The 72089-nt window shown below is 43.1% G+C and overlaps 1 protein-coding gene and 1 pseudogene across 1 annotated transcript; one reads left to right on the top strand and one right to left on the bottom strand.

The window, feature by feature from the left end:
• Window positions 1-32963: 32963 nt before the first annotated feature.
• Window positions 32964-33866, bottom strand: LOC148474961 (paraneoplastic antigen Ma1 homolog). The gene has a single exon (XM_088457905.1). The coding sequence runs from the start codon at window positions 33864-33866 to the stop codon at window positions 32964-32966; it is 903 nt and encodes a 300-aa protein (XP_088314031.1).
• A 1764-nt stretch (window positions 33867-35630) lies between these two features.
• Window positions 35631-38697, top strand: LOC148474962 (uncharacterized; annotated as a pseudogene).
• Window positions 38698-72089: the final 33392 nt, after the last annotated feature.

Here is a 72089-nt window from a genome sequence, read left to right on the forward strand (position 1 = left end):
ATACTACATATCAATGTGTGCGGTTAGCTGCGTTATTACCCCTCATATATTACTATAATACCCTTTCCTCTATTTAATAATACCACATATCAGTGTGTGCTAGGAACTGTGTCCCCTCTATTGTAAATAACAAAAATAATAACTCATGTCACTGTGTGCTGGGAGTAGTACCTGCCTCAGTTAACTGCACGATCACCATCCTGGCCAGTGTGCAATCTCCCCAGTGTGTCACTGACCAGCTCATGACTCATGCTGCTGCTCAGTTCTCACTGCTCCTACAATTACAGTGTGGCTGCCATGGAGGGAGAAGCTGGTCCCGCTGCATTGTGATGAGGAGCCATCGGAAAGAAAAGGTAAGGGACATATGGCCATACAGGCACTGCCAACCACCTGCTCAACTACTGCTTGTGTTGACATATAGCCGCACTGGGATCGGGCTCCCGGGAAGACATTGTGAGCACCTTGACACAAAAACTGCATGGTGGACTAGGAGGCCCGGCCACCGCTTCTCACAACCCCACAGTGGCCGGCATACGTCATGACGAGCCCTGCATCATTTACATCGAGACACGTGCATGCGCAGATAGGGTTTTTGATATGGAAGTGGGGAAACCGGGGGATTTACATTACTTTCCGGGGTAGCGGGAGCTCCCACCTTATACCGGGAGGCTCCCGAAGGATGCGGGGGGGTAGTCATGTATGGTATACAGGTCACCAGCCGGTGACTGTATATGGGTAGCAGTGATAGCAGGTATATAATGCAGGGTCGCTCAGAGCTATGTGAGACACGTTTGCTTATTCACAATGACAAGATATCACCACACATGTGCAGTTGACCTAATGGTGGCCATCTTGGTTATGGGAGACTGTGCAATAGCATATTCCATATCTCAAAATATTGCAGGAAAACTGACAAGCTCTTATGGGGAGATTTACTAACCTGTTCTTTGATGTGTGTATTTTTTGTTAACCAAATGCTTTACTAAAGGCCAAACTGTACAATAAAGTGAATTCATTTAAACCGCATTCATAGGGGGCGATTCAATTCAGCACAATGATGCCGGATTCAGGAATTTGCTGTTGTTTTGTCAGTCATGTAAACTCTCCTAATTTAATTCCCGGAATTGTTCAGCTTAAGTCGGCAATGTTGGTGTTTAGTCTACATTTTTTTCTCTCTATGTTTAAAATGAGGCAGACCAATTCCCGGGTTTTGTGACAGATGCAAATCTCAACAATTAGGGATGTAAACTCTCTATTTTTTCTCTCACCCCTGTAGGGGCGAGAGTTTGAAACAGTCTTTAAAGTAGTAGTGCCCTAAAATATGTTGTCATGGCTATTGTATTCTTCCAACCCCCCTGGTTGTTTCTGGTGTGGTTTATCCATCTCACATGACTGCTGTATTTCCCATTAGCAGCAGCAGAAGATTTTCAACTGAAGTGGAGGACTGCATTTTACAGAAGATGTTCTTTAACTACTAGAAGATAAGGACTGCACTTTATAGAAGAGGACAGCACATAAGCTATTCCATTGGATTTCTAAAATCATATTGTATTGACTTGTTTGTGTTTTGTAGCAGTCAACATCCCAAAGTTTGTGGTAGAAATGGAGTCATTTCCAGATACTGTCTTTCTGTTTATGTTGCAGGCTATGTAGATCAATCCAGGAAGCAGTACAGCCATGGCCAAAAGTTTTGAGAATGACACAAGTATTGGTTTTCACAAAGTCTGCTGCTTCAGTTTTTATGATGGCAATTTGCATATGCTCCAGAATGTCATGAAGAGTGATCAGATTAATTGCAAAGTCCATCTTTGCCATGACAATGAACTTAGGACCTGATTCAGACCCGCTCGCAAGCGGGTCGATGGAGGGGTACAACGCACTCGCAAGCTCCGGAGCGAGAGAGAAATTCTCTGAGGTGTTCCCGAAGGAACACCTGCTGTTTGTGGGAGGCACCACTGACATCACCAGTGATGTCAGTGGAGAGCTTCCTGCTCTTTTAGAGCAGGAAGCTCTCTGGGGCTTGCAACGGACGAGATCCTACCACAAGGGTCTCGTCGCATGCCCCGATGGTTGCGACCATCACCTGGCCATCACGACCATCACCTGCCCGGTCGCAAAAGCTGTGGTGACCCACAAAAAAAAAAAAAAAACACCCTGATTCAGAGCGAGTGCTCTTAAAGAGCGTCCGGCTCTGAATCAGGCCCTTAATCCCAAAAACAAAATTTCCACTGCATTTCAGCACTGACACAAAAGGACCAGCTGACATCATGTCAGTGATTCTCTTGTTAACACAGGTGAGAGTGTTGATGAGGACAAGGCTGGAGATCACTCTGCCATGCTGATTGAGTTAGAATAAGAGACTGAAAGCTTTAAAAGGAGGGTAGCGCTTGAAATCATTGTTCTTCCTCTGTTAACCATGGTTACGTGCAAGGAAACACATGCAGTCATCATTGCTTTGCACAAAAAAAGGCTTCACAGGCAAGGATATTGCTGCTAGTAAGATTGCACCTATATCAACCATTTATCGGATCATCAAGAACTTCAAGGAGCGAGGTTCAATAGTTGTAAAGAAGGCTTCAGGGCACCCAAGAACATCCAGCAAGCACCAGGATCATCTCCTAAAGTTGATTCAGCTGCGGGATCGGGGCACCACCAGAGCACAGCTTGCTTAGGAATGGCAGCAGGCAGGTGTGAGTGCATCTTCACGCTTTTGGAGGATGGCCTGGTGTCAAGAAGGGCAGCAAAAAAGCCACTTTTCTCCAGGAAAAACATCAGGGACAGAGTGATATTCTGCAAAAGGTACAGGGATTGGACTGCTGAGAACTGGGGTAAAGTTATTTTCTCTGATGAATCCCCTTTCAGATTGTTTGGGGCATCTGAAAAAACGCTTGTCTGGAGAAGGAAATGTGAGCGCTACCATCAGTCCTGTGTCATGCCAACAGTAAAGCATCCTGAGACCATTCATGTGTGGGGTTGCTTCTCAGCCAAGGGAGTGGTCTCACTCACAATTTTGCCTAAGAACACAGCCATGAATAAAGAATGGTACCAAAACATCCTCCAAGAGCAACTTCTCCCAACCATCCAAGAACAGTTTGGTGATGAACAATGCCTTTTCCAGCAAGATGGAGCACCTTGCCATAAGGCAACAGTGATAAATAAGTGGCTCGGGGAACAAAACATTGAAATTTGGGTCCATGGCCAGGAAACTCCCAGACCTTAATCCCATTGAGAACTTGTGGTCAATCCTCAAGAGGCGGATGGACAAACAAAAACCCACAAATTCTGACAAACTCCAAGCATTGATTAGGCAAGAATGGTTGGCCATCAGTCAGTATGTGGCCCAGAAGTTGATTGACAGCATGCCAGGGTGTATTGCAGAGGTCTTGAAAAAGAAGGGTCAGCATTGCTAATATTGACTCTTTGCATAAACTTAATGTAATTGTCAATAAAAGCCTTTGACACTTATGAAATGCTTGTAATTTTACTTCAGTATACCATAGTAACATCTGATAAAAAGGTCTAAAAACACTGAAGCAGCAAACTTTGTGAAAACCAATACTGTGTCATTCGCAAAACTTTTGGCCATGGCTGTAGATAGAGGAGCACTGTCCTGCAAGTGTATCTGCAAGCAGTCATCCAGATATATCTCCATTGCATATGCCACAGACACAGATCCCCAGGGCACATGTATACCACCATAGACATTTCTTGATGGGATTCCAGAGGATCAGGTGGTAAGTTTTATCGTCTATTCTCTTCAGCCATTTATTCCTTATACAGTATGACCTTATTAAGGAAGACCTTGAACCCCGTGTGCCAACAAACCGATACTTGGATTGTACAAATTGCTCAGGGTGTTGCATTTTTTGGCCTCAAGACCTTCCAGCCCACTTTGGCTTTGGTTGCAGGTTTTTCAAAGCATACTTTTTCAAGGGCGTTATCATAGGTTTTAAAAGCAATAAGGAAACAAGCTGGGTAATTTAATCAATTCCTAGAGTGAGACTGAGTGGCAGTCTAAAAAATTGTAAAAAGACTTTTATGCTGTTGCGCAAACGCCAAATGTGCTTAGTGCTATTGACTGCACCCACATTGCGCTAACAGCTCCACGGCACATGGAACAGCTTTTTCACAAACGAAAGCTCTTTCATTCAATTAACGTTCAAATAGACTGTGATGCGTAGAATCCTCAATGTTAATGCATGTTTTCCTGTCTCATTGCACAATGCTTTTATCTTGCAGCAGTCAACAATTAGCCGTTTATTTGAGGAAGAATCTGTTACAAATGAATGGTTGCTTGGTAAGTGTTTTTATTATAATTATTTGTTTTAAAATGTTTTTACATTTAATTTTTTTTATATTAGGTGATGCAGCATATGGGAATCGTGCGTGCCTATTGCTGTTGCCTCCCTTAGCAGATCCTTCTAGTCCTGCAGAAAGAAGATATCAAAGAGCGCACACCAAAACCAGAGTAGTGTTAGAGTGCACATTTGGTCTTCTTAAAAGCTGCTTCCAGTGTTTAGACCGGTCCGTAGGTGTGCTACTCTATTCACCAGCCAAAGTTTGCAATATAGTTATTGCATGCAGTGTATTGCATAATATCTGTATTGCAAACTGCCTGGAAATAGAGCGAGATCCAGAGGTTTCTTTGGATCTTAACCTTTCTTGTGTGAGACCTGAGGTGTTACATTTTGGAAATCATATCCGCCATGATGTAATTGCCTTTTTTGCTTGAAAGTTTTTTTTTTTGTTACATTTTTTTAAAATTTCCCTATATTTTGCAGGATATCACAGACCAGTTTTTTCCAATTTCTTCCTGTTTTCTGTTCAGTTTTAAAGTTAAACCCGTTGTCCTGTTTAGAGTTAGCCCACTAAAGCAAGGTATTATTTTTTTTTAAGGTTTTTCTTTTTTATAACGTGTTTTTAATGTGTATTTTTTTTTTCAAACACCAGTTGCTTGTTGACATGGAAATCATTTACTTAACCAGAGTCTGCCTGTGTCACTATGCACCAGTGATGGCATATCGGTAAGTATTTTAAGTAGGGATGAGCGGGTTCGGATTTCTGAAATCTGAACTCCCCCGAGCCCCCCACCGATCCGAGCCGGATCCGTGTCAGGTTTGAGTTTTCCTGCCTGACTCAGATCTGAAATCGAGGCAAAACGTCATCATCCCGCTGTCGGATTCTCACAGGTTTTGGATGCAATAAAAGGTCCCCGCGTCGGGGCCATTTTTTGCTCTGGCTGTGGACAGTGAAACAGGAGGGTGGGAGTTGTGCTGCTGTTGTCGTCCATAGGGGCTGTGTCCACTCCAAAGTCCATAGGGGCTGGCTGGGCTGTGTTGTGCAGTGTCCCATGAAGGCTGTAGTCCTAAAGGGGTGCTGTAGTGTTGTCCAGGGGTTGCTCTGTCCATCGGGGGTGTTCCCCCCAAGTTAAAAAAAATATATATTTCTGTTTGTGTGCGCTGCAGCCGCATGTGCATCAACAAATTTTTGCCAAGCATGCGCCTGTGTCATAAGTAAAGGGCCGGCTGGCTCGTCTGTTGAAGGGTGGTGTAACCCCCAAAGTGCCTGAAAAATAAAAAAATAGTTTTCTGTGTTTGTGGCTTGTGTGCGCTGTAGCCGCACGTGCAACAACAAAGTAGCACCAAGCGTGCGCCTGTGTCATAAATAAAGGGCCGCCTGGCTCGTCTGTTGAAGGGTGGTGTAACCCCCAAAGTGCGCTCCAAAAAAAATAAAAAAATATTTTTCTGTTGTTGTGACTTGTGTGTACTGTAGCCGCACGTGCATCAACAAAGTAGCGCCAAGCGTGCACCTGTGTCATAAATAAAGGGCCGGCTGGCTCATCTGTTGAACGGGTGGTGTAACCCCAAAGTGCCTGAAAAAAATAATAATTTTTTTTCTGTGTTTGTGACTTGTGTGCGCTGTAGCCGCACGTGCATCAACGAAGTAGCAGCACCAAGCATGCGCCTGTGTCATAAGTCAAGGGCCTGGCTGACTTGTCTGTTGAAGGGTGGTTTAACCCCCAAAGCGTGCTCCAAAAAAAAAAATCTTTTTCTGTGTTTGTGACTTGCATGCGCTGTAGCCGCATGTGCATCAACAAAGTAGCGCCAAGCGTGCGCCTGTGTCATAAGTAAAGAGCCGGCTGGCTCGTCTGTTGAAGGGTGGTGTAACCCTCAAAGTGCCTGAAAAAAAGAATAAAATTTTTTTTCTGTGTTTGTAACTTATGTGCGCTGTAGCCGCACGTGCATCAACAAAGTAGCAGCGCCAAGCATGCGCCTGTGTCATAAGTGAAGGGGCGGCTGGCTCGTCTGTTGAAGGGTGGTGTAACTCCCAAAGTGCCTGAAAAAAAAAAAAAACTTTTTCTGTGTTTGTGTGCGCCTTAGCCACACGTGCATCAATATCACATAAAAGGAGGACAAAAATTTGTCAGATAAAAATAAAATAGGGAAAGATCAAGAACCACTTCCTCCTAGTGCTGAAGCTGCTGCTACTAGTCATGACATAGACGATGAAATACCATCAACGTTGTCTGCCAAGGCCGATGCCCAATGTCATAGAAGAGGGCATATAAAATCCCAAATGGCAAAGTTCAGGAAAATGGCCTTAAAAAATAAATTTAAATCATCTGAGGAGAAATGTAAACTTGCCAATATGCCATTTACGACACGGAGTGGCAAGGAACGGCTAAAGTCCTCCCCTTTGTTCATGACTAGTGGTTCAGCTTCACATGACGATGGAAGCCCTCCTCCCGCTACAAAAATCAAAGAGTTAAGCCGGCAAAAGCACAGCAAAGAACTGTGCTTTCTAATTCTAAGAAGATATCACAAATCCCCATGGAGAGTCCAAGTGTGGCGATGGTTGCGATGCCTGACCTTCACAACACTGGACGGGAAGAGATGGCTCCTTCCACCATTTGCATGCCCTCTGCAAGTGCTGAAAGGAGCACCCACAGTCCACTTGCTGATATTCAAATTGAAGATGTCTTTGTTGAAGTACAACAGGATGAGGCTATTGGTGTAACTGGCACTGAGGAGGATTCTGATGGTGAGGTGGTTTGTTTAAATCAGGCACCGGGGGAGACAGTTGTTGTCCATGGGATGAAAAAGGCCATCAGCCTGGGCAGAAGACCAAACCTTCCACCTCTTTGATCTGGAAATATTTCTATCCAAATCCGGACAACAACTGTCTTGCCATATGTACCATATGTAAAGGTGGAATAAGTAGGGGTAGGGACGTTAACCGCCTAGGAACATCCTCCCTTATACGTCACTTGCAGCGCATTCATAAAAAGTTATTGTCAAGTTCAGAAACTGTTGCTAAGACCGTAAGCAGTCCAGGGACACCTAAATCCCTTTTTCCTGTTGTATCCAAGCGCCTGCAAACCACACTGTCAACTCCCTCCTCAGTTAGGATCAGAAGTAGTCCTGCAGGCCCTGTTACTGGCATGACTGACTCTCCTATCCGGGATTCCTCGGGAAGATCCTCCATTGCTACGCCAACTGCTGCCGATCATCATCCCAGAGAGGAAGTGGGAACACCACTACTTCCTTTACTAAGCAATTGACCCTCCAACAGTCCTTAGCGAGGAGGATGAAGTACAACAGCAGTCATCCTGAAGCAAAGTGGATAACTGAGGCCTTGACAGCTATGTTGGTGTTAGATGTGCATCCGGTATCCGCCATTAGTGCAGTGGGATTTAGACAATTGATGGAGGTAGTGTGTCCCCGATACCAAATCTCATCTAGTTTCCACTTCACTAGGCAGAATGTACAGAGACGTCAGAAAAAGTCCTCAGTGACCTAAAATATTCAGTTGTACCCAATGTCTACTTAACCATGAACTCGTGTCGCTTAGCATAGTCATCCAGCTACCTCGGTGCAACCTTTTGGCCTAAAAACAATATTGTGAGGTGTGAGGTGTTCAGAATAGACTGGAAATGAGTGGAAATTAATGTTATTGAGGTTAATAATAGCATAGGAACAGAAAAACCCACAAATTCTGTGATTTTAGCTGTTTTTGTGCTTTTTTCCCCCCAAAAAATACAGATCCAAAACACAAAAACCCAGAACCCAAAACACGAAAGGGTGGTTTTGGCAAAACCAATCCAGATCAAAAACACGAAGAAAGATCCAGATCCAAAAACAATATATCTGAACCAAATTGTGATGCTTTTAAATAATTTTTTATAAATTAAATTCCTTACCTAGGCAGTGCAGGGGAGATTCCCTTTTGCATGTCTAGACCAGCCAAGAATGGATGTGCCTAGCATGTAGCGGTGCTATATGCCTGTTGAATCCAAAGACACAGGCGAGTCTCTGCTACCCCCACACAAGCCATCCATGCAACCCACCTTGCATCCTGCATAGCTCCAAAGCCCATTTCTATGGTAGCCTGGCAGCACAGTGACCACAGGATAAGTTCCTGGATTGCAGGGCCACAGGCAACCACTCTTTTGAAACCTTGTTAACCCCACCCCCTATATCTTTCCTATTGTAGGTTGTGCCTGTGATCCTGGATTCACCATAGTAGCAGTGGCTGACTTACAAACAATTTTAAAGAGGATTGTGCAGGATGTGGTATAATGTAGCCTACTTCCAGAAAATGTTGCATGTCAATAATACAATTTCATATAATAAACTTCATGGTGAATTTGCATGGATTGTAGATTTATTTAAATCTTATGAATCCAGCTTGAAAAAGGCTATTGCCGAAATGCGTTGCTGCTCCTACTACTGACTAAAGTGACTGGAGGTGTTACACCTATCTATACCGCTACTGATTGAAAAAAGCCGCCTTGCTTTTTATCAGGAATCCGGCCAGTAGAATCTGCACTCCAGTGGCCGCAGCTTATTAGTGGAGAGAACACAGCTAAAAGTCCCTCTAACCCGGAGATTTGCAGCCAGCTACCGTATTCCTCCCAAATAAGCAAGCTGGGAACATGTTGCACCGATAAGCAATTGTGTCATTTGCACTAACCAACTCCATACATAGTCCGGAGTCCTGGATATGAGACAGACTGGATTACTTACGGTGACAGTTTGTGGGTAATTATTTATAAGATATTGAAATGTTGGTTTACTAAACTATTGACTGCTTACTCGGCTCTAATATAGGTGCTCTGAGTGTGATCTTCTTTCCAAACCAATCTAGGTACTAATAATATGGTTACTCTCATATAGTAGACTGTGCCAACCGGATACATTGAAGCAATATAGTATACCTACCAGAGCATTACAATTATTGAATACCAATATATTGCAACACTTGTTTTATCAGGCTGTTATCTGTAATCTATGATTTATTATTATATAATGAAATACAGACTCTGCTGCTTTTTTAATGTATGTATGTTTATTTTAATAAATTGTTTATTTAATTGTGAAAGTTTGCATTGTTCTGACACGCCAGGTAGTACCTGTTATTTTTCTTATATTTTTTTTAAAATTCATGTTACTAACATTATGTACAGTATTCTGCGGTTAATTCATATTTTTAAAATATCTTATGTAAATGAAGTATGATGAAGGGGGCCTTTAAAAGATGTTTTAATACACATAATACTCATTTCATACACAACTATTGAACAAATTATACATTATATTGGAAGTGTTGCGTTAAAACAGTGGAAAAGAGTAAAAAAAATACTTCAAACCTTATTCCTCATTGGGAGGATTTGATGGTGATCAATGAGCCTTTTACGGACGTTGGCACTTTGCGGTTCCACACTAGATGGATAATTGATTATTCTAGAAGTGGAATTTGTGGATGCTGAATCACGTGGAGTTTGGGAGATGAAAGAAATGGAGAACTCAGGAAGGGAAACCTGTGTTCTTCATACTGTAAGTGCATCTCGTCTGCAATAATAGACAAACTTGTGGCCATTGAGACTGAAGTGGAGGCAGACTGTGTGATCCAATTATCTTGTCCATTGATGTTGTTCAACATAGCAATAATCTTGCTGTTGCCCATCTTGTTTAAGGTCTCATTCTCTATGGTTCTATTTCTCTTCCTCTACCATATCTGCTAATCGATCTACTGCTTGACCAATAAACACTATGCTCCCTTCCAATCGTCTCCTGTGCATTTCTTGTCTACCATCCATAGGTCTAGCCAGATTAGCTGTCAAATGGAGTTGGGGGAACTCGACTTTGGGGCTGATCTGAAGATGCAGGAATGAGTAAACTAGAAAATGTGTTGTATATTGCTGTAATATTAAAAACTGTTACTACGTTAAAAAAATAAAAATAAATCAAAAACAATGAAACATTAAACATATCATAGCAATCATATAATAAATTACCTTACGATAAGGGACTAGGGGCCTGATTCAGAGCCGGACGCTATTTGCGCTCGCTCGGTCAGAAAAAGGGGCCGGCTATTTAAATTGAGCGCTCGCTCTTTGCGGTCTGTTGACGCTTCTATGTGTGAGCGAGCGAACGAAAAATGCGCTCGCTATTTTGTAAAGACGCCCCCTGGCCGCTCGCATCATACGTCATCTCCGCTATTTATTTGATTAATTGAGTACATCGAAAGGTGTCTGAACTGCTCGCAGTGCTTGTGGTTGGATTATCCTACCGCAATCATGCGAACAGTTCAGGCTAAGAGACAACCAAGTGACGTGGTCGATGACGCTGCTTTGTTAATTATGCACACCCTTAAAACGCCCGTTTTGACCGTTTGGCACGCCTGCGTTCGGATCTCCACTCCCCTTTTTCAAGCACCTTCCCCTGTTACCACCCACAAACGCCTCATACAGTCACTCAAATTAGCAGGCACTCGCTATTTGGCGAGCGCTCGATTTCCGATCGCACTGACTGGTAGGCGCATGCGCATTACGACCCATATGCATGCGCAGTTGTGCGAACATCGCTCGGAGCGGACGAGCGGCCGCTTACGAGCGGCTCTGAATCAGGCCCTAGGTGCAGATAATGGCTAGGAAGGTATATCAGTGTCTGACCCTAAATGTAAAGTGTTTAATTTTATAAAGGTTTTAAACACTTAAAAAGTAAAGCTAGTAGAAGAAATTATGCAGCTCACTACCTTCAGCTAAGACAGCTTCTTGTATCTCCAGACTGCAAGCTGGAGTCATATTATCTATAAGGAATTCAATTTAACTTTAAATTTAGAGTCTGATTCAGAGATGGATGGAAACTCCATGTTTTCTCAGTTGGCCAATGTTTTAATTATGTGCATGCAACGGATTCACATGCTGAATGCATCCAGATGGATTATTGTTGTCACTCACAGTGAGGATTTATTCACAATGCGATTGACAGGCAGGCACCATTTGTGGGTGTCAACGTAAGGTGATGACTCAAATGCAGGTGTGTCGCAACTATTTTCGAAGCATTTCTGAAACTACGATCCCGTACTTTGTTGCAAAGGCTCTGGCATCTCACTTCCGATATCCACTCTCTGTAACCATAGGGTTACTCAAAAGTTTGGCAATCAACTGATCTGCGTCTGACGTTACGCCTTTGTACGCAATCATTTAGATTTGCGAAGATGGCGGTGGGCATCTCAATAGAAATCTAGGCGGCTGCGACATTTTCCTATTTTCACACAGTTGTTGCATGCACAACAGGATTTACATCCATCTCTGATCCACCAGGCCTAAGGTATGACAGATTTACTTTTTTGCCCTTTCTTCATTTTGTTTATTTTACTTTCATGGCCTACTCTCCATTTCCTGCCCTGTTTTACACAAGTTTTTAATACTCCTATACAGATGTATTTAAAGCTGAAGAATACACTAACTGAAATGAGATGTATTTTACAATTTTTCTCATCATGTTCAATTGATAAAGGAAATGTGTTCCTGAATAAGGATGAGTTCTCATTATTCAATGAGCAGTCTTAAAATTACAATAACAAGTGAATCAGAATATGAATTGAAATGATGGATCATGTTTCTCATATGTTTTTCAATAATGGGTTTTCAATAAAAAGAACTTGTCATTTTATAATTATGGTACATTGCAAGTTTTTTTTTGGTTAGACTTTTTTTTTATGATTTCCTGGTGATTTGCTTCTCTAATGTTTAATTACCCTCCCATTACTTGCTGTATAGACATTTCCTATGTAACACAATATGTTCCTCTGGGAAGAGACAAAACGCACTATAATACATATCATGGCATGAGAACAGGAAATTATTATTTTTTTTTTTTTCAATTATATTTTAAATATTTACCATAAAGCTTATCTTCCATGGCACAGTGTAATACAGAACGCTATGTGGTTCATACATGGTAAGGAGGCAGCAATGTAGTAATAAGGTAAAGTTAGTAACTATGCCTAGTCTATGGCAGTTGATCAATGGTAATATTTTAATTCTTATTAATTTATATATCATAATGAATATGTCAGACCTAACCTATAAAACAGACTTATTACATTTAGTAGACATGTTTATGAAAAGAAGTTTTTTTTATATATTATTTGCCGAGTTGCTAACAAGTATGGATGCCATATAGACTCATCTCACCTGTGTCTCACCAGCTCTATCCCTCAATGTTCTCTCCAGCCTTAAGCGCCCCCCAGTATTTCTCTAGTCTCATAACTCTTGTATCCAGCCGAATGCCCCACTGTGTCTCATAGGTCTATATACAATACATATATAAATATTACGCTAGTGACTGGCAATCCTCAGATGGTGTAATTTCTTATAGTCAAATAAGGCTGCTGATCCCCAAAAAAGGTCCTTTGCCAGAAAGGGCCTATGAATTAACAATGATAATGTTGTTTTTTTGGGGAGCATCTAAACTGGATTATATAACTCTATATGGGATCCAATTCCCCCTTCATATAGTATAATTTTTATTCCTATTACATAGAGTGTTGTGAGGTGATCTTGGGTGACAAGATATCAAGATCCAAAGTCTTACAGGCTGTCAAAGAACTTGTCCATATAAAGGGAGACAGCAAGTGTACTATCATCTGCCCCACAATGGTCAATATGTCTATGTATGTGTAAGAATACAGTAAGTTTTAAATGTGATTTTATGTATTTTAATAAAACTGTGTACTAAAAGGAAAGAAGGTTATTAGTTGTATTTGGGTGAACTCAGGTTGAAAGATCTCATAGTAGGCCCGATAGGAGGAATAAAAACTTCACCCTTATCAACCTCACAACACTCTATGTAATAGGAATAAAAATTATACTATATGAAGGGGGCATTGGATCACATATAGTGTTGTATAATCCAGTTTAGGCGCTCCCCAAAAAACAAACATTATCATTGGGGATTAGCAGCCTTATTTGACTAGCAGAAATTTATACCCAAAAAAAAAATGAAGATACATCACCACCTTACATGTTCCAGCAAGTTCGTTATCTATATGATAACTTGCCCCTGTGCTCACCACTACATTGGCAAAATGGAGCGCCAGTTTAAAGAGCAATTGGCACTCCATAGATCAGCAATAAGAAATGCTATCACATGGGGCAACAGTGAGCAACCCGTAGCACAACATTTCTTGCAGGCCAAACACAATGTGGCCATGATCAGGTACCGGATCATTACTCATGTCCCACCACTTACGAGGGGAGGTGATCGGGGGAAAAAATTACTCCAGTTAGAATCTAAATGGATAAATAGACTGGGAACCCTGTTCCCAAGGGTTTAAATGAAACTTTGGGCTTACACTGTTTTTTATAATGTCTTTTATAATGTATATGGTGATGATGTTAAAACTATTGATATGTCTCTCATATAGTTAGGCTATCTAGGTATCAACTTCATTATGTATAGTCAATATAACTAACGTGTAAATGTTTACCTATTTACATAGTGATCTACAATATTGAATTTTAGAGCCAAAACCTATGTATTATGCTATATTTGATACCTGGTCAATCACTCCGGTAGCGCTAGGTAGTAGACGAAACACGCTACCTTGTCTTTGTTTTTATATGTAGTTATTGTTTTTTGTTCTTTTATTTATAATTATGGTATTTCATTTGTTCAATATGTAATTTCACAACTTGATGATTATGCTGGTTACCCAGCAACAGGAGGCGCCAACCTCTGATGTCACCCCTCCGCGACCACCATTTCCAGGCCCGGCAGCGACGAGCATGAGGTCGGACTCCATGGGGCATATAATGGTGAGTGTATTTGTTCACTTTTTGTATATGGAATATTTGCACGTGACGAAAGCGCAGAAATAAATAGCGCTGAAACATTGCCTATAATGACAGCCCAATTGTCACATTTCTTGCAAGAAGGATGAGTGCCGCTATATGTTTATTGATACATATTCCGGAGTTTTTCCGGTTATTAAGCGGGCACCCCCATTACTATTTCCACCAAGAAGAGTGAGAGTGACGGTACCGTGACTGTTATATATATATATATATATACTGTATATATATATATGTGTGTCCAATCGGTCCCGCACTCTAGTTTTCCCAATGGTGCAATGTGCCCTCGTTAAAGTTGTGAACAGTATGGCAGAAGGAATAGACGGCATTGAGGGGCTTACAATAATGATGTTTAATGCCAACATTGCCAGGCGCAGTGCCCTTTTATCAAGGTGCAAACAAAATATAAAATTACATCTTACCTTTAAGTAGGTCACCCGAGTGTGTGTTTGTCTCATGGGGGCTGCGTGCATCAGCATGCTGCAGGGCACGTCCCCCTGCAGTGACGTATGTGACTTCCAGCTTTCCTGGTTACCCTGGTAACCGGACCTCAGCGTCCTGCTAAACATTTCAAAATGAAAGTGTGAATAGCGTGCCACCACCAGCAGAGACAATATTAATTAAGAACAGTACATAAGTTTATAGACTAGTTTCCTGTTACTGTGTCACCTGATAGAGAACAATATTATATAATACTGTAAAGCGCTCTTAAATGTCAAATAATTGACATGAAAAACATAAACTGCATCATATACAGTCAGGTGCATAAATATTGGGACATTGACAGAATTTACATATTTTGGCCTCTATTCACAACCACAATGGCTTTGAAATGAAACAAACAAGATGTGCTTTAACTGCAGACTTTCAGATTTAATTTGAGGGTAATTACATCCAAATCAGGTGAATCCTACCAGTAAATCCTACTGCGGAAGATGGATCCCGGGAATACCGCTAGGTAGGTAACATGGATCACACAGGGTAAGTGAAGTTCACAAAAAGACACTAGGTTAGAAGAAACCTAGTGTGGAAATTCTACAGTGTGAACTTTATGACAACAGTTTCTCTTTAAATGTGTTTTTTTTCATATGGACTAATTGAAAAACGATTGGAGTCTGTGAAAATATTTACTATTTGGAACACCTCATAGCGCGGACCTGTAAGATCAATTTTTGTGTATATGATTGTATCTATAAGTTGGTGACTTATATTTTGATCTGTTTCTGCTGCTACATGAGGCAGCGCCAAAGGTTGTGAAAGCTTTTGATTATATTAGCACTCAGCGTCTTTTTAATCACCACAAGGTGTCCTTTTATTCCAATATTTCGAGAGATGTGCTCGTCATCAGGGATAATACAGTACTGTTTGTGCCCACATATATACACGAAGATAGCTACCACGGAAAAATCTACCATCAAAATATCTTGTATCAAAGGAGAAATAATTCCTTCATTAGCCGCTAAGGACAAGACCAAATCTAATTCCTTTTTAAACAATGTTGTGGTACCTCTGCCTAGCATCTCATAGGTACTAGTGTCCATAAGTTTGTTTTTTATTTATTTATTAACAGTTTCTTATATAGCGCAGCATATTCCGTTGCGCTTTACAATTGTAAACATTAATAGAACAAAACTGGGTAATAACAGACAGATATATAGGTAGGAAGGCCCTGCTCACAAACTTACAATCTATAGGGAAATAGGTATTGATACACAAGGATAGGTGCTATATATTGCATTTTGGTCCAGCCAGAATGCACAGTTTCTTGGTGGGTTGCATGACACCTGAATGTCAGCCAAATGTCATGAGGATGTGAGAGAAAGACGATGTGTGAGGTTGTGTGTGGACTGTGAAAGGGGATGTAATTAGATATGGAAGCTATGAAGGTTATATGGGCGGTTCTGGGATCTGTTAAGCTTGCCTGAAGAGATGCGTTTTCAGGGATTGTTTGAAGGATTGGAGAGTAGAGGAAAGTCATATTGTGCATGGTACGGCATTCCATAGAGTGGGTGCAGCCCGAAGAAAGTCCTGTAACCGTGAGTGGGAGCAAGTAATGCATGGGGATGAGAGACGCAGATCTGGTGCTGAGCGGAGAGGTCGGGTAGGGAGATATTTTGAGATGAGTGAAGAGATGTATGTTGGTGTGGTTTGGTTACTACCCTTATTTGTAAGTAAGAGTATTTTGTATTGAATACGGTAGAAAACTGGCAACCAATGGAGGGACTGACAGAGCGGGGCAGCAGAAGAAGAATGTTTTGCAAGGAAGATAAGCCTTGCAGCTGCATTTATAATTGATTGTAATGGTGATAGCCTGTTTTTGGGAAGACCAATTAGGAGTCTATTGCGATAGTCAATGCGGGAAATAATAAGTGCATGGATTAGAGTTTTTGCAGTGTCTTGTGTCAGATATGGTCGAATTTTGGATATGTTGTTTAGATGTATGTAACATGATTTTGAGACAGATTGAATGTGGGGAGCAAAGGACAGTTCAGAGTCAAGGATGACACCAAGGCAGCGAGCTTGTGGGGCAGGGTGGATTGTCGAGTTATCAACAGTAATAGAGAGATCAGGTTGGTAACTGTTATTGGCTGGTGGAAATATAATTAATTCTGTTTTAGAAGTATTAAGTTTCAGGTGGGGAGATGAGTTGACGTTTACATTCCATATCATACATATCCACATCCTATACGACCACTGCACCTCCCTTATCAGCCTTCTAATAATTATATCTGTTCTGGCGGCCAAATTTCTTAATGCCAGATCCTCCGCGCTACTCAGATTATTAGCATACTTACTAGCCATATCAACCCCTTCAGCATGCACATCTAGCATTCTAAAACATGTTCTAATAGAGGCATTCGAGGTAGTAGGATCAAACCGCGATGTTGCTGGCAGCGTGTGCGCTACAGAGGGCGGATGAGTGATCAGCGGCGATCCAGGTGAGTACACTGTGAGGGCTAATTATTTGATGTGGTGGTGTATATATGTGTGCACAAACAGCACTGTATTATCCCTGATGATGAGCACATCGCTCGAAACATTGGAATAAACAACTCATGGTGATTAACAAGACGCTGAGTGCCGCCTGGTATTGATTATGGCAAATAGGGGTTTTTACCCCATGGAGGGCACCTGCGCAAATATCTGCTCTTAAATTGGATAAAGAGGAGTGCGACTTGGTATCTATAATATATATATATATATATATATATATATATATATATATATATATATGTATATTATATATATAATGTAAGAATGCCAGCACTCCACAAAATCAGGATACTTGCCCAGGTGCCATCCAATGGTCAAAATCGGCCAAACATATACAAGAAAAACAGCGGCACTCACAGGACTGATATAAAAAAGACTCATGACTCAGGTCAATGTTCAACGTTTCAGTCTGGCGACTTTTATCAAGTTCTTGATAAAAGTCGCCAGACTGAAACGTTGAACATTGACCTATCTGAGTCGTGAGTCTTTTTTATATCAGTCCTGTGAGTGCCTCTGTTTTTCTTGTGTGTATATATGTGTATATATATATATATATATATATATGCTGTATAACATGACAGAAGCAGGCACTCTCTGGGGAAGTGGTGAAGGAAAGATGGTGTTTATTTCCAACTAAAGGCAATTTATGCACAGATAAGGACCCACAATACACCATTAAATCTGCACCAAACAGGTAAACATCTCTGACAATGGCTTCTGTAGACAATTTGTGTTATAAAAAGCAAGTATTTGCTAACTGTATTACTAATAATTTCTTAAGCAGCTGTTATGCTGGTTACACACTGACAGATATAGTGGGCGATCAATTGATCAGCCAATATATCTGCTGCAAGTCGACCAGTGTGTACCAGTGATATGTCTGTGAATGGTGTCTTTCACAGACATATCGCATTGGCTGCGCTGCACAGCCGAGGCACAGATATGTCTGCAGACATATCTGTCCATCAGCAGGTGTGTGCGGGTGGTCAGCAGACTGCCCATACACACACAGCGGCAGCCGCGGGGAGGGGGTGGGACACACTCCATCCGCTGGGACACGCCTATGACCCGCCCGCCGGGACCCGCTGCAGCATGCAGATGATGGTTGTTCAGTGTGTATGAACGACCATCATCTGCAGATATATCGCTTAGGTGTGTACCCACCAAAACTCTTCATTTGTTAAGTTAGTTTTCTGTTAAACAGATATTGTACCTTTCAGGCGAGCTAATCTGTTTGATTAAACACTCACATTGTTCTGTCCCTTGATCTATCATGTTGACATGCCCTTTGACCTTATTAGTCACTCAGACTTTCTTTCTTTTTTACACATACTGAGTGATTCTATTTCATACTTTTTTTCACATTACTTTAAAGTAGGGATGTGCAGGCTCGGTTCTACTCGGTTCCGTTCGGTTCTTTTTACCGAATCTTATTGGCTATCCAAAACTCGTGACAGCTGAAACCCAATAAGATCCGGTAAAAAGAACCGAACGGAACCGAGTAGAACCGAGCCTGCACATCCCTACTTTAAAGTAGATTATCCATGATTTTGTACCGTTTATGACATTGTTGCGGATGGATATTTACTGCTGTACTCCCCTGTTTTTTCAATTGTATGAGGTCACTTAACTTGGATATTGGATGCAGATTTAATTTTGTATTGTGAGTCTTTATCTCGGTATATATTGCAGTTGTATACCCTTGATAAAAATTCCATCAGGGATGGAGATGTAGGGATAAAAGAACATTTGTTTTCTGCTACTTACATGAAGAGTGACCAATTTGCTCATTCTCTCATATTGTTTTCCTAGTATCTTCTACAGCACATTTCAATCATTCAAAATATGTGGAATGCAGTAATGAGACTGCAAAAACAGTATCCATTGATATATGAGTGCATGTTATGGAAATTAGTGTTTTAGCAGGTTTCCCTTATGAAAAACAGTTGTTAAATTTAGTAAAACCAAAAAGTATACTGTATTCCCTGGTGCTAATTTATAATGCTGCCTCCTCTGGGAGCATTATACTGTACCTCCAAAAAGGAGAATCACCAGTAAAAAATATTGAGGGGTGAAAATTAGTTGATGTGCAACAATAACTGACTCCATTCATACATTTATCTAATTTATTCATGTAAATTTGATACAATTTATACATTAATATATCAATTGTAATATAAACATCCCTATAAACGTCCATTCCAATAAACAAGGCTGGTTCAATAAATAAGACCTCTCATTGCATACATTTATTCAACTCGTACATACTGTACTGTATACGTATAATCAATAGTATGGCCTTGGTACAGATTATTTTTTCACATAGTCCCCATACTTATCTAAGCATTTGTTCCAACAGTACACCAAGGGAGCTATCCCGTCATAGAAGAAATCAGTGTCAAGCGCCTGAAGCCAGGACATGATGGCTTGCTGAGCTTCACCCTCGTTTGCTAATCGCCTCCCACACTGGTGTTTCTGCACTGGTCCAGAGATGGACTGTAGGGAGAATGGTCCAGTACCTCAAAAAGGTATCGCTGTAACAACTCACTTGTGTGGATGGCTGAATGTGGCCTGCATAGTGTGTGGCAGTACGATGCCTGTTTGCAGCAGCCCAGGTCATTTTCATCATTTCCCTTTGTAACCGGCTCAATGTGTCACAATAGCGGACAGCAGTCATAGTATTGCCCTTTGTGAGGAAATTAACAAGAAGCATGCTCTTGTGGTCCAAAATCTATGACCTTGTTTCTATGCTGATGGAGTTGTTTTACATTTCTTTCAAGGTGGGGATGATGCTTGTTTCCATGTCATGGATGCTTGCTGTGTCTCTGGTGTCAAATGATGCACCCTTGTTTCATTGCATGTAAAAATATGCTGCAGGAACTGCACTCCCTCCTCATGGTACCATGTCAAGTGCACAAAAGACAATCCCATCCTATTGGTTTTGTGAATTTCTGTGAGTTGTTTCTGTACCCAGCATGAACACTTTTTCCTGTACCTCAGTTACTCATGAACGATGTTTTGCACAGTTCCGACTAGGTGTTCAATTTGTCAGCAATATCACTAACTCAAATGCGTCTGTCCTCCTGTATCAGACCTTCAGTGCAACACAAATTCTCATCTGTGGGGGACGTGCTTGGCCGCTGCTCATATTAAAAATCTGTACTACTGTTATCAAAGGCAATGCACCAAACCAAAACCTATTTTATGACATGACGTCATCACTGGACACCTCAACAAGTTGGTAATGAATTTCACCTTCTGCTGTGCTGTTTAGATGGAGAAATCTGATCACACTATGCACCTCAAGGTTTGACCATGTTTCCGCCAGCCCCGCCATCTTACAACTAATATTGGAACAGTATGACTGACATGAGGCGCAGTCTAATGGCCTTGAGGGGAAGCAGTGGTCTACCTGCTCTGGCTTGGTGAGAATTTAGAATCAAATAGAGAACATTACACACATGAGAGGTCTTGTTATCTTACATATTGAACCACCCTTGTAATATACTTCTGCTAACATACAAGCTCAAGGGGCAGATTGGCCATTACTTTAAGCTGGAAGAATCCAAGTGGGCTGATTGGTCTGTGGAGCCACTTGTCATCTGTGGCCCCACCTCCAGAATCGCGTCACCTGACTGTAATTTTTTTTACATGACAGGCAGCCAGCTGGCTAGTAGAGCAGCCCACGGACCACATCTAGTAGAGCAGCCCACGGACCACATCTATCATGAGAAGTCCCCACCCAGCAGGAAGGGAGCTGCACCACACACACCAGGAAGAGTGGGTCTGCGGCCATCATGTAAGTCACAGGGGCCGCCATCCGCTTCTGCCTGCCAGCGGAGTTAGTTTGACTTCACAGGAGTCGGCGGCAGAGTGGAGAAAATTGGGGCTGGCTGTCTGGGAATCTGGGAGACTCAGACAGGGTTAATTTAACTTCAGAGAGGGGGTGGAGTGGAGACAATCGGGGCTGGCTGCCTTGGAGACTCAGACAAATAAGTTTAACTGAGTGAGTCTTATTGTATTGCATCGGTACCTGCTGCAGGAGTCATGATATTTTATTTTTTTAAATACTGGCTGATAGATGTACATCTGTTTTAAGAGGATGGGGGGCTATTATGTACTAGTCTGGGGAAGGGGGTAATGATGATGTGTCTGTATGAGGGAGGGGCATTATTCTGTACTAAGGGGAGATGATCTGTCTGTGGTAGAGGGGGCTATTCTGTGCTAAGAAGAGAAGATTATCTGTGTGTGGGAGAGGGGGGCTATTCTGTGATAAGGGAAGATGATCTGTGTGTGGGGAAGGGGGCTATTCTGTGCTAAGGGGAGATCTGTCTGTGGAGGAGGGTGCGATTCTGTGCTAAGGGGAGACAATAATCTCTGTGTGGGGGAGGGGCTATTCTGTGCTAAATGGAGATGTTGATCTGTGTGTGGGGGAGGGGAGCTATTCTGTGCTAAATGGAGATGTTGATCTGTGTGTGGGATAGGGGAGCTATTCTGTGCTAAGGGGAGATGTTGATCTGTGTGTGGGTGAGGGCGGCTATTCTGTGTTAAAGGAATATGTTGATCTGTGTGTGGGGGACGGGGGCTATTCTGTGCTAAGGGAAGATGATCTGTATGTGGGGGAGGATGGCTATTCTGTGCTAAATTTTAGATGTTGATCTGTGTGTGGGGGAGGGGGGCTACTCTGTGCCAAGGGGAGATGTTGATCTGGTGGGGAGGGGGTGGCTATTCTGTGATAAGAAGAGATGATCTGTCTGTGGGGGAGAAGGCTATTCTGTGCTAAGGGGAGATGATGATCTGCATGAGGGAGAGGGAGGACTTCTGTATTAGGGAGATTTGGCTGTCTGAGTGGGAGGGGAATCTTCTGTGTTAGGGGAGGATCTTTTTTGCTAGGCGGAGAGCTGTATGTGGGGTGGGCTTCTGCATGTGTAATGATAAATAACACTGCACAACAATAAAAATGTTTCCGATGTGAAAATAGTTACTTCTAATTGATTTCAGCATGCAAAGAATGAATATGACAATTTAAAACTCTCCGTTAGCTCTGAGTTCCGAGATATAGCCCATTTATGACGATGTAGGGGTATTCCTAGTGAAGTGGGCAGAATGGAGAGAATCTTACCAGCAATCTGCATTCCGCGCAGAGGGGGCGGGGCCTAATGACCCAATTAAATGAATCAGTTATTTGTCCCCTCCCCTATTCAAATATATGCGATTCACGGGATTACCCACACAAGATAACTGTGGTGCACTGAGTGACAAGCATAGTGAGTGATTCCACCAAGACATTCCAGCAATGGAACAAAGACATCAGGGTAGGTGAATCACTACTGTTGGACAGTGAGAAGAGATGCCCCAGAAGAGGAGTACAAGCGACAAGCAAAGAGAAAGCACCCCCATGAATAGGCCACTATATTAGATAGTACTTTCATATGCTGTATGTTTGTTTCGTTTTGTGTTCTTATTTGTGATTGATTGAATTAAAACAGCTATTATTTATTTTCTATCGAGAAAATATCAGATTATTTTAAAATAGCTTTTCACTATAACTATATTACTAATGTACATACAGTATAGTGCAAGTAGTGTAGCTCAAAAACAGAGCTAGTAAAAACATTCTGAAATCATTTTAGTTTTTCTTGACCTCAAATTAGTAATGTATGACTATTTTTAGAAAGGAAACAAATTAAAAGTATTAATTTGTTGTACAATGTAATTCTAGTTTGTTAAGTTTAGGACAAGTTCAATAGGTCTACAAGGTAATATATGAAGGAAACTGGAGAATCTATTAATCAGAAAATGCTAAGCAATTTTCACATAAAAATGTATCCCTAGTGTTTTTTTTATTAATTTATTTTTGTGGCAATGGAGGTCAAATTATATTCTAATAACATTCCTAATGCTGGGTACACACTAGATGATATGTCCGATCCTGCGGATCGGAGTGACATATCGGATACATTGTCTAGTGTGAACCCATGATATGTGCGACGATGTCGTTAACTGTTTGCAGGCGATGTCGGGCGATGGGTGCACACCTACTGCAGGGCCCACAGGGGAAGTCACTAACATCATAGTATGCAGAACGCAGGATAACATGTCCCTCTCCCCCGGCAGACCCGGCATCGGCAGGTGTGTATGCACTTGCCACATGCTGGGTCCCATTGCCAGCGATGTTGCGCTAGGTACACATTGTCTAATGTGTACCCAGCTTCAGTTTCTATATATTTCCACCAACAAAAAATTATTTGATTTCACTATTTTTACAGGGATTAAAGCAGGGTTTCCCAAACTTGGTCCTCAAAGCACCCTAATAGTCCAGGTTTTTAGGATACCGAGCACAGGTGGTTAAATTAAATTGACTGAGGTACTAATTAAGTCACCTATGCTCAAGTATGGATTACCTTAAAACCTGGACTGTTAGCGTGCCTTGATATTCCACTGAACGGGCGATATTCAGTATCTATAGTGCATTGCCGAGTGTATACAGCGGATACAACGTAATTCACAGACAAATCTGATCTCCTGGGCAGCACAGTATATGGCCGATATATCTGAAAGCTATATTGTTTATCCGCTGGTGGTGTATAGGCGATCTGCTCATCGTTTGTACACATGCAGCAAGGACCCGGCGGTGATTGACAGCTCAACTGTGCAAGCAATTTAAATGCCCGCCCAGTTAAGCTGTCAAGCCCATCACATCGGGCAGATGATTGGTAAGTGTGTATACACTTACCAGTCATCAGACAGGGTCAACCTAGTGTGCACCAAGCTTAACAGAAAAAATAAATATTGCTGATTTTGTTTTTTTATTTGTTACATTGTATGATTATGCTATTCTACATCTCCAAATGCAATTTGACTGTGTGTGAATTCAACCCTACGGCTGGGTACACACCTGAAAGATATATCTTCAGATGATGGGTGCTCATACACACTGAACAACCATCACTGCCATCTGACCTGGGATCACGTCGCAACTCCCTCCCCAGCGGCCTGTCCACACAGCATGATGTGCAAATCTATCTGCAGCGATATTTGCCATTGGCTGTGCTGCACAGCCGACGTGATATGTCTATGAACGACGTCATTTACAGCCATATCGTCTGTAAAGACTGGCCAAGGCACACACGATTTATCAGCCATTCAATTGAACGACTGCTATGTCGTCCAGTGCGTACCCAGCATTAGAATATATTTCTTGCTAGGTCGACTGAGAATATGTTGCTAAGTATGTTTTTTGGTGTATTAGATGTTATTTTATTGTGAATACTGGACTGCCTGCAACTTCTATGCCCTACCTAAATTTATTGGCTGCGCTGTTTTCCATACCTTTATACTGTAGTATCTTCCAAATCATTACAGACACCAGATACTCTAATTAAACACAACTTACTCCAATCTGAGAAATGGTTTGGTAGTTTGGTTTCTGTAACACAACATCATACTTATCGCTCACATGAGCTACTTTGAGGAATTGTGTTTGGGATCTTGATAGTATTAATTTAAACAGGCTACTTTTAATCCACCACAAATCGCTTTATCAACCAGCTACACAAAATACACTTACCTTTAGATCACACTTATTGAGGAAGCCATTATTTTGATGTTTGAAGATCATATTTGAGCCTGTTGTTGCTTATATCACACTAACTGTAATGCCCAGTGTTGCCTGGCATTTATTTTTTTCTGTCTCCACTATATATATATATATATATATATATATCCCTCTCTCTCTCTTCCCCATCTCATTCTTTCCCCCCCTGACACTTTCTCTCTCCCACTTCTCCTTATCCCTCCCCACTGTCTCTTAAGGTGCGTACACACTGGGCGATTAAAGTGGATGACTGAACGATAATGATATTGTTATCGTTCAGTCGTCCGCTTTATTGTCCATTTTTAGCACAAAAACAATGAACGATAACGACGACGCACATTCCCGCGGGTTGTTCGTCGTCATCATTCATCGGGTTAACATGCAGGCCAACCTGACGATGTCGTATATGGGAAAGATTTCTGGACTGCACAACCTGACTATATATATGATGGGGGAGGTGCTACCTGATGAGACTAATTGCAGGCACAGAAACAGACAAATCTCAGGTGCACAACTCCAAATTATTAATAATATATATAAATGCAATAAAATTTTGCAATCAATAGAGGTTTTTAGCATAATCATGGCCAAGGTTATGGGCCTACCCACCATATCCAAGAAACCTCTTTCGGGTAGGTCCCTAACATACTAGGGTTCAAATCCAGAGCGCAGGACCCCCCAAAACTGGCCCAGCTAAGCCGCCCCAGGGCACCACCATAGTAAGAAAAGTGCAGTGTAAAGAGATAGTTAGGAGCAGCTGCAGCTGCATATAAAGAATGAAAATAAAAAAGTGAAGTACATGTATATTAAACACACAGTGAAGGGTTAAAATGTGTTATAAAGAAAAATGTGTTATAATGCGGTGCTACAGGGTTGCTGTCGTCAGGTTGCTGCATGTTATGGAATGGGGGAGAGAGCCCGGCGCTGAACGATATCGTTAATGATATCGTTCAGCGGGTGTGCTCAATGTCATGAACGACATTGAGCACACCCTGCCGGGGACACACTAGACGATATCGCTCAGGGAGCATACCCACCGTTAGTCTCTATCACCACCTCTCGCTCTCTCATGAGCATTTCTGACACTGATAGGAAGGGTTAGAGCAGAGGTCATTACATTTCAACTTGATGACCTTATTTTATTATACAGATTGTAATTTTTCTTTTTTTAAATGCTTTGATGTCTTGTTTTTATCCATTGTTACTTCTCTTTGCACAGATTTCCCGCCCTGTTGAATTTAAAATATAATATTTGTGGTGTAAATATGACACTTTATTTTTTAAACAGGCCTCAACATTTCAAGATCCAGACAATAATAATCCAGGCTGTGAAGACTGCAATAGCAGGTAGGATAGAGCAAAACAGTCCACTAACACTATCTCTCACCTTCCTTAATGTCCTGCCACCCAACTGTGATCTGACTCACTGCCTCTCTCCACCCAGCAGCTGAATATTCTGAAAAGTACATATTCCCTAATCCTATTGTGTTATGTGATTGTAGCCCCACCAATTCTAAGGATGGTAGCTATATATGTATATATTTTATCCTTATATTGTGTGCCTCCACCTAGGCTATTTTATAAGGGCTATCCTAGGGTTGCCCTAATATATAATTTGTATAATGAAATGTTTTGTTTGGATTCAAATATTTACACAGTACTTATAAATCGACATTTATACATTGCACTTAAATCAACACCTGTCTCCTTTCTTCCTTCACAATTTCCAGATGAAAGATGTCCATCAGATACCTTAAGGTAAGTAGTTCTATACACGGTTATTGTTTTTATACATATATTGTCATCATATATCAGGCCTTACAAAGTATACGCATAAATATACAGGTAATATCACAATACAATTCCCATGAATATTCCCTCCCCATGCAATAAATCCGCTATACTGTAATGAAACTATACTGATGGATTTCTGTAAATAACATTCCCAGTTAAAATATATAATAGTCAATTCCGTGAAGAGAATAAATGAAGATGAGTCTATATCAAGAGTCCTGTCTCTTCAACTAAAATGTCTTAGTCCTAAAGAGTAGAATCCAGGATTATCCTAGGCAAAAGAATAAGTTTATAGGATGAGCCCCAGATTTAGCCAAGTTTATGCATCCTTTTAGGGCTTATATATATGTACGAAAATCCTCTGACTCTGTAACTTACATAAAGATATACATATAAGTCTCTAGAATGTAGTAGCCAGTGCTTTATCTACTGCAATACTCCTATTCTGAATTCCAAACTTGAGATCAGAATTCACACTGTACTATAGACGGGTAAAGTCTTGCTACAATTGTATCCTTCTTCTATTTGATACTTTTCTCCTGCGTTGGCTATACAGGTGCATATAGCAGTATTATATCCCTTAATTCATAGTGCCTTGCTGACAAGAAAGGGATTCTCTCTGATATATCCCCTGCTGTATACTTATAAATTATGCCAGTCTGCTTTACTAATGATGCTTGTAAGTGTGGTGTGGGGTTTTATAGTACTCACAACCACTCTGGATAGCTGTCAGGGACTGAAAGGGTTACATTGTATCAACTGCTGAGGCGCTGGCTACACTCCGTAGCTCTCAGGCTGTCAGCGTATCTCCAGCTCCTGCTCACACATCAGGGTCCGCCTCTCCTTCTCTCCGCCTCCTGCGTGACCTCAGATCAGGGGATGCCCCTTCCGATGATGCGGCTTTCTGTTGCTGCTTACCGCTGGAGCCAAGCCAGAACACACAGCTCTGTCTCCGGCAAACACAAAGGTAATGCCCACTCTGGCTTCAGTGCTGGAGCTCCCGGCTGCTGCCGCTACTAGCGCTCACTCCTAAAGTAGCGCCAGAGAGACTCCCAGCATGAGCACTGTTGGGGGAACTGCAGACTGGACTCTGCACTGCGCCAGCACCCCTATATCCCCCGCAGCACGAGCATCCCTACCGCACCTAACTGCCACTGGCCACCTAACTGCCACTGGTCAGAGCTCATGCCATTTCTGGCACTTTCTAAACTACCTCGTGCCGCTGCACTGGCTAATACTCCAAACCTATATGTTCACAATACAGAAATGTAATTACATACATTTATATTATTTACATTCATTTCTCTTTAATGATTATAGTATAATCCTATTATTAAACATTCAGATAATTTATATATTAACTCTTGTGTGTGTCCTGTACCACTGGCCTATATTCATGTATTTTTTTAGCCATAAATTCATATGGCTACATTCTCCCCCTGGTGATCTCATTATTAAACAGGTCACCACAAAATTCCTATTTATGCATAAGGGCATCCACTTCTCCCTTCCTCATGATATCCAAAGTAGGGCCAGGAGAGTACAATATTAGGATTTACAACTCTAGGAGTGTTCCTGGGATTCCCTAATTGATCATATGTAAAGATAAGAGGGGGCCTTAATCGTCACTTAAGCCTTTCTAAAATACTTTCCCTTCCACTATAAAGAATGCTTTCTGCCATATCCTTCTCATTATTTCCAAAAGAATTGTTATCAGGAGAAATAAATTCTTCTTCCATGGGATCAGGATAACAAAGGTCATGTGAGCTATATCCTTCAGGTTCAGAAAGTAATAGATTATCATTCACGCAATCTTTGTAGTAACAGCCAGGATCTTTCCCATCCTCCTCATTTCCTTCGCTATCCTCCTCCAGTGGCTGGTCCTTACTTCGTTCTATTTGCTGACTTACAGTGGGAGAGTTTGTCTTCCTTAACAAATTTATCCATTCGTACATCTCGCCCTATAGGGAGTATGTTCTGTCTATGATAGGTAAGTATGATATCAGATCCATCCTCAGGCTTAAGCCGGTAAACTGGTAGACCCGAGAATTTCTCTATTATTACATATGGATTTTCTCTCCATCGATTTGCAATTTTTAATTTCTTTGGTTGTCCTAAATGTCTGATGAGTACTCTATCACCTGGAGATAATTCCTGATCTCTGACCTTCCTGTCATAATAGGTTTTGTTTTTCTCTCCAAGCTTTCTAGTTGTCTCATTAGCTAGATCATATGTTTTATTCAACTCCTCTCTTAACTCACGGACATACTGAGTGTGGGAAGTAGAAGTCCTTCAACCAGGAGAGATCCCCATACAGATATCAATTGGTAATTTGGCCTCTCTCCCAAACATCAAAAAGTAAGGTGTCATTCCAGTAACTTCATTCTTGGTACAGTTGTACACATGTACCAATTTACTTATAAACTGTTTCAATTTGTACTTATCTAAGGGATTTAGAGTCCCTAACATGTTTAACAAAGTACGATTGAATCTCTCCGGCTGGGGATCACCCCGAGGGTGGTACGGAGTAGTCCTAGATTTGGAAATGCCACAGACATAACACAGTTCCTTTATCAGACGGCTCTCGAAGTCCCTGCCCTGATCCGAATGTATTCTGTTAGGTAGTCCATAGTGTATGAAGAACTTATCCCAAAGGGTTCTTGCTACTGTAAAAGCTTTTTGATTTGAAGTTACATAGGCTTGTGCATACCTGGTAAAGTGATCAGTGACAATCAGTACGTTGCATTTCTTTCCTTTTTCTACTTCTAAAGTCAGATAATCAATGCACACCAGATCCATCGGTCCATTACTCTGAATATTTACTAAAGGAGCTGTACGAGTAGGCAAGGATTTATGTACAACACAATTTCCGCAGTTCTTACAATAATTCTCAATCTCACCCCTCATTTCTGGCCAATAAAATCTATCCGAAATTAGTCCTAAGGTTTTTTCAAAACCCAGGTGTCCATGATTGTCATGTAATGCCTGTAGGATAACTGGACGTAGTTTCTTTGGTAAGACTATCTGAAGGGATTTTCTTTCCTTTGTGGTTTTAGCATTCCTGCATAACAATCCATTTTTGAAAACTAAGGGCCTGATTCAGACCCACTCGTGAGCGGCTGTCCGCTCGCAAGTGGGTCGATGTTATGGACTGAGCATGCGCACGACGGAGGGAGCTCCGTCGTGCGCATGCGCCAGACGCGACGAGCGAAGGAAAGTCCTTCACTCGTTGTGTCTGATCAAAGGGGGCGTGCTGTCGATGTTGATTGACAGCACGCCCCCTTTGGTAGGCGTGCCGGGGGCATGCCTCCCTGATGGGGGCGTTCCCACGGGAACGCCTCCTGTCAGAAGCCGGCCCACTGACATCACTAGTGATGTCAGTGGGAGTGATTTTGGCTCTGATAGAGCCAAAATCACTCCGGAGCTTGCGGTTGAAAACCTCAACCGCAGGCTCCGGCTCGCAATTTCGATGGTCGCGATGGTCTCGACCATCGCGGCCATCAAAATGCACGCTCGTATAGCCTGTGGGTGGTGACCCACAGCTATACGAGCGTTCAGAAGGACGCTCCATTTTCATGGAGGCCGGCCCTCATTCAGAGCGTGCGCTCTGCTCAGAGCGTACGGCTCTGAATGAGGGCCTAAGTTTTTCCATTGCCGCAATAATAATTGCACCTCCTGTGTCCATGGTTGGCACCTTGGAAGGTGAGTATTCTGGATCATCTGCATCTGTGCTATGACATGTCTAATACTGGGATCATGTTGTTGTTCTTCAATTAATTGCTGATGTTTCATTCTTGGTACTCCCTCCAACTCTACCAGACTAAGCCAGCAATAAGAAAGTGGTATAGCTGCTCCCGTTGCACCTAGACTGCTTATTAGTTCTTGCCCTCCATTTCCCACTTTCATCATCCGACACATTCCTTTTATATCTCCTGCAGGAACTTCTACCCACTCCTCCTCATTGAAACTCGCAGACTGATTAGGAATTCGTGATAGCGAGTCAGCATCTATATTGTTTATACCTGGCCTATATTTCAGTTTAAAATTGTACAAGGCCAATGCTGATAACCACCTGTGTCCCGTTGCATCCAGTCGGGCAGTGGTTTGAATGTATGTTAATGGGTTATTATCAGTCAGCACTTCAAAAAACACTCCGTATAAATAGTCATGGAATTTTTCAACGATACACCACTTTAACGCTAGAAACTCTAGTTTGTGAGTGGGATATCTTTTTTCACTTTTTGAAAGTCCCCGACTGACGAAAGAGATAGGCCTCATTTCTTCTTGTTGTTTTTGATACAGTACTCCCCCTATCCCCCCTTGAGAGGCATCAGTGTGAAGGGTATACGGTAGATTAGGGTCTGCATTTGCTAACACAGGTGCTTGAGTTAAACAATTTTTAAGCTTCCGAAAAGCCCCTTCACATTCCTGTGTCCACCGATCTCCAAATGGTTCATTAGGCCGGTGATATGATTCAGAGTTATTATTTTTCTTTCCCGACTCTCCTAATTTAGTGTTCTTCACAGGGGGGTAACCTTTTGTCAAATCAGTTAATGGTTTGGCAATGGTTGAATACTGTGGCACAAATCTGCGATAGTATCCACAGAAACCTAAAAATGACCGCAGTTCCTTTAATTTTGTAGGATGGGGCCAATTATTTACTGCCTCGACCTTGGGTGGGTCTGTAGCTATCCCGTTATGACTAACGATGTGTCCAAGGTACTTTACTGAGGATTGACACAGATGACATTTATCCACCGACAATTTTAGTCCTCCTTCTATTAGCCGATCTAGAACTTTGAGTAAACGAGTGTTATGTTCCTCCAAAGTACTGCCAAACACGATGATGTCGTCAAGGTAAACTATTACTTCCCTATAGTTCATATCTCCAACGATTCTGTCCATTGTCCTCTGAAATGTAGCTGGGGCTCCCTTGATTCCTTGCGGCATCATCAAAAACTCAAAGAACCCCAACGGACAAATAAAAGCGGTCTTTTCTCTATCATTGGGACTCATAGGTATCTGATAAAATCCGCTCCTGAGGTCCAAAACGGAGAACCAGTTGCTTCCCTGGAGACAATCCAAAGCCTCATCTATTCGAGGCACTGTATATTGGTCAGGTACAGTTCGCTGATTAAGAGTCCTATAGTCTATACACATCCTTACTTTTCCACTTTTCTTTCTGGCCACCACAATAGGGGATGCATAGGGACTACGAGACTCTATAATCACCTGATTCTCTAGCAATCCTTTCAGATGATGCCAGACATCATCGAAATCAGCAGGCGCTATTCTGAGGGAACTCTCTCAGAACGGGGTTTCATCATTAAGTCTGATACTATGCTCAACCCCTTTGGCTTTACCGAAATCCCAGTCTCCAGCAGAAAAAACCTGGGCCCTCTTCTGTATTTCAGTTATTAATTCTTCTTGTTTAATAATAGGAATATCACTTCCTTGGAAACAAGCAATAAATTGATAAGACTCTTCCCCCTTTTCTACTTGTAGAGTCAAAACATGGGATCCAGACCCTCTATCCTCATTTTTGCACCACTCTGAGAGGCAATGGTATAGTTTGGTGTTAGTACCCACGATTATGGGTAAATTATCTCTCCTTTCTGAGATTTCAGGGCAAATTAATGCAACAAATGGTACATGTAATTTCCCTTCTACTGGGTCTGTGATTTCCAAAGTCACCTGTACGTATCCTAATATGGGTACTTCTCTGCACTCAGTCCCCAAATGACTAATCCATTTAATGGCTGAATTTGAACTTCAGACAAGTTTTCATTATACCAAGATTCAAAAATGATAGAGACCTGTGAGCCACTATCCAACAGAATTTCACACGGATGTCCATTTATTCTTGCTGACATCATGGGGGAGGGTCCCATTAAACCATCAGGTAGGATCTCACTCCACCATGTACTCCCCATGGCACTCAAGCTAATTTCTAGGGGGCCTGTGTGGGGTCACAGACCTCCCCCGGCCGTTTCCCGGCCTGCTACAGTCACTATTACCAAGAGTACCAGAGGTGTTATTGTTCATTCCAGGGTTCTGACTGCATTGATATGCTCGATGCCCCATCTGTCCACATCTAAAGCATCCTCTAGTTACAGGCCTAACCCCTCTACCCATACCTCTACTAGGCATTAATGAAGATACTCCTCTGGGAGGGGGCATTGAAGTTTGGGAAATTATGAATTGGTCAATTTTTTTATTCTGCTCCTCCATTAGCTTAATTATTTTTTCTTCAAATGACTGTTGTTCAAGAGCAGGTACCACTACCTTAACTTTCTTTATTGTACGTTCCCGCATATCTATGAGCATTTCATCCTGTTTTATCTCCTTCATAAGCTCATTAAAAGAGGGTGGGGTTTTCTTAATTTTGGAGCATCTAATTTTTTGTGCCACTGGGTCAGTGGTCAAAGCACCCCTCTAAAGTTGTTTCATTCGATTTTCATCGATATCCTCTTTTTTTAATCCCTCTTTCTCTATTGTTTTATACAGCAATTTATCTAGTCTAAATAGATATACACTTAATTTCTCCCCAGGTTCCTGAAAAGTATGGTGCAACCTGGAAATGAGATCTCCCACATCTTCCAGGGTTCCGTAGGCATAGTCCAATGCCTCGAAATAAGTTTCAATAGTGGCGTCTGGATTACTACGCCGGGTGGCCTGTATAACTCCCATTGCAGGTCCCCTAAGGCTCTCCACCACTCTTTGTTTCTTAATATAGTCGGGACATTTCCACTCCTCGGTTTGTTGTATGGCCGCCTCCCTCCAGGCTTCAAAAGTTTCCTCTCCTACGGGAACTGGTTGAATGCCTGAAAAGATTCTTAGTCTACGATAGCTGCCTTCATAGTGCCACCTTTCTAGTTGAGTTACAACCCTATCTATTATGGTCTCAAATTGGCTTCCTAATTTTTCATTATTTATGATACTATCCTTTTCTCCATTATTCCCCTGGTCAACATTATCTCCAACAGAATTTGGGTCAAATAATAAGGGAGATGATTCAGCCTCTTCATCTTCTCCACTACTAGGCCAAATAATATTCCATCTCCTTCCTGACATGCTGTCCGCCACCATCATCATTGGGATTAGATTTGGGTCTAAATCTCTTTCAGTCTCTATCAATATTACGCACACCAATCCCAAATCTCCCCTCCATTTATCTATAATATGTGGCTGTATAACCCCATATAATGATTTTACTTGTTTTGTAATATAGTCATCAGTAAATTCTGAAAAGTTTCCCCCTACTCCAAAACACTGTTTAGGGTTTACTCCTTTCCTATGGCACCATGCCCTTAAATCTGCTCCGCTAAAATACTCCATTTCTCCTGAGTGTAGATCTCAGCTCAGTGCCTCCAAATGTAGCCCCACCAATTCTAAGGATGGTAGCTATATATGTATATATTTTATCCTTATATTGTGTGCCTCCACCTAGGCTATTTTATAAGGGCTATCCTAGGGTTGCCCTAATATATAATTTGTATAATGAAATGTTTTGTTTGGATTCAAATATTTACACAGTACTTATAAATCGACATTTATACATTGCACTTAAATCAACACCTGTCTCCTTTCTTCCTTCACAGCTTCCCGATGAAAGACGTCCATCAGATACCTTAAGGTAAGTAGTTCTATACACGGTTATTGTTTTTATACATATATTGTCATCATATATCAGGCCTTACAAAGTATACGCATAAATATACAGGTAATATCACAATACAATTCCCATGAACATTCCCTCCCCATGCAATAAATCCGCTATACTGTAATGAAACTATACTGATGGATTTCTGTAAATAACATTCCCAGTTAAAATATATAATAGTCAATTCCGTGAAGAGAATATATGAAGATGAGTCTATATCAAGAGTCCTGTCTCTTCAACTAAAATGTCTTAGTCCTAAAGAGTAGAATCCAGGATTATCCTAGGCAAAAGAATAAGTTTATAGGATGAGCCCCAGATTTATCCAAGTTTATGCATCCTTTTAGGGCTTATATATATGTACGAAAATCCTCTGACTCTGTAACTTACATAAAGATATACATATAAGTCTCTAGAGTGTAGTAGCCAGTGCTTTATCTACTGCAATACTCCTATTCTGAATTCCAAACTTGAGATCAGAATTCACACTGTACTATAGACGGGTAAAGTCTTGCTACAATTGTATCCTTCTTCTATCTGATACTTTTCTCCTGCGTTGGCTATACAGGTGCATATAGCAGTATTATATCCCTTAATTCATAGTGCCTTGCTGACAAGAAAGGGATTCTCTCTGATATATCCCCTGCTGTATACTTATAAATTATGCCAGTCTGCTTTACTAATGATGCTTGTAAGTGTGGTGTGGGGTTTTATAGTACTCACAACCACTCTGGATAGCTGTCAGGGACTGAAAGGGTTACACTGTATCAACTGCTGAGGCGCTGGCTACACTCCGTAGCTCTCAGGCTGTCAGCGTATCTCCAGCTCCTGCTCACACATCAGGGTCCGCCTCTCCTTCTCTCCGCCTCCTGCGTGACCTCAGATCAGGGGATGCCCCTTCCGATGATGCGGCTTTCTGTTGCTGCTTACCGCTGGAGCCAAGCCAGAACACACAGCTCTGTCTCCGGCAAACACAAAGGTAATGCCCACTCTGGCTTCAGTGCTGGAGCTCCCGGCTGCTGCCGCTACTAGCGCTCACTCCTAAAGTAGCGCCAGAGAGACTCCCAGCATGAGCACTGTTGGGGGAACTGCAGACTGGACTCTGCGCTGCGCCACCACCCCTATATCCCCTGCAGCACGAGCATGCCTACCGCACCTAACTGCCACTGGCCACCTAACTGCCACTGGTCAGAGCTCATGCCATTTCTGGCACTTTCTAAACTACCTCGTGCCGCTGCACTGGCTAATACTCCAAACCTATATGTTCACAATACGGAAATGTAATTACATACATTTATATTATTTACATTCATTTCTCTTTAATGATTATAGTATAAACCTATTATTAAACATTCAGATAATTTATATATTAACTCTTGTGTGTGTCCTGTACCACTGGCCTATATTCATGTATTTTTTTAGCCATAAATTCATATGGCTACATGATGGAGGATGAGAATGACAAAGGGAGTAGTTTATCTGGACATAAAGGGAGGGTGCTCTCCATACCACTGCATACTCATGTCAGCTAGAGTATGTTGCACTCCCCTTGCCTTAACCACTCTGGTGTCAGTAAATATGCACCTCCAGTTTGTATTTAAGCTGGAGTTAGTAGTTATGTAGTGTTCATTCTAGCACTCTGCATGTAATCAATGAGGAGGGCATATATTAATTTACAAGGGCAATAGTTTAGATGTAATTTACAGCTACAACTACAGTAGCCATAGTGATATATCAAGTCTATTAATCTGTAATTTCACAAAATGTTTGGTATACCCCCTTGTTCTGCGCTGCTGACACTTTGTGGTGCCCTATAAATGAAAGTTAATAATAGTTATTATTATTCTCATTATTATTATAATTTATGTTAATGACCCCAAATCATTCAAGGTTTGAGAACGTGTTTTATTCCAATTCAGCAGCAAATTTTGAAAACCAGACCCCAACTTTACAGGAGCCAGGAAAACGGTAACAAAACTCAAAAACAGGTAGGGAAAAACAGCATACAGTAGTATGACAACATTAATAGAATATTTAACTTCTATCTAACGAAAATCAATTAAATGCATCGTGTATGTATGTGTGGGTGCATAACTGTGATATTGTGTGTATATATATATACTGTATATTATATATATATATATATATATATATATATATATATATGTATGTGTACATATATATTAGCTACTTGTGGGATGTCTTCAATGCCAGTGTGTGTGTGTGTGTATGAGTGAAGACAAAGCAAAGTCAGTATATGATGCGGCAAAAAAGTATACAAAGCTTTAACACACAGGAGCTAGAACCTAACAATACTATACAAATATTCCATGCCAGACCACTGGGTAGATATTGAAAATATATAAATCAATCACATAACCGGCTTTGATAAAAGATAGATATATTACCGAAAGGCATCAGTAGGTGTGAGAACGTACGATATCAAAGAGGTCCCTGAATTGCCACTTTCTTCTAACAGATATGTCTCCTTACATTTATAAGCTGGTAAAGCTCAAAATCAGATGGATTTATGTACTGTATGCTGTCATATTCAGGTTTGCTACATGCTTTTCTTGATTTTAATTTCTGTAAGTGAATTATAAAATATAAATTTAAATGTACTTGGTGGTGTTTTACTATATACAATTATTTTTGTTTCTGAGGATCCGAAAACATTGCATAGTTTCTAGAAGGAGGAAAGGAGTTATTTTGTGAGTTGAGATATACACAGCGCTAAAAAGTGAAGTACATTTGATCTTCATTGAAAGATATACAAAGTGACTTTCGACTGCATAAGAGTGGTCATGCTGGCAAGAAACTCCACACACTGCTACAGCCTGGACCGGACATGGACCGAATGACATGACTAAGGGGTCTATGTACTAAGCAGTGATAAGAGACAGAGGGCCTGATTCAGAGCCGCTCGTAAGCGGATGCTCGTTCGCTCCGAGCGATGTTCGCACATCTGCGCATGCGTATGGGTTTTAGTACGCATGCGCGAACCAGTCAGTGCAGCCGAAAATCGTGTGCACGCAAAATAGCGAATGCCTGCTAATTTGAGTGACAGGATGAGGCGTTTGTGGGTTGTAACAGGGGAAGGTGCTTGAAAACGGGGAGTGGAGATCCGAACGCAGGCATGCCAAAAGGTCAAGACGGGCGTTTTAAGGGTGTGCATAATTAACAAAGCAGCGTCATCGACCACGTCAGTTGGGTGTCTTTTAGCCAGAACTGCTCGCATGATTGCGGTAGGAAAATGCAACCACATGAATAGCGAGTTCATTCGCCTTTCGATGTACTCGATTAATCTAATAAATAGCGGAGATGACGTATGATGCGAGCGGCCAGGGGGCGTTTTTTACAAAAAAACGTCCGCATGTTTTGTTTGCTCATTCAGACATAGAGGCGTCAACAGACCGCAAAGAGCTAACGGTCAATTTAAATAGCCAGCCCCTTTTTCTGGACGAGCGAGTGCAAATAGCGGCCGGCTCTGAATCAGGCCCAGAGTGAAAAGTGATAAGGTGCCAGCCAATCAGCTCCCAACTGTCATTTTTCAAACACAGCCTGTGAGATGGCAGTTGGGAGCTGATTGGCTGGCACCTTATCACTTACTTATCACTTTTCACTCTGTCTCTTATCACTGCTTAGTACATAGACCCCTAAATACTCTTGTGCTAGTTAAATACTGTAGACAGTCCTTCCAAGATAAGAGTGCCCCCCAGCTAACATTTGTATTAAACTTTACAAATTGAAAGGTGGTGCACATAAACTAAGTGAGAAGAAAAAGAAACTACTGGCTTCAGAAGCAGAAAAGGGTACTAAGTTGACCAACCTTTTTAAATACTGCTAGTAGTGGGCCTTCAACGGCACAGAAAACAGCACCAACAGATGAAAGAGAAGAGGATTACAGCTGCAGTTTATCTGGGACCTTTAGAAATAACACCGGCATCAAAAGAAAGAAGACAATAAGAAACTGCAAGCTACATTGCAGAATGGCCTACTGCAACCTACACATTGATAGAAGGAAGAACAGAGGAATCAGAGAGCTCTTCCTCTGACGTGGAACTCAAAACTCAGAGGACAGAAACAGAGTTATCCATGGGAACATTGGATAGCCTGCATGCAAATGACAATGCAAATATTTTTGATAGGCTAAAGGAAAATGAGACATCTTTCTTTTTTTCAGTCACATCCAATACAACCAATGAATGATGACTCTCCGTTTTGCAGCTAAAAAGGTAAGTCTACGGAAAAATGGTTCTCAACATTCTTGGATATCCTATAGCAAGTCATCAAATGCACTATACTGCATAATATGCTTGGCATATAGCAAGTCTAATGAAGATAGTGTTTTATAGATGGATTGAAAGACTGGATGCATACCTACCAACACATCAACACGAGATCAGCAAACATCACATTACTTGTGCAGAGGCTCATATGCAAGCTTTGAAGCACAAAGACATTGGAGAATTACTGTTTTCAGAGCAAACGCAAAAGAGAAAAGAGTAGATTAAAAATAACATACACGTAATGGAAAGGGTTGTTGAAGTTATCAAACTGATTGGTAAATGAGGTTTGAGCTTCTGAGGAAGCAAGTCTGAAGCAACATATGCATTGGATGATTCACGATTACACCATGGGAATTTTCAAGAATTGCTGATTGTACTCAGCAAATATGATCAGGTGTTGAAGAGATATTTAGACAAAATAGTAACTAAAAAGTCAGCAGGCACACAGATTGGGAAGTAAAGGGCATGGACGTTTATTAACATCTCTATATAAAAAACAAGCAAACAATGTCATCCAGGTGATTGCTTGCTTAATTAAGAAGACTGTTGCAGATGAAGTAAGGAAAGCTGGTATGTATTCTGTACATCTGGACACAATGCAAGATATTTCAGCAAGGGATCAAATGTACCATTATAATTCGGTATGTGGACAAACTAAAAGGCATCCAGGAAAGACTGCTGGCTGTTGTCAATTGTACAGATTCCCCGGGGAGAGGAATCTGAAGTTCCTTGAACTTTTGAAGGGAGTACAGGAGGCAAATGGTTTGGATCTAGGTCGCTGCATTGTTAATGCAACAGTTGGAGCTGCAAATATGCAAAGGATATACAATGGCTTTTCTACGTGGCTTATCAATGAATCACCATGACAAGTGCAGGTGTGGTGTTATAGCCATATATTAAATCTTAATGATGCAATGTGGTCACCAATTGCTGCAACATAGGATTTCTATTTTTTTAAGGAATCTTCTAAAAGAATGGATATATGGGATCAGATGAGTGGACAGAGCGACGCTGGACAACATTGCCGGCTGCAAGCAATTGGAGAAACACGTTGGTGGTCAAAGGATGCTGCAGTGAGCAAAATATTTGGATCATTTGAGAATCCAAGAATTTCCATGTATGCCTATCTTCCAGCTTCCGCATCTCGTTCCAAGAAATGTAGCATACTATCTTTTGCAGATACAGCGAAACACCACAAAAAGTGTACTAGAGACACTAGGCTGCGACTTTAACTGCACAGGAATTAGTTTTAAATATATACATGTAGCAGATGAAGCACAATGTAACTTGGTGTGAGAAAAAGCTGCAGGCACTGCATTATATCACCTTGTATGCAGATTATGGGCCCTAATTATCAATATTATTTTTACTAACAATATGTGCAAAAAGGGTCTTTTCACATTATTTTAGTATCACATAAATTTATTAAAGGGCAATTTATTTATTTATTTATTACCAGTTATTTATATAGCGCACACATATTCTGCAGTGCTTTACAGAGAATATTTGTCCATTCACATTAGTCCCTGCCCCAGTGGAGCTTACACTCTATATTCCCTATCACATGCGCACACACACTAGAGTTAATTTGTGTTGGGAGCCAATTAACCTACCAGTATATTTTTGGAGTAATTAGAGTAGTTTTCATGAAAAACTACTTTATGCTCTTTAATTCGCATATATTTAGTAAGCAGATCACATTTTCCACACTTGTAATGGGAAATGCGATCTGCCTGAGATTTACTAAAAATATCTTGATAAAAAATACCGGGGGAAAGCCCTGTGATAATAACACCACCTGGAGATGGCATTATCCAGGGTTTCCCCCGGTTCCCCGATTCCTTCTCTGCTCTGACAGGCAGAGCAGAGCCAGGAGCTGGCCCCAATGATCAGCTGTGTGGTCTAAATAGCCCACAGGCTGATTATTGTAAAATAAAAAGTAAAAAAAACAAACACATACCTACATCCAGGGACTGGTGATCGGTGCTCCGGTGATGTCCTCTGGGCCTCCGGTCAGCTGGTCTCCCAGTTTCTGCACTGTGACCCTGGTCAGCTGCTGCATAGGACAGCTGATGGGGTCACAGTGCAGGAGACAGACGACTAGCTGACCATGGCCCCAGAGCACTACACCAGCGCACTGATCACCAAGGTTAAGTGTAAGTGAGTGAGGGGGGGGGGTGTTGGTGAGTCACCGTTGCATGTGCAGACACCTCACTGTATTTTTGCAAAGAATACAGTGAGAAGACTGTGGAGGGGATTCGCAGGGACAGAGCTTTATCACAAGCTCTGTCCCTGCAAGGGATTTTTGATAAATCCCTGTGATATTTCCTTAATCCGTAATGTAAATTTAGGCGGAAATATCACACTACAACCGCATATTAAATGTGCACCAAGAGGGGCTGTTTGGCACAACTGAAACCACAGTATATGAGGACACATCTGTATTCTTATTAACATATACAGCCTGATTCAGAGACGCATGCAATGCCAATGTTACCATAGTTGAGTTATTTTTCAACTGTGCAAGTGCAAAAATGATGAAAAATTTGTACGACACGTACTACACATAGGACCTCATTCAGAGCCGCACTCAAAATGCGAGCGATCACTCTAAATGAGGGCAGCCGCTTCTACTTTAAAATCCGGCCTCCTGGCCGCTCGCGAGTGACCAGGTGATGGTCGCGATGGTCAAAACCTCTCATGGCGTCAAGTCTCTCTTTGCCTTCTTTGATGACTTGACCCATGCAAATGGCATCCTCCTGGATGGGCAGCATTTTGTGATACCTTATGGTATATAGGGCACCAGAGGTGTAAACCACCATATTGCCGGCTAAGGTTGTCCTGTTTTGGACTTTTATGGCTACTGACATTGAGCAATTTGTCACTGCATGTACTGCTGCAATGATTTATATCATGCCAAGGAACTGATCACTCTCCATGAGTTTCCTGACCTTCCTTGGTCCATTGATGATGCAGATCTCTTTGAATGGAGGGGAAGAGCACTTGTGACCACAAGTTGAGAATATCGTACACAATGCTCTACATGGGGGTCGGCAGCAGTACACATGGGAGAATAGGTGAGCATTATACGCATGCACATCACTAAGTAACATAGGCAGGCCCGCAAAGAGCCGCAGCCACACCCCCTTCCCGAAAAAAAAAAGTTTTGCAGCGCTGTGGATAGGGGGCGCTCTGAGCCCCTCAGCCCGGCTCAAAGCCAGGGGGGGCGCGATCAGTGTGATCGCTCCCCCCACAGGCATAGGAGACAGCTGTGGCTGCTGCTCAGCAGCCACGAGCAGTCTCCACTGCAGCTCAGCACACGCCATGTGCTGGGCTGCTGTGAGCGAGGGGGGGGCGGCACCGGGCCCCTCAGGAAGCCCGTGCCCTGGTAATCTGTACCCGCTCCCCCCCTCTCGGTGCCCCTGAACATAGGGGCCAGCAACAGTACACATGGGAGAAATTGGGTGTATTATACACATGCACACCACTAAGTAACATAGGGGCCAGCAGCAGTACGCATGGGTGAATAGGGGAGCATTAAATGCATACACAACACCAGGGCCGCTGATAGCCGCGCCGGTCCCAGGTGACATGGGGGTGTGGTCTAATCGCAGGAGGCGTGGTCATGCCCCCTTAGAAAAAAAAAAGAAAAAACATCATGTTTGCAGTGCCGCCTAGCGACGCTGCGGAGGTGGGCGCTGTGTGTCCCTCAGCACAGCACACAGCTAATGGGGGGGCGCGAGCATAGGAGACTGCTCCGGCTGCTGCTTTAGCAGGCTCGAGCAGTCTCCCAGTGCAGCCCAGCACATAGCAGCATGTGCTGGGCTGCTGTGACGTAAAAGGGAGGGGGAGTGGTGTCGGACGCGGTCCCCCGCTGGGCCCCTCCAGCAGGCTCGGGCCCGGGTAATTGGTACCCACTACCCCCCCCCTCTCGACACCCCTGCACAACACTACTGTATGTAACATAGGGGTCAGCAGTAGTACACATTGGAGAATAAATACACACGTTTTTCTATGCTGAACTGTGGTCCGAACCAAGCAGGGGCGGATTGGGATGGAAATATCTGAAAGCAGCCCAAATGGAGGCGGGGTCTTTTGATGGGGTGTGGTTTGTTAAGGGGCGGGATTGATCCTCATAGAGCCTGATTCTGAGTCTGAGGCAGTCACGGCCTCCCCTGCAGTTGTGTGAGGGTCTTTATGCTAATACTACTACAATGCCCTTCCCTGGTGTAAAGGACTGAGACTCCCATTGTCAGTGTCTGAAGACACTGCAATCATGCTTTGTGCATCTTTAGACGCTACCATCAGTCACAACATTGAAACATTCACCAGGTCTACGCTAGGTGCAGATCATCTGACCTGAGTATGACCTCCAGTGTGAGCAATTCAGCGTCTCTATACACAACCACTTTCAGCAACACGTCTGTGTCACTACTATAACATGCCCATACTATGCAATATCTGCATCTGATTAGCCAGCCCCATGTAACTGCCCAGGAATGTCCAACACATTTCTAATACACTTCTTTGTGCTTGCGTCTGAATCTGTGCTGCGGCTCTGTACGAACACCACAAGGCTACATGCACGGAGCAACCCAGACATAAAACATTGCACAGGTAAACCATAAAACACATTGGCCTTCACAGGAAGAAAAACAAACACTGGCCCCTACAGAAAAGAAACAAAACACATTGGTCTTAATAGGAAAAGACAAACAAATTGGTCCAAAACAGAAAACAAAATAAAAAATAATGTAAAATATTGCGTGAACAAATGAGCCTGATAAAATAAAATGTAAATTCCCCATTATTTCAATCAGACATTTTTCGGACACCATGTATCCTAAGCTATGTGCCATCTGGTTAACTAGATTATATACAGACTTATGTATACTATATAGATGGCTATATAGATTAATACATGCTCTATATAGATTCAATACAATACATTGTTATAAATGTTTGTTTTATGTATTGTTCACATTATGTTGTCTTGAGAAAGGGGATACGGTCCCCGAAACGTTGACGCTGTTATGATGTCACATTAAAGCTACTCCACAGTGGGTGTTTGATTTACTTGATACCGAAGTCTCTGAGTGCCGCCTTCATTCATTTTTTGTATATATATGTATATATATATATATATATATATATATAAATTACAATACATACAGTCCATAAAGAGATGCAGCACTCAGGGGATTTTCAATGAAGAAAATGTTCTTTAAGTCATTCCAACGTTTTGGGGAACATCTCCTGGGTGCCGCCTCTCTTTATGAACTGCATATTGGGTGAATTTAACCGGCACCAGAGTACAGTACATTGTATTACATTGGAGAGAGTGCCGGTGCCGGGCAGCATACATAATTTATATATATATATTGCACATGTGGTCCAGTTCTCCCTATAGTATAATAAACAACACCGGGTGCCCGCACAAATGAATGAATAGATTCTTCCCAAATGATGCAGCACTCCTGGATTTTCAAAGAATATTGAAGCAATGGCAGGTATGGCAACGTTTCAGTGCCTGGTTTTAATAGTACGGCACTATTGGTCTGATGAAAGTGCCATACTATTAAAACCAGGCACTGAAACACTGTATATATACATACAGTCAGGTGCATAAATATTGTGACATTGACAGATTTTTCATATTTTGGCCTCTATTCACCACCACAATGGCTTTGAAATGAAACAAACAAGATGTGCTTTAGCTGCAGACTTTCAGATTTAATTTGAGGGTAATTACATCCAAATCAGGTGAACGGTGTAGGGGGCCATACTACTGGGGGGGCCTGTTACTGGGGGGGCATACTACTGGGGGGCATACTACTGTGGGCATTGTGTAAAAGGGGCACTACTGTGTGTCGTAATATAAATAAGAGACACTACTTTATGCTGTAATGTGAATCAGGGACACTATGTGTGGTGTAATGTGAATAAGATTGTGCACTGTGACTCCTTGGGCCATAGCCCACTTTGTAAACAAGTACTCTGATTCTGCTGGCCGTACCCCTCTGAGTGGGTGCACTACTTTTCATTTCTGCCACTGCTGTGTGGCAATGTGTCATAGATGTGCTATATACTGTGGTGTCTGTGTCGTTGTGCCGCAGCTCTGTCGCTTAGTAACCAGTCAGCTCACTGCAACCTTTGGCAAATAATGTTGAAAACAATATTATAAGCTGTGAGGTGTTCTAAATTGACTGGAAATTAATGTTATTGAGGTTAATAATACTCTAGGAAGAAAAAAAAGACCAATTTTTGTGATTTTAGCTTTTTTTTGTCAATTTTTGTAAAAAAATCCAAATCCAAAGTCAGTCACTGCAGTTTGGCAAATCCAAAGCCGGACAATGAATTAGAACCAAATCCAAATCCGTCAAAATGGTCCTGCGCACATCCCTAATATATATACTCATACTCCCTAACAATATACCCCAGCATGGAGACAGAGTGCAGTGAGGGGAGGGTGATGCTCAGTTCAGCATGAGGGCACAGTATCATTTATGGGAATTATGGCTTCTGCTGACTTTGTGTCACCCGGCTCCAGGCACTGCTGCCGATGCCGCCGCGGGTGCAGGGGAGCCAGTGCGCTGGACGGTCAATGGTCCTGACTCCTGAGAGGCGGGCAGGAAGGGTGCAGCTTCCGGTTTGCGCTCTCGACTGAAGCGCAAATTCCAGAAGCATGGCTGTGAGCCCAGGCCGGCAGGCAGTGTGAGCTGGCCCAGCAGATAAAGTGAACTGGCCCTGCAGGGGGAAGGATGGGACCGGCCCAGCGGGAACCTTCCCACTGTCCCGGTGGCCCAATCTGCCCCTGGAACCAAGGACAGCCAATCATTATACTCCGGTCCTGTAGAGGCCATCCATGACCCCGCCACACACACCTTAGCTAACATGCACATGCTGACAATATATTGTTAATATATCTGTCCAATACGTCATCTTCTAGTGAGCCCAAGATTTTCACAAATGTTTTGAACAGTTGTTAACTAACTATATATTGCGTTCTCCATAGGAAACAATGATTACTATCAATGACCCAGTCATGCCGTATTTACATTACTGGATGGCACCACATAAAAAGGTGATATCCTTAGAACATCAGTTCACACTGATTCCTGTCCCTTTTTGGCCATATGTATTTAGATTAGCAGTATACTCCTCTTCTTTATCATAATCAGCACAAAGATAATGAGATAGGTTAACAGAAAAAATCTTGTAAATACCTAGCCATTACTTATTTGCACATAAATTATTTAAGATTTTTTCTTAAAAGTAAATTAAAATATTATTATGGTTGAATGTTCTAACGTTGTAACATATTTATTATGGTTTTTTTTAATAGAAATAATTTCTCATAATCGTTTCTCCTTTCTAAGAAATCCCTGTTTTATAATTGTTTTTCATTACTACCGAGGTTTAATTTATAATTATGATAACTGATGTGATATTTTCTTAATTTGTATTACATTTCTGCTCCTATTAAGAGCATAATAGGCATATTTTTAATACTGTATGTCATCTTTAAATATGACTTGTACTATCCAATTATCTGCATTTGATTAATAGGTACAACTATATCTGAGCAAGTAATAAACAGAAGCCCAATTTTCTGTTATGCTGTAAACGCAGCAATAATACAAATGTTCATTATATTTTATGTTGAAGTTATTATAGCACAGTGGGATGCCTATATACAATATGGGTATCCCACATGAGTGTTCATATTAGCATGATATTGCAGAGTGATTTTATCCCAAAGGCTGACAATTAAGCATGAGGGACTTTAAACCACGAGGGTTTGGAGTGTTGCCACTTTAGTATTGTGCTGGAAGTTACCCCATTAAGTTTAGTCTGTTTAGGCAGCCAATTACGGGTCGTTGTGAGGGGTTTAGGGTGTACTTAGTGTGAAGAAGCAGCCTCTTTGTTCCAGTTTTCCCACCCTCCCTCCCTTTGTTTGAATGGTTGGTTTCGTGTTTGTTGAGTGGCGGTAAAGACGGCACTTTGAGTTTTGAGTTAGTTAATGTTAATAGTTTTAGACTTAGTGGGTGCGCTCTCCTTGAGTTAGAGTAAGATGACAGCCAATTGCCCTGAACAGTTAATGGCTACACCACCTGGACAGGTAGTAAGTAAGAGGAGAATTAATCACCAATGCTTGGCTTGTGTGTGTTTGTGTGATTGTTTGATTGTCCTGTGCGTTCTTTTGTCCTGCCACCTTTATCATTAACTATAGCCAAAACTTTAATACTTGTCAAAAATAAAATTTACTTAACTGTAAACGCCAGCATTGTTGTCTGTGTTTTTATTGTTAGAAGTTTTATGTTGCATAAGTTATATTTAAAAGGTATATTAGATGGTAACATGATAATACACGTTAGTATATTAAACATACTGCATTTTCTGAAAGGTTACATGGAAATCTAGTTTGTGGCTATTTTTATGAATTGGTCACAGCCACCCACATTATATCATATTCTGCTTAGTACATTTTCTCTGCTGATGTTCTCATCTCAGTGTGATGAATCCTTGAATGTAGCTTTTTCAAAAAACACCAATTTTTATTTACACATTATTTAGACACTATGCAGATGTTTGGAAACTGAAAATATAAAATTATACACAATCTAAATGACAAGGGGCCTGATTCAGACCCACTCGCAAGCGGCTGTCCGCTCGCAAGTGGGTCTATGTTGTGCACTGCGCATGCGCACGACGGCGGGAGCTCCGTCATGCGCATGCGCCAGACGCGACGAGCGAAGGATTTTCCTTCGCTCGTTGTGTCTGATCAAAGGGGGCGTGCTGTCGATGTTGATTGACAGCACGCCCCCTTTGGTGGGCGTGCCGGGGGCGTGCCTCCCTGACGGGGGCGTTCCCAAGGGAACGCCTACCGTCAGAAGCCGGCCCACTGACATCACTAGTGATGTCAGTGGGAGTGATTTTGGCTCTGATAGAGCCAAAATCACTCGGGGCCTTGCGGTTGAAAAACTCAACCGCAGGCTCCGGCTCGCAGTGGCGATGGTCAAGACCATCGCGGCCATCAAACTGCACGCTCGTATAGGCTGTGGGTGATGACCCACAGCTATACGAGCGTCCAGGAGGACGCTCCATAATTATGGAGGGCGGCCCTCATTCAGAGCGTGCGCTCTGCTCAGAGCGTGCGCTCTGCTCAGAGCGTACGGCTCTGAATGAGGGCCAAGGAGCGTAATAAATGGAAATGATGGTTTAAGAACTCTGGGCTTGATTCAGAGATGGATGCAATGCAGATAATTACGCAGATTGAGCGATTGTTAGCCATTGCTCAGGCGTGTAAGCTGGACTGAACACGTGCAGTGATTTAATTGTGATTACGCTTGCACAGAGGATTCACTCAGAAAGTGGGTGACAGGTAGTCGCCGTTTTGGGGAGGGAAGGTGGGGTGGTTAGAGAAATGCAGGCCGGACCGTTTAAACGCCATTTTCGGGGCATGCATAAATTAGCCACTGCATCCTTGCTTGCAGCAGGAGAGCCCTCTGCGTGTCCTAGGACAAGTTGGGTCTTAACTACGTTCAATGTTTCCGGTTTGTGTGTGAGCGGTTGATGTGAGATGCTTTCAGTGTGCAATTTAATGGCAAGTGAGTCATTAGCATATTTCGCAATTTGCGATCCATGAGAAATTGCAGTTGCGTTTGCATTAGCGTTCATCTCTGGATCAGGCTCTCTGTTCAGGCTCAAGCCACTGGAATAATGTTTGTTTTATAACTGGGACACCAGGCTGTCATGTTTTATATATTACTATTAGGGATGTCCGCCGACCCCCATGTTTTAGTTTTGTATCTGTATCTCCTTGTGTTTTGAATCTGGATTTGGTTTTGCCAAAACCACCCCTTGTGTGTTTTGGTTTTGTATCTGTATTTTTTTTCTCAAATTTGATAAAAACAGCTAAAATCTCATAAAAATTTTTTTTTTTTGTTCCTACAGTATTATTAACCTCAAAAACATTCATTTCTACTCGTTTCCATTAAATTTTGACCACCTCACAGCTCACAGTATTGTTTTCATCCAGTTTAGGCCCAACATTTGCAACAAGCTAAGCTAAGCAGCACAAACACGTGGTAGTTCAACTTCCAACATGGCACATAATGAAACATATGTTTTCATTAATCAAGAGGCCTTAGGGTCTTGGAGTATGTATGTAGTTGAAGGCAGGGACAGGAAGGGTTGATTGGTAGCAAATTTATGAGGAAGGAGGGGAGAGTATGGGTGAACAATATGTTCAGAATATTTTTTTATATTAAAGGGGCATGCTGTCTATGGCCATAAACATTTCTGGACATTTTTAGCATTCAGCAACCGCATGTCAAAGATTGCAGCAGCAGTGGCAGTTCAACTTCTAACATGGAACATCAGGAAACAAATGTTTTTATTATTCAAGAGACCTGAAGGAGATGTAGTATGTATGTAGTTGAAGGCAAGAAAAGTAATATTTGATTAGTAGTGAATTTATTTACATTTTTAGATTCTGAAGAAAATTTATGAGGGAGGAGGGGAGGTATTTACAAAAATTATTTTACTCATTCACATCAGTCTTTGCTACAGAATAATCCTTGAGCGCTATGCCTGCTGCTGCTGGAGTGGATTTTCATCCCAGAAGGGGACCAGGAAGACTGCTAGTTAAAAACAATTGACTGTTAAACTACTTTAAAAAACAATTGACTGTTAAACAATCCTTTGCAAAGGGGAGCAAGTATGACAGCAGTCACCCAGCTGCATAGCGGATCACTGACACTATAACATTTATGCTGATATTAAATGTGTGTCCAATATCTGCCAGTAATTCAGTACCAAATACCATCAAGATTTCACTTCACCAGAAAAGCAATTCCCAACCTGTACAGGAACATTTAAAAAACGTAATTAGTTGCCTCCAAAATGCCGTTGTACCCACTGTCCACTTAACCACAGAAATGTGGATAAGCTGAACATAGCAAACACAAGATTTAAGATATAAGGTTTAAGTCATACTTTGTGTTCTTCCCAATGGACACAGATCTGAAGAGATGCAAAGAGCTGTTGGATAAGCAAATTGTCAGCTCAAGTGGCACGTGATGCAGCAATGGCTTCTCCTTCAGTTTCTCCATTAAGTTCATCTGCCGAGAAAAAACTAAACAAAAGACCCACTGGTGATGCAGATGATTCAACACAAAACACAAAAACTTTTTGGATGGATGTGCTGCAGATGACTTAACAGGGAGGAGATTCCTAGATGGATAAGGTTCCTACCTCTACTTACTCTGGCTTTACAAAGGGTACAGAAGACTTAACAATTGTGGTCCGGATTTGGTTAGAAATAATTCCATACATAAGTGGATTTTTTTGTCTTGTGCCCAGGCATGACAATGGGATTTCCTTATCGTGGGCAATAACTGTTTCTTCCACTTGTGCCTGATTTACACAAACAATATCTTTATTAGTGTCAGTTACACAAATATCCTGCTCATCCTGATGCACTTCCAGAGAAGCATCCTCGATATCTATGTCCGCATGTTCACTTGTGCTTACCTCATCATAAGAGGCAGAACCACTAGTCATAAATAAAGGCCAAGGCTTTAGCCTTTTCTTGCCACCTTATGTGGTGAAAGGCATATGGCAAATTTTATGTCTTTCTGCAGATAACTTTTCCTTTGATATTTTTTTCTTTACCACTGTAAAAGATTGGTTCTTGATTTTAGATGCCCTGACTTAAGCCCTGTATGCCCTTGGGCATTGGCTTTAGTAGAGGAGGTAGAAGGATTAGTATTGTCATGACTGGTGACACTGGCAGAAGCTCCAGCACTACTATAGTATGTGGTTCCTGCTCTCCTCTCAACTGATCATTCTCCATATCAACAAACGTGAATGAAGTGGGGTACAGCACACACGTCAATTTGTACCACTTTGAAATATTACACTGCAGTATCAATGACCTAGAGTGTCACAAGATTTTTTTATGAATAAGATAAGAATAACACACTGCGATACCACTTACAGTGTCACAAGATTATTTATGAATAAGAAAAGAATAACACACTGTGCTACCACTTAAGTTTCGTACACATGGGCCCTGCTTCAGAGCCGCTCGCTAGATGTGATCGCTCGCACCCAGCATATGCAAAAAGTGATCACTCAGAAAGGCAAAAGCATGCACACTTTGTTTTGGCGAGTGATCACTTTGTGTTTTTAGATGCCCATTAGCATCTGCAGAGATGCCCACTAGCACCCGTCATCTCCTGGGAGTGTATTAAAACATTGGTACATCGTGGACCATCGGAAGGGCTCGCAGTGCTTGTGTTACCTTACCGCAAGCACTGCAAGGGCTTCATTGTAAAAAACAGGCAGGTGACTTGTACTATTATACTGGCTGATAATTATGCGCGCCTCTGAAATGGCGTTGCTACACTCAGGCTTGCCTGCGTTCGCACCTCCACACCCCCGTTATTAGTGTCCTGCTGCTGTTACCAACTACAAATGGCCTCTCCTGTCACTCATTACACTGGGCTGTCTTTGCTGGGCGAGCGAGCGGATTCAGGTCCTGATTCAGAGCCGGATGCTCTGACAAGAGCGCTCGCTCTGAATCAGGGCCCTCCTACCTAAAATTGGAGCGGCCTCCCGGCCGCTCGCATAGCTGTGCGTGACGACCCACAGCTTATGCAAGCAGCCAAAAAGATGATCGCGATGGTCAAGACCATCGCGACCATCGGGCTTGCGACGAGACCCTGCGGTAGGGTCTCGCTGCCGCAAGCCCAGGAGTGCTTTTGGCTCTGATAAAGCACTCCCACTGACATCACTAGTGATGTCAGTGGGGCCGGCCCCAGACGGTACGCCTCCCTCTGGGCAGCAACGCCCCCGGCACACCCACCAAAGGGGGCGTGCTATCAATCACCATCGACAGCACGCCTCCTTTGGTGCGAGACCCATAGCGACGGCTTGGCCGTCGCTATTCGGGTCTTGCGAATGCGCACGACGGAGCTCCCTCTGTCGTGCGCATGCGCACTAGGACACCAACGACCCGCTGGCGTGCGCTCAGCGCTCCCGAGCGGATCTGAATCAGGCCCTCAGATTGCTACGAGTAGTTTGCACACACGCAGAATGAAGCATACGCATGCGCAGTGCGACAACATCGGCTGCGTATGAGAGAGCGGCTGCTAGTGAGCGGCTCTGAGTTAGGTCCATGGTACGAAAAAAATGCATGATATAAACAATAACAATATCGTTCATATCATTATCATGCAGATCGTTAAATTGTTGGAGCCTTCCAACCCATAAACGACCAGCGTTGTGCGGGCACGTATGGATGATAACGGTATCATCCATCGGCCGTGCATGCCGGCCAACCTGGTAGATGTAGGTCAGGTTACATAGGGACCCGCAATTGTTGATCACGGGTTGCTGGCCCATCGTTGGTAGCTTGGTGGGGTGCTGGATGAACGATAATGATCATCCAGCACACCGGGAAGATGCAGGGCGGTCAGTCAGCAATATCGTTATCACTGACTGATCGTACATTGTGTATGCACCATTAGTGTCACAAGATATTTTATGAATAAGAAAATAATAACACTTAGGGTCACAAGATTATTTATTAATAAGAATAACACACTGCGCTACCACTTAGTGTCACAAGATTTTTTATGAATAACAAAAGAATAACACACTGCGCTGCCACTTACAGTGATGTAATTATGTTATATATATATAACGCATGATATTTAGCACTTTGTTGTGGTCTTGTAGACGATGTGTAGACTAATCATTTATTCACGATTGAGGAAAGAAGTGAAAAGTTGAATATTAGACTGTGCTACCACTTACAGTGTCACACTATTTTTTATGAGTAAGAATAACACACTGCACTGCGACTTGTAGTGTCACAATACGTGGACAATAAACTGTGGTCTAGCCGGCAGTGTCACCAAACAATAATAGTGCAGCTAATTTGCTAATGCACACACACTCAAAAAAAACACTTATTTTATTTTACACTGGGGAAGAGCACCCCTGAATGAGGCAGCAGCCCCTTGATAAACAACACAGACAGCACCCCTTTTTTATGGACAAAAAGCACCCCTGCCAAGTGCGGACAGACCACTTGCAGAGTCACAAGTACATGGACGATAAACTGCGGCAGTGTCACGGAACAATAATAGCACAGCTAAGTTGCTAATGCACACACACAAAAATATATATATATTTTTTTGTGGATTGATATTAATTTAATTTCACTTTTATTTTTTTACACTGTAGAAGAGCATCCCTGAATGAGGCAGCAGTCCCTTGATGAACAACACAGACAGCACCCCTTTTTTATGGACAACAAAGCATCCCTGCCAAGTGCGGAGCAGACCACCTACAGAGTTACAAATATGTGGACGATAAACTGCGGCAGTGTTACCGAACAATAATAGCGCAGCTAAGTTGCTAACGCACACACACAAATAAAAAATAAATTAAAAAACGCTTTTTTTTTTTTTCCACTGGGGAAGAGCTCCTCTACTTGACAGAGCACCCCCTCCTGGACAACACATGACCCCTTTATGGACTTCAGCCCTAGCCTGATGGACAGGACAACAACACAGCAGCTGCAGCACCCACTGAAGGAAACCCCGCTTTATATACTGCAACCTAAGCCCCTTTATGGACAACACAGCAGCAGCCTTCAGCCCAAGACTGGACACACACTGAGTGACTGACAGTGACTACACACACGTCTGCTAGCTTCTCTCTCCACAGCCAGAGTGAAAATGGAGCAGATCGCTGGGCCCTTTATATAATCCAAAACCCGTGAGAATCTGACAGTAGGAGGATGACATTTTGCCTCGTTTTTAGATCCGACTCGTGCGGGAAACCTTGAGCCGCGTTCAGATCTTGGTCCAGTTCTCAAAGTTTGCGTGAGTCCAGTTCTCGGAGAACCGGACCTGCTCATCTCTAATTACTATACAGTTTGCTTATTTTACCAATGGACAATTTATCTACTGACAATGGGCAGCTATGCTTCATTTCTGAAAACAAAAGTTGATCTGCAGCTCTCGTCACCCCTCGCTGAATTCTTCATTCAACTCCAGAAATACTGTATAATGCCAGGGCCAACATCAGGGGGTTATAGCGGTGTATGGAGTCCGGACTTATCAGGGGCAATCTGCCCGCTAATGATTTGAAGTCTGGGCCTCCTGGGGAACAAAGCCATGTTCCCAGGATGGCGTGGCCATGTCCCCTGCGTCATGTTAGCAGAGCCCTGATATTTGCAAAGTGTTATTCCAATGTCACACACACACTTGGACATGCCTCTTAATACTGGATCCAAATGGATCTCCTGTGCCAAATAAATAAATTATGTTTCTGTAAATGGACACTTTAATAATGGCTTAAAAGTTTAAAAGCCCTAATTTGGAATATGAAGGATTTAACAAGTAATCTTATACGAAAACATGATAACTTGTCCTTCTAAAATCAACTTGAAGGGAGAAATTCCTGAAGCATCTTATATATAGAATATTTTTTCCTCCTCATTAATATTGATTACAGCATCGCTAGCTTCTATATTTCTGCATTGTAAAATATAATTTATTATTGTTTTATTAACTTGTTCCTAGAAAGGTCTGCATGCTACTGTGCTTGAAGACACACTCCTAGGATTAGTCCAATAACGCAATGATCCAAAAATGCATCTACTGTATATAAGATCACTGGTCATGAAAGTGATTTATAGTTAATTAAAAAGAACACAGCTAGTATAGAGTTCCAGCTTTTTAGTGCTTGCTATTGCCTCTTTGGAATTAACTTTTTAAGCAGTCTGTGAGTGTCACAGTGATGAAATGAAGTCATATTTTATAATACATCCTCAATTATGCTAAACCATGATCTTGAAAATGCAATGGATTCCTACAAATCTATTATGAATGTGACTTTGAGACAAGTTTTATATGTAATGAAAAAGTATGGAAATTCCTTTGCATTTCTGATTACTTAACACATGCAATTTCACATCCCATAGTAATTTATACAGAATGAAACCGCGTTTTTGTTGTGAGCATGTTTGTTATAGTGCACACAGTGGATTAGCCATTTTGTGGACTAAGGGCCTGATTCAATGGCCGGGCAGTGCGCATGCGCGAGCCGCGTAGCGAGTGAATCTTCACTCGCTGCGGGACTCACTACAAGATGGGGCGGCTGTCGATTGTGATTGACAGCTCGCCCCATTTTGTAGGCGTGCAGTGGAGGTGGCTGGACAAACGGAGGCGTTCCAGAAGGGAGGTTCACTGGGCTTGCGGAGGATGAGACCCTACCACAAGGTTCTCGTCGCAAGCCCGATGGTCGCGATAATCGTGACCAACGCCAGGCTGCCCGCTAAAGCTGTGGGTGGTCACCCACAGCTTAGCGAGCTGCCTGGACAGGGGTGGGGGGGTAAAAAAAAACGCCCTGATTCAGAGCGAGCGCTCACAAAGAGCGTCCGGCTCTGAATCAGGGCCTAAAGCAATATAAGTGTGAATGCAGCTGGTTAACTATGTTTTAAGTTAATGATATGAAAGAGATATACATTTGCGATCTACGCCCCAAAAAGGCAGCTAAAAACCTGTGTGATATTCACCAGTCAGGAAAGTCTATAAACAAAGTAAAAAATGGTTTAAAGCGCTCTTTTCTAGGTACAGGTTAATTGAGTATTCTGTCCCAAAAAAAGTAAAAAAAATCATATAGTCACTTTTTTGCAGTAAAAACATTCCTTAATTGATGTTTCATGTAATCCAGTCTTGTTACTTCCGTAGGGTCTCTAATCACCTGGTCTCTCCAATAGGTTTCCATGCTATTATCCCTCAGCGTCAATATACTCGTTGCATCGATATATAAAAGACAAAGTTGGGGAAACACACAGAATGTAAAACCATGACATTTCTTTAAAATCACAACACCACAGGTGCTGGATCCTATGGTGCTGCCATCTAAAATTTGATCTTGGGAGGGTACATCTTAATAGGGGGAGCATTTAGACCCCTATATGCTTGAAACTGCCTTTAATTAAAGGTCCCTGATGGTACGTGACCATTTTTACTTATGTTGTGATTTTAAAGAAATGATATGGTTTTACACTATATGTGTTCCCCAACTTTGTCTTTTATATTTCTTCTTCAGGGTCCATGGGGGGTCCACAGGGTTGACCTTGGGGTGTAGCTAGATCTGGATCCATGGGCACCATGCAGTTAAAGCTTTAGCTCCCAGGATGCACTGGGTCCATTCTCCTCTATACCCGCCCTGAGCCACATGCACCTCAGTTTAAGTTGGTGACCGGCCGGATTTGGGTCACCGTTAGCGCAGGGGGGCTGATTAGCAGCCCCTAAGCTTATTTTTGAGTTTTTTACTTTGACTCTTCAGAGCGGCAGTGTCGGACTGTCCATTGGACGTCCAAGCTGCCACACCTACACACACCGCCGGAGCTGCGACACCAGTACAGATCTGGGGATCACGGCAGGACCCCAGAGCCTGTGCTAGCCGGGATATGGGGGATCCCTAGACTGCTGCCAGATCGACGGGGAGCAGGTAAGAATCGCGGGTTACCACTTGCAGGTACATGCAGTCTGTTGCCTCCGGTCTCTGGGGAGGTGCTGACAGTGGCGGCGGGCTCCCCCTCTCCTGAGGCATACCCCGCGTGTCCACTAGACCACTAGGAATTAATGCAGCAAGCGGGAGCCGGCATCCCTATGGTTAATAGCCGACCAGGGGAGGCAGTCTTCCCTGTTCAGCGGCTCCTCCCCTCAGCGCACCTTTCCACTCAGGTCTGGCATCGCTGAGCTGCTTCCTCCTTTGGCCACTCCTCTTCTGAGGTCTCCGGCGGCCATCTTTACATGGGCAGCGCAGATCTCTCAGACATCGCGTGGACCAGTCCCCTTGTGTACCTCTCCCCTGCTAGGACAGCATACACAGCACTATAGCCCTCCCAGACACTGAATCTGGGCAGGTTGATTGTAGTGATAAGGTGCAGTGAGTATTAACTTATGCATTGTATGTGACTTTTGCTAGCGCTGACTGTCTGTGCTTTATTTCTAAATACTGTCAATCTATACCTATCCCTTTCCTTCTCCTACGGCCCTGGCAAGTGTGTGTGGGTAGGGCTTTTCTCTGATCTCACTTATATAAATTCATGTATTTGTGAGGTCGGTCACATACAGTTGCGTGCTTCATGGTACCATATCTGTGGACCCGTGTGTTGCATGCTTGTGGGTTTGCCAGGAGTTAGCCAATAGATTTGATATATATACTATATTTATATAGTCAGTCATGTCTGACGAGGAAGTTGAGCACTCCACGGCACCCACTCTGTTCTCCTTCAGATGCTGCATTGTAGGGGTCAATAAGGAGGATTTATCACAAGATGGGCTGTGTGTGAGGTTCCATCAGTTGCCTGGTCACTACAATCCCCCAACCACGGGACAGGTCCCTCCTTGGGCGGTGTTTTCTCAGGTGTTGGCCTCCATCGCGGATCACCTCGCGGTCCCAGCCGTTCTCCCCCATATGGGGTTACCCCAACCAGCCATCCTCCCGTCACAGGGTATACCGCAATTATTGCAGTCTTGCCCTGGGCCTCAGACTGTCAGTACATATACGGAGTTAATAATATATATACAGTCTCCTCCGGTGACTCAGCAGTCTGTAATTCCCTTTCAGGGACTCCCTCAGGCGGGTCAACCACCTTGGGTGCATATGTTCTCTAGTTCAGTCCAGAGTTTGGCGGCTTCATCTTCAGCCTTTCAAACTATGCTACGGAGTGACAAGCCTCAGAAGGCATCTAAACGCCCTGTTATGTCATCCCAGTCTACGCAACTGTCAGACTCAGCTGCGTCCTCGGATGATGGGGAATTGGCTGGGGACTCTGACTCAGATTCCCCTGTCCGAGAAGTAGAAACAAAATCTTCTATTAATGTGCTGGCATCGGTAAGGGCGGTACGATCCATTCTTGATATAGAGGATGACTCTCCGGCCCGTAAATCCAAATACCCAATTTTCAAACGGCAAAAGTGACTTCGGCTGTTACTCCTCTCTCTGACTGATCATATGGCGGAGGCCTGGCAGTTGCCCAGTAAGAGGTTCCAGCCGCAGAAACATTTAGCTTCTAGTTATCTGTTTCCTGCAAGTCATTGCAAAAAGTGGGAAACTCCACCTGCGGTGGATTCTCATGTTACTCGCTTAATCAAGAGTGCTACCCTGCCTATGCCTTCCATTTAAAGGACCCCACGGACAGGAAAGTGGAGACTTGATTAAAATCAATCTATTCTCTTTCCGGGGCTGTGGCCCGTCCGTCCATGGCTATCTCCTGGGTGGCTAAAGCCATTGAGAGCTGGGCCAATGTGCTGGAAGATACCTTTCCTGAGGAAGCTCCTGAGGTTCAGAGAGCTTTAGTGGGACAAATGAGAGATGCCACTTCCTATATTGGTGAAGCGGCTTTGGATGCCAGTCTTCTGACTTCCAGTGTCTCGACCGCAGCTGTGTTTGCTCGCCAGTCTTTGTGGTTACGTTCTTGGAGAGCGGATGCGGATTCCAAGTAGGGCCTGGAGACCTTACTCTTCAATGGGGAGATATTGATTGGCCCAGACCTGGACAAACTTGTGGATACCCTGGCAAAGTCTAAGTCAGCTTTTCTACCATCGGCAGCTGTGCCTTCTAAGGCTAGGACCTCTGCATTTCGGTCCTGTCATTCTCAAGGAAAGTCCAAGGGTCAGTCCTTCCCGAGGCAGTCGGCAACCAAGGCCGCCCCTAAACCTAAGAAGCAAGCTTGGAGTGCTAGACGCCCAACTTCCAAGCCGGAAGATAAACCTTCTGCCTGATGGGAAGGGCTTGCCTCTGGGGGATCCCAGGGTGGGAGGCCGACTTCTTCAATTCACCCAGTGCTGATGCAACACCACCACAGATGCTTGGGTATGAGAAGTGGTCTCACAGGGGTAATGCCCTCTTCTTCCATCACAGACCTCCCCACCAGTTCTTCTGCACGAGCCTTCTTCTGGATGAGACCAAGGCCTTGCAGATTCAGGGAGCCATAGAGTCCTTGCTGAAAGCAGGGGTTATTGTTCCCATTCCGCTTTCTCAACGTGGGATAGGTTACTACTCTACTCTGTTTCTGGTTCACAAACCCAATGGGTCTCATCGGCCTAGCCTCAATCTAAAGTCACTGAAAAAGTTCCTCAGAGTGCCCAAATTTAGGATGGAAACTTTGCGTTCCATCATTCTGGCTATGAAACCTGGAGATTACATGGTCTCCCTGGACATCCAGGATGCCTACATCCATGTTCCTATAGCGCCGTCACACCAGCGGTATCTCCGGTTGCTATACGACAGCACCACTTCCAGTTTCAGGCTCTGCTCTTTGGCCTCTCCATGGCTCCAAGGGTATTCACCAAAATTATGGCTGTCATGGCTGCCCATCTACGGAGCCAGGGTGTATGGCTTCTGCCGTATCTCGATGACCTCCTATTGCTTGCAAGCTCTCCAGAGGTACTTCTACAACATCTACACCTGACAATCGCTTATCTGCAAGCGCACAGGTGGCTGATAAATTGGATAAAGTCCTCCCTGATTCCATCACAAAGTATGGTTTATTTGGGAGCCCTTCTGGATTCTCAACAGCAAAGGATCTTTCTAACCCCAGAAAAGATTTCCTCCCTACAACTGCGGGTGCGCAGTTGCCTGAAGAATTGCCGGGTGTCTGTTCACTCAGCAATGAGGGTTCTATGGTCCATGGTGTCAGCGTTTGACATGGTGGAGTATGCCCAATTCCATCCCAGGCCCCTGCAGGGGCTGATACTATCCAAATGGAATGGGACACTGGATCAGGACTCAGATGCCGGTGTTGTGGTCTCTAGCTTGGTTGCTTCATACATCTCATTTCACCAGGGGTCGCCCCTTTTGGACCCTGGGCTGGGTTCTTCTCACAACAGATGCCAGTCTCCGGGGTTACGGTGCAGTGACAGGTCCACTTTCACTTCAGGGCCGTTGGTCAGTGGAAGAAGCAATTCTCCCGATCAATATTCTGGAACAGGGCCTTCCAGTTGTCAGGTCACGCTCTTCAAGGAAAAGCCATGCAGGTTCAGTCCGACAATGCCACCATGGTGTCATACATCAACCATCAAGGGGACACTCGCAGTCGAGCAGCAATGATAGAGGTGTTACGCATCCTGTCTTGGGCGGAGTGCCACCTTCCAGCCATCTTGGCAGTGTTGCAGACTTCCTCAGCCATCACGACATGCATCCCGGGTATGGTCGCTTCACCAAGAGGAGTTTCAACTACTCGTGGACAAGTGGGGACTGCCGGAGTTGGACCTTATGGCATCCCATCACAATCACAAGGTGCCCGTGTACGGGTCCAGAACAAGGGTTGCCGATGCAAGCCTGGAGTACACTCTGTCAGTGAGATGGACCTTCCAGTTGGCGTATCTATTACCTCCGATATCCCTTCTTCCTCGGGTTCTTCGGAAATTCAAACAGGACGGCGGCACGCTTCTACTGGTGGCTCTGGCTTGGTCCAGATGTACTTGGTACTCAGATCTTTGGAGTCTCTCCATAGATGCTCCATTCCTTCTGCCTCAACATCCAGACCTGTTGTCTCCGGGTCCCTGCCTTTACCCAGATCTGGGTCATCTGTCTTTGACGGCATGGCTCTTGAGACATCCACCTTAAGGTCCCAGGGTTTTTCCAGCTCGGTCATCAGCACGATGCTGCAGGCACGCAAACCTGCCTCCACCAGGATTTACCACAGAGTGTGACATACTTATTTTGAGTGGTGTGAGACGAGAAACTATAATCCTCAAGTGTTTCATCTTTTTTTGGTGTTCCTTCAGTCTGATTTGGACCTAGGCTTACACCTAGCTTCTTTGAAAGTTCATGTGTTTGAACTATCTGTGTGGTTCCAGCGAAGGATAGCTCCACTACCAGATGTCCGCACCTTTTTCCAGGGAGTTCTCAGGATTCAGCCTCCCTTTGTTCCCCCAGTAGCTCCTTGGGATTTGGCGGTTGTGCTTCGGGCCCTCCAGGGTCCTCCATTTGAACCGCTTGAGTCGGTGGAAATCAAGTGGTTGACTGTTAAGACTCTTTTTCTCCTGGCAATTTTTCTCCCTGTTGTCCCAGCTGCAGCTGGGGGACCCGGTGAAGGGCTCCCTGCTGTGGCATTAGCCCCCTGCTAGAAAGGGTCCGGTGCTGGTTTAAATTATAGGGGGACCCCTACGCAATTTTTTTCCCCCTATAATTAAAACCAGGACTGGCCCTGCAGCCTGGTGCTGGTACCTAAATTACGGTGGAACCCTACTCATTTTGTTCCCTGTAATTTTAGGTACCAGGACAGGCTGGCAAGTTTGGGGCTGGTTAGCCTTTTGGGGGGGTCCTCACATAATTTTTTTAACAAAAAATTGACCCTAAAAAAAACCCAACAGTCATATTTCACTGATATAGTATATATGTAATGCTGCATAGCTCACTGTAATATTATCCACTCACTACTGAAGCCATTGGGGATTGGAGAGGAAATTAATTTTGCATATGTTTAACAAGAGACTATCCTGGGGCTGTGAACACTAGGGTGTGAGTGAACATACCCACCTATGTACGCCACATAAACTTGACAGTCCTTGTTTTATATCAAGTTAAATGAAATTAATTTAGTAGCTGAAGTATTATGGGCCTGATTCAGAGCCGTTCGCTATTTGTGGTCGCTCGTTTAAAAACAAGGGGTGGCTATTCAAATGATCCGTACGCACATTGCAGTCTGTTCACACCTCTAAGTCTGAACGAGCGAGCAAAACATACGCTCGTTTATTTGTTAAAAACGCCCCCTGGCCGCTCGCATCCTACGTCATGTCCGCTATTTATTAGATTAATCGAGTACATCGACCAGCGTATGAACTGCTCGCTATTCTTGTGGTTGGTGTTTGCTACCACAAATTTGCGAGCAGTTCTGGCTATAAAATAACCCAGTGACGTGGTCAATGACGCTGCTGTTTTAAATATGCACACCCATAAAACGCCCGTTTTGACCTTTAAGCACGCCTGCGTTCGGATCTCCACTCCCCATTTTCAAACACCTTCTCCTGTTACCACCCACATACGCCTCATTCTGTCACTCAAAATAGCAGGCCCTCGCTATATTGCGTACCAACGATTTTCGGCCGCACTGACTGGTTCGCGCATGCGTACTAAAAACCGTACGCATGCGCAGATGTGCAAACATCGCTCGGAACGAGCGTACTGCCGCTAACGAGCGGCTCTGAATGAGGGCCTATGTTTTATGTGAAGTCGTCCAAATCCATCAAGTGGAAGGCACAGAAGAGGCTCGGTGGGTCAAAGTTCTGCATGGCACACTCCGCCATGAGCATACACCCACAGGAGGTCCAACCAAGACCCTAACCCCCTAAAAACCAGGCCAGGATCCAACTCCACCTCTCATTTGTTTCATCCTAATCGGTGCAGGGGTGTCTGAAAGCATGACCGGACAGACAAACAAACAGAGCAATTAATTTTATATATAAGATCTATTGCTTTGACGCGTTATCGCTATGTGGTCTAATAGCTTACTTTTGTGATACTAAATAAATATGTAAGCTTTGGCAACTTTACCTTTAGAGGCGATGTAGTCACCATACTGCCGGACATAATACTGACGGCTAAAGAACGAAAGGCGTCTAGATACTAATGTCTAAATCCCGACGCCTAACAGAATGCAGGAACGCCTCCGTTTGGGCAGCCACCCCCCAGCCCGCCCACCAAACGGGGTGAGCTGTCACTCAACATCGACAGCTCGCCCCCTTTGGTGCGAGACTCGGAGCGACGGATTGCCCATCGCTAGCTGGGTCTCGCGTATGCACACGACAGAGCCGGCTCCATCGTGCGCATGCGCTGTGGGCCACCATCGACCTGGTTGCGAGCGCTCAGCACTTGCGACCAGGTCTGAATCATGCCCTTTGTCCCTTCAACTGCGTCTTATTCACACAGTGATGTAAATAGGATGCACAAGCAGCTTCTGAGGAGTAAAATGATATGCAGCCGATATTCTGAGTGCGCCTGTGTGTGTCTCTGCATGTAGAATGATATGGGGTAAATTTACCAAGATTGAATGAATTTGAATGCAGCAAAATTGCACGGAAAATGCATATTCGCAATTTACTAAATGCTAAAATCGGCCGAGTTTGTTCCATTCGAATAGGAAAACTCGGTCGAGAACACCTGAAACTCGGACAATAATATGTGTTCGACAAATAGACCATCGATTCAACTCAGCACCATTTTGCAGTACACATCAATAGGACCTAGAAATGTATTATTCCTATTTGATATCATGGCCGAAAAATAGTGCAAATCAGCTGCAAGAGATGCCAATATGAACCCAAATAGCAATCTCAAAAATAAAATGTAGCTTATAAAACAAGACCAGAATGCTCCATTTATGCTAGAAATGAAACAGGCTTAATAATTCTACATTTCAGTGTCCTGACACTATTTTCAAAGCCACACAGGGTAACAATCTAGTAAATCTAGTAAGGACTACAAGTACCGACAGCTAATTATCCTCATAACATCTATTACCACTCCCATTGCGACTACCAATAGAATGGCATGATAAGCATACATAAATATACCAACACAAAACAAAAATCATATATCCCTGTAGTCTGGAAAGGTCCTGGTTGTGAGGGACAACTGTCCAATATCTGACAGCACCAGGATATGGACAGGATGAAGATCGCAACTGGGGCCGATAAGTACTATTACCCTCCCCTGTCTCCCCTAACCCTCAGAAGTGCCTAACCTTAAAACTCTCGGGGTGGTGCCTAACCCTAAATCCCCCCAGGGGTGCCTAATCCTAACCCCCCTTCCTGAACCGCTAAACCTAACCCTTGGTGGTGCCAAACTCTAACCTCCCCCCAGTGGTGCCTAACCCCACCTCCCCTAACCTAACCCTCGCTGGGGGTGCCTATCCCTAAGTCCATCCAGGGGTGCCTAAAGCTAATCCTCCCACCCATGGCTTACACTAAGGACAACCCTAACTTACCTCGTTCGATCTGGCGTCCTTCTGTGTTCTGGGACCGGGATTATGATAGGCATCGCCATTTCAACACCTGTCTTAAATCCCCTGTTGGGCATTAGCCGTCGAGATTTTGACTTGCGGCATCGTGGCCATTTAACTACATCCTGCAAGATACTAATGCCGGGTACACACTAGATGCTAGATGATGTCTAGTGTTTACAACATCAGCAGCAACAGGACCCGGCAGGGGCCCCGGCATCGGCAACTGCATACACATTTGCTGACGCCAGGTGCGAGTGAATGATGGCAGAGGCTGTGCTGTCCGCCAGAACAGACATATAATCTAGTGTGTACCCAGCTAAAGTTCAAAATAATCAGGGAATGTATCTCAGTGAGCAGAACCTCCTGCAGAGAGCAGCCCACCCCTGTTATGAGCTATCCTATGGTCATATGGGATGGCTGCTGTCTCACAGTATAGCACAGTGACAATTCATGCCCTTCCAAATCAATTCTTGTCCATCTCTAAGGTCAAAACCAATAACCCCAATACCAAGTAATTAGTCCAGATCAGGTCATGGCTACCCCCAGTCACAGCATGCCCTGTGCTCATACCAACTCTTATAATGTCTCCTCCAAGAGACCCCAGAGAAGAGGTGCAGGCAGCATCGGATGGTGGTGGCCCTGACTATTTGCATCATTAGTAGCAAGTGATAAAGAATAAGTATGCAAAATCCTGCACAACAACACAGCAGCACTGGACCAAAAATACTGGGGGTATCCCTGGATCCACTAATAAATAGATATACAGTAAGAAAAGTATAGTATAGAGCCCTGGGCACTAGGACAGGGGGATGAGAGACACAAATGGGAAAATAAACAGTATACATCTCTTTAGATATCATTATTGTTTCTAAGTAATGGAGCGTTTCTCAGCATAGAAAAGGTGTAAACACAAAACAGTGTAATCCTGCAAGTGGTAACACTTGATTTAAAATATAGTTACTGTGATATAGATAATGAAAAAAAAGAGTATTTTAGTATACAAATACGTAATTGAGTCCAACTTTAGAAACTGGTGAACCAAAAAATAAAATATACAGTTTTAAATTGGCTCCATACTATGGGCTGGGATGTAGTCAGTTTCCCGGCGTGCAGGATGCCGATGGTCCTAATACCTGCGCTGAAATCCCGACAGGTCAGGACACCAGTATCTCGACCGTCAGCATCCCGAAGATAAGTATCGGAGTGCACGGGGAGGGAAGAGTTACATAGCGGGGTTAGGGTTAGGCACTAGGGGGAGGGTTAGGGTTAGGCACCGGGGAGGGGGAGGTTAGGATTAGGCACTGGGGGGAGGGTTAGGATTAGGCTCAGAGAAGGGTGAGTTAGGGTTAGGGTAGGAGTTAGAAAAATACTTACTATTCACTCCAATGGGTGTCGGGAATCTGCCTGTCGGGATGCTGCTGCTGGTATTCTGACTAGCGGCATCCCGACAGCTGGATTATCATACCCAACCCCTATGGACCAATAGGATTATACAGAATATAATATGCAATGCAGCTATAAAGCAAAAACATATGCACACGTGTATAGCCAATAGTATATAATTCTGAAAGAGACAAACATATATGGTCAAATAGGCCCCGTGCCAGATACTGTAGGAACTGAATGTCCAGCGTTGGTTTTCACATAGTGTAGATTGGGACTTTGTCTATCTGGTGTAGTCCTTACTGGAAACCAGTTTGTAGATAGCTTGCATAAGTACCGACAGTCCAGCCTGTTTAAAAACTATGTATATTTTATTTTTTGGTTCACCAGTTTCTCAAATTGGAGCTAATCACATATTTGTATAATAAAATACTTGTGTTCTAATCACCTACATCTCAGTTGCTATATTTTAAAAGAAATGTGTTACCACTTACATGATTACACTATTTTCTGTGTTTTTTTGTGTCTTTTCTGTGTTGAGAAATACTCCATTACTTATAAGATAATAACATCTGACAAGTATACTGTTTATTTTCACATTTGTGTCTCTCATCCCCCTGTCCTAGCACCCAGGACTCTATCCTATCATTTTCTTACTGTTTAGTTGAATCATTAGTCCCCAAATTTATCACAGATTTATGTCACAGTGCCCCACCCACTCCCAACAGCCTGGATTCCCGGCATTATAATTAACATTGCTGCATCACATTGGTGGAGCCGTGGGGTTGATTCCAACCAGGGCACAGACACTATCTGTGTGGAGTTTGTATGATCTAAATGTCTTCTTGTGGGACACCTACAGGGTCTCTTCTTTCCTACTAAAGTTCAAAATATATACTGGTAGGTTCTGGACCACAGTGACCCTAGTTTGTTTGATATAGATTTTAGACGAAGTGCCACAGGGGCATGGCCAGATGTCCATGAGCTAATATTCTATATAAGGTGCAATATATTAGCACTATTTAAATAAAAATTAATAAGCAATAATTCAGCCGAGACACATTACAACCAACCTGAATGTCCTACACTTTAAAATCTTTTATAATCCATGCATTGCCAGCAAAACTGAACTCAAAGTAGCAGAAAATAGCTGTATTACAAAGAGATATTGTAGGTATAATGTAATTTAGATTTTTTTTTTTACTCTGTGTGTAACAGTAATAGAGATGAAGAGGAGGAAGAGGAGGTGATGGCGGAGGAGGAAGAGATGGCGGAGGAGGAGATGGTGGAGGAGGAAGGGATGGCGGAGGAGGAAGAGGAGGAGATGGTGGAGGAGGAAGAGATGGTGGAGGAGGAAGAGGAGGAGATGATGGAGGAGGAAGGTATGGCGGAGGAGGAAGAGGAGGAGATGGTGGAGGAGGAAGGGTTGGCGGAGGAGGAGGAGATGATGGAGGAGGAAGAGATGGTGGAGGAGGAAGAGGAGAAAATGGTGGAGGAGGAAGAGATGGTGGAGGAGGAAGAAGAGGAGATGGTGGAAGAGGAAGAGGAGGAGAGGATGGAGGAGGAAGGGATGGCGGAAGAGGAGGAGACATTGGAGGAGGAAGGGATGATGGAGGAGGAAGAGATGGCGGAGGAGGAAGAGATGGTGGAGAAGGAACAGGAGGAGATGGCGGAGAAGGAAGAGATGGCGGAGGTGGAAGGGATGGTAGAGGAGGAAGAAGAGGAGATGGCAGAGAAGGAAGGGATGGCGGAGGAGGAAGAGGAGGAGATGGTGGAGCAGGAAGGGATGGCAGAGGAGGAAGGGATGGCAGAGGAATAAGAGGAGGAGATGGCGGAGGAGGAAGAGATGGTGGAGGAGGAAGAGGAGTAGATGGTGGAGGAGGAAGGAATGGTGGAGGAGGAAGAGGCGGAGATGGTGGAGGAGGAAGGGATAGCAGAGGAGGAAGAGATGGCAGAGGAGGAAGAGATGGTGGAGGAGGAGATGTTGGAGAAGGAAGAGATGGCGGTGGAGGAAGAGATGTTGGAAGAGGAGGAGATGGTGGTGGAGGAAGGGATGGCAGAGGAGGAAGAGATGGCAGAGGTGGAAGAGATGGCAGAGGAGGAAGAGATGGTGGACTAGGAAGAGGAGGAGATGGTAGAGGAGGAAGGGATGGCGGTGGAGGAAGAGATGGCAGAGAAGGAAGAGGTAATGGAGGAGGAAGAGATGGTGGAGGAGGAAGAGGAGGAGATACCAGAAGAAGAGGAGAAGATGGCAGAGGAAGAAGAGAAAAAGTATGTATATCATTGTAAAGTATTATATTGTTGAATAATATCTTGTATACACAGAATGGTCCTAGCTGACTAATAAAAATACAAGGTGTTTTAACAGGCACAGTTCACTTTGTTTCACCAGCACTATACCAGTGACCTTGTCACACATCCCTCTCCATTTTGACCTAGGGGGCGGAACACTTGCAGCTCCTAAACAAAAGATGTGAGACAATGCATCTGCATTAGCTAGTAGGGACCCGGACCTATGTTCCACAGTGAATGTAAATTGCTGCAGTGCTAAAAACTACCTTGTTACCCTGGCATTTGACCTTTCTTTACAGACACCGATTTTAATGGGCCATGATCCATTTTGAGTTTAAACAGTCTGCCTAAGAGGTAATACCTCAAGGTGTCTAATGCCCACTTAATGGACAATGCCTATTTTTCAACAATAGTGTACCTTTTGTCATGGTCATTGAGTTTTCTGTTCAGATAAACAATTGGGTGCTATTCCCATTCCCTATTCAGGGACAACACTGCTCCTACCCATACCTCTGAGGCATCGATTTGAACCACAAACTCTTTAGAAAAGTCTGGAGTTATCAACACCGGTTGTGTACACAAAGCCATTTTCAATGCCTGAAATGCGTTTTGAGCCTCAGGGCCCCATTTCACCAAGTTAGACTGTTTCCCTTTTGTGAGATCTGTTAGTGGCACTGCTGTGGTGGCAAAATTTGGGATAAACCATCTGTAATACCCAGTGATCCCTAAAAATTCTCTAACTTGTTTTTTTGTTTATGGGATGGGGCCAGTTTTGTATAGCTTTAATGTTGTTTAACTGGGGCTTAAATCAGGCCTCTCCCTATGGTAAACCCCAAGTATTGAACCTCATACATTGCTAAGCAACATTTCTTAAAGTTGGCTGTTAGGCTGGCCTTCCTAATTTAGACTAGCACTGCCTGTATTTGGACTAAGTGAAAGTCCCAGTCTGTACTCTGGATTACCACATCATCCAGATAGGCCACTGCATATATTGTCTGTGGGGTTTTAAAATTCTATCCATTGCATGTTGAAAGGTTGCTACAACCCATGCAACCCAAAAGGCCACATCCTATACTGGAATAGGCCTTTTGAAACAGAAAAGCTGTTTTTTCTTTTGCCACTTAATGGTATCTGCCAATAACCCTTTGTCAGGCCCAGTGTGGTAAAATATCTGGCTGTTCCCAGCCTCTTTGTCAACTCATCCACACGAGACATGGGATACGCATCAAATTTGGAAACTGCATTTAATTTATGAAAATCGTTGCAGAAGCATAGGCTGCAATAAGTCTTCGGAATCACAACTATGGGACTGGACCACTCAACATTAGACTCCTCAGTGACACCAAGCTCTAGCATATTCTTAACCTCTTTAAAGACAGACTTATGCTCTGCTATGGGAATTCTATATGACTTTATGTGGGCCTTAACCCCTGGCTCTGTAATGATATCATGCTTTATTATGGCCATTTGTCCGGGCAGTGCTGAAAACAAATCTCTGTTCCTACTAAGGAACTCCTTAGCCTCATGTGTAGGGGGAAAAGTATCACTTTTCCGAAAGCTGACTCCGCAAAAAGAGCAGTTTTGTGGAAGTGATACTTTAGGCAGTGAGGCATGATGATGCCTCCAAACAGTGTTTTACACTTGCAGTGAGTTTAACACATAATTATCACAAGTGATAATTATGTAATGATGAATAGACTCCTAGGTTACTTCGCTTTGGACAAGAGTGACCCTAGTTTGTGTGATAAATATTTTATCCTATAAGTACCACAGGAGAAGGGGCTGTTAATATTTTATGTAAAGTGTGATGTAATATGTTGGCACTATTTAAATATAAAATAACGATAATTACCAAACAATAATTCTGGAATTAAAGCATGTTGCAAGCAAAATTGAACTTCACAGAGTAGCAGAAAATATCTATATTATACAGCTATATTGTAGGTATAATGTGATTTTGAATCTCACATTCTGTTTTTTTGCCTCTATGTGTAATAGCACATTGAATGTAGAAGATAGGGGCCAATCTAAGTATATAATTGTAAAGTGCTATATTGTGGAACAACAACTTGTACTGTAAGTCTCTAGTCACAGTAATCACTGTACCTCCATCTAATCACCTATCTAACAGTCTGTACAAATATCCAATTCCCTTGCAGGTCACCCCCAAATCTCTTAATAGATAGTAAGATAAATAATGTGTTTCAGTCTACACAGAGACACCATAACACATGAACACAGCGATTATAATTATAGAGTAAAGTGTAGGTCCTGGATCTCCTGTAGGAACCTTTCATGGTCTCCAATAAATTGGCAGAAAAGAGGAAACAACAAATATTGTTGTACCGTATGTGATGAATAGATGCAGTAATATATGTTAGATTTTGTATTATAAAGATAATGAATTGATGCTTACCTGTGTGTATTATAGTCCTGATGAAGTCTATGTAGAGACTGAAACGCTTAATGTACAACACTACACTATTTGTTGTTTGCTCTTGTCTCCATATTTCTTGTCATCCAAGAAAGGTCCCCACAGTCCCTCTGTAACAGATGAGCTTCATTTACATTTTCTCTTTGAAACTTTATTAAATTCACTGAATTGTATTTACACCACACTATTAGGCTCCTGTCTTTTTATACCTTCCACAGAATTCTTCATATGACACCAGTCACAATCCCAAACAGACTGCAGCCACCTTATATGAATTAAGGGTGGGTATATTTGGACAAAGCTATCCCCCTGTGGCATTATCCAAGCACTCCTGTAGCCATTGATCACTCCTGTAGACAATATCACCCTGTAGTATTATACACTCCTGTAGAAACTGGGAAAGGGAGAGGAAACCAGTTCTGCATATCTGTGTTTAAATTAACGAAAATTCTGGGGCCAGAGGGGAAGCTGAAAACATTAGGTTGTGATTGGTGGTGCAAAATTCTACCACATGTCACAGACTTAGCACTCAGACCTCCCCACATTCCACTTAGTCCTCTACATATCCCCAACATGCCACTCAGACCTCCCCACATTCCACTTAGTCCTCTACATGTCCCCCACATGCCACTCAGACCTCCCCACATTCAACTTAGTCCTCTACATATCCCCAACATGCCACTCAGACCTCCCCACATTCTACTTAGTCCTATACATATCCCCCACATGCAACTCAGACCTCCCCACATTCCACTTAGTCCTCTACATATCCCCCACATGCCACTCAGACCTCCCCACATTCAACTTAGTCCTCTACATATCCCCAACATGCCACTCAGACCTCCCCACATTCCACTTAGTTCTCTACATATCCCCCACATGCCACTCAGACCTACCCACATTCCACTTAGTTCTCCACACATGCCCCACATGCCACTCAGACCTCCCCACATTCCACTTAGTCCTCTACATATCCTCCACATGCCACTCAGACCTCCCCACATTCCACCTAGTCCTCCACACATGCCCCACAAGCCTTTGCACATGCCCTCTATATACATCCCTCACGTCCCCATAGGCTACACTGCTGGATTTCTCTGACCACAACAACATTCCTCTTCCAGGTTCTCTATATTATAAAACAGGCAGAACAGTAGTTTCTGCCAAGCACATCTGGGTCCCCTTTATTAACTTCATCAACTATTTATATATGAAACACATACACAGTAACTTACACACAAAGGAAAATGCTGCTATTCTATAGAAAAAAACTTTAATATCATCTGTGTAGAACCAAAACCCTGCCCCATGCACTAACATATGTTGTTGGGGTTTTTTTGCAGAAAGAAGCCAAACAAATTTTTAAGGTGGCTACGGTCCTTATGTTGCTGCTGGTCGGCAAAGTAAGTAATTAATTATACTTTATAATCCATTATATATTACAGTATTGAGGTAAATGTCATAGGGTTCATTCTTGCAAAGTACCGATTGTAGAGTCTGTAGGGAGAGAAAGAGCAAAAGTGTGTGTGTGGGGGGGCACTATATATATATATGCAGCTTAGCATATACAAATTATGAAATATATCATATAAGTGGGAGAATGCTGGCAGGTTGGCCATGAGTGTCCCCAAAGTTTATCAGTAAAACAAGAAAGTACAAGGAACACTCCTCAATTACTTTTGACATTAGAAAGATAGTATATATATTTCTTTAACAAAAAATATTCAAATACATACTGTACATTTCAATGACAGACATCCTGTATACATGTAGTAAATACAAAATGGGACTTATTCCCAGGGGAGCCGAGAAGGGGGGGTGCGAGTACTAATTACCCGGGCCCAAGCTTGCTGGAAGGGCCTGGCGGGGGCCCGGACTCTTACATCACAGCAGCCCATCACACGCTGCTGTGTGCTGGGCTGCACTGGGAGACTGCTCTCAGCTGCTAAGTAGCAGCCACAGCAGTCTCCTTTGTCTATGGGGGGAGTGATCACACTGGTAGTGCCCCCCATTGACTATACAGTGAGCTGAGGGGCTCACAGAGCCCCCCTTAGGGTGCTGCTAAAAATGTTTTGTCATCTTCCTCCCAAGGGAGCATGGTCATGCCTCCCACGATTAGGCCATGCCCACTTTACTCCGGCCTGGCGTGGTTATTGGCACGCCTGCTTACCCCAGATTATAAGAGATGGGGCCTGTGTGCAGTCTCTGTGCGCCTCACCGGCCCTTCTTGCCAGTGGAGTAGTCTCTGGCACTATGCTAAAGGCTAGTATGCATGGACAGGTCCCCATGAGCTTGGCATCCCTGCCATATTCCTGGTGATTTCTCTACTACGCATGCACAAATCTTTGGGAAAATTACAGCTATAGTCAGGGGCATTGCAAATTTTCACATTTGTGAGGTGGCAAAATGGGCTTCTATTCATCACCCACCCACCCTATATAACATATTTTTA

The sequence above is a fragment of the Taudactylus pleione genome, unplaced genomic scaffold, assembly GCF_031769625.1.
Source record: "Taudactylus pleione unplaced genomic scaffold, aTauple2 ptg000792l, whole genome shotgun sequence".
Classification (NCBI taxonomy): domain Eukaryota; kingdom Metazoa; phylum Chordata; class Amphibia; order Anura; family Myobatrachidae; genus Taudactylus; species Taudactylus pleione.

Bases quoted from the DNA above. Each gene is read 5' to 3' on its own strand.
- LOC148474961 (XM_088457905.1), bottom strand. From the start codon at position 33,866: ATGGAGTATTTTAGCGGAGCAGATTTAAGGGCATGGTGCCATAGGAAA.